Genomic DNA, 72,089 nt, shown 5'->3' on the forward strand with positions numbered 1-72,089 from the left:
GGCATATAAAATTGGAGGAGGGTACTAAAAGACTAACCATTTGGGTCACTGGAGATCAGATTAAAGAATTTAGACCACCAAAATGTGCCTAGATGTTCTCCACTCAAATCCTAGGTGAGTCATTAATATAGATAGAATATTGAGTTGAATTGTTTGTTGTAGGGTTACATTTCAATCCTTTGGGTCCCAACTTTTTTTTTCCCATAACTGAGCTATGTTTGCTGCTTTTCTCAATCTAACTCATTCTTGTGTCAGCAGAGTGACATCTTGAAATGGAGTCCCATTCCAGTTCCTGAAGAACTCTGCCCATGGCTTACATTTCATTTCCATAAACCACATTGGAATGATGAAAGAAAGCCTGCCCATAGAAGGATTATAGTAATACCATTTTGTTACTTGTCAACTCTTTAGAATAACATAGCAAAATTCACCGTGTTCTCAACAGGAGCGGCTATAAACTGTCATTCATATCAGAACTACTCCCTGTTCCTTTTTACTTCCAATAGATAAGCTGTCTATCTTTAAAAGTCTAGCATAATTATTGTTGAGTTGTTACAATGGTAAGAGGAAGGAAAAAACATATTTCACTTTCCTTTTTAATAGTAAGAAGAAAAAGAAATGTGTTATGCCATATCATCAATCTTTCATAGTCGTTGGGGTGAAGATGCAAAAGGAAAATGGTTTTGCATTGGCCAGCAGCCAACTTAGTGGGGAGGACCATGTAGTTCCAATATCACATAAAAACAATCTTATTGAAGCAATTAAACACCCATTGCTAATCAGTCTCCTGTTCAGTGCAGTATTGGTAGTGTCTGAAGAATAAAACAATAAATACTACTCAGAGGTTGATGGAGTGGTGTACCTGTAAAGTTCATTGCAAACTTTACATTACTACAAATATGTTAGCTATTACATTACAGTGATTGATAACAAGCTACATCATCATCATCATCACCATTATTAAATAGTATTCCTTTAAAGTTTGCAAAGAACTTTATATATATTTTCTCATTTTATGCTCTCAAAAAAACCTATGAGGTAGGTGCTATTATAATTCTTATTTTACAGATATTTTACAATGAATTAAGGAAATTTAAAGAAAAAAGGAAATTAATTAAATTTTCCACAGCCACATAACTAGTAAAATGTCTGAGGGAGAATGTGAAATAGAGTCAATGATAGCATCAAATTAAAGTACGTTGAAAAATAATAATGATAAATGATCAAGGCATATGAGACAGTTAATGATTTGAAGGATCAAATCACCAAAAATAAATCAAATACTATGAAGGAAGAAAAAAGAAACATTAAGGATTATTAGTATCATAAGCATTATAAAATAATTAACTCACATTTGGAAAGAAAGTTAGATTTAACTTATCTAACCTCAACCTTATGTAATACAAGGAAAATTAGGAACCCCTGAGAAACCCCTAGCTACTGACAAGCATTTAGTAAACCCCCTGGGACTCCATGACTCCACCAAGGAATGTCAGTAGATAGGACCATCCCACTGAAGGATAACCTGGCAGACCCTGTCTAGCAGATATCTCTGGGGCTCTGTGACTCCACCAAGGAATGTAAATGAGATTATCCCACTAGTACGATAACCTGACTGAATCTTTTGATCAGCCAGGATCTTTGTTCCTGTTTCCCCCCCACTTTGTACCCCCATATCCTATATAAGCCAAGCCATCACCCCAACACATTTGTCATTGATTTGTGGTGCTGTACCCCAATGGCCGCCAGCTAATAAATTCACTTAAAACTTAATACTCTGTGGTGTGTCTCGCTCGCTTCTGGTACAACATTTAAGCATGATTTCCCTCTTAAAGAACTCTCAATAAATGTTAATATAACTCTACTTGAAAGCCTCTCGTGATGAAGAGTAAGCTACTTCTGTGAATAGCAAAAAGAGGTAACAAAATATTTGTAGGAAATCTCTTATTGCTTGTATTTGTCAACCCTGGTAAATGCATATTAACATGATAGCCTTTCTATTTTCTAAACACTTTGGTTGTTTTTCTTTACCTTGGTGGTGACTGGTTTTATTTCAAATTCATGGTCCATTTTTCAGATAAATTCAATTTAGTAATTCAATTTAATAAACATTCATTAAGCTCCTACAATGTGCCAGGCACTGTGCTAAGCCCGAGGGATACAATAAGAAACAAATCGTCCTTACTCTGAAGGAGCTTACAATCTAATGGAGGAAATCAGCACACAAAAGAAAGCTCATAAACAGGGGAGCTGATCATTCTGGGGGGGAACAGGAAGTGTGCTGTTCCATGAAGTCGAAACCAAGCAGAGCAACTGATAAAAACAAAAAGACAAAGAAACAAACAATAACAAAAACAAACAAAAGAACACACAGTTACTAGGTATACTGTGAATCTTTTAAAAAGGAAGGCTTGTTATTTGAACTAACCCTTACTTATTTTTTTTTCCTCCTTCATTTATTCTTTTTCTCTGACCACTGTCAAATCCTTCTACTTCTTCCTCAACTAAATTTAAAATGTCAATTCCCTTTCTTGACTAAACTCATATGCTCTGTATTCTGCTTCATTATTTATGAAGTTAGGTGTAGAGAGAAGAGAATAAAAGGAAAGAACACATTAAAAAGTAGGACTAACTCAGAATTTGGAGACAAGGTTATTGAAAAATCATTACTATGTTCAGTGAATATTATTGAATAAATGAACACATAATATGTTTATGGTTTGGTTTTTGTTTTTGTTTTTGTTTTTTTGTTTTTTTTTAATCCTGCTTTCCACTGTGTTCAGGTTTAGCAATGAGAGGTTATCTATACTCTTTGGTTACTGAAAACTGAAAGCTTTGTGCTATGTGTGTGGTACACGCTGTGTTTGCCAGCTGAGCACAAGCATACAATAGAAAGCAGATTTCCTATGTTCTTATGTTTCTACGAGAAAAGGGGACGGTGGGAATGGGAGGGAGAGAAGTAGCTAAGTCAACAGATAAAGTGAGAATCCCAGCATGAGCAGGACGGATCTGATTAATTCTGTGGAAATGAGAAATTACCTAACCAGCTAGTATGACCTGCCCTGGGCTGCACTCACTGACATATCAGCAAATTGATGTGGCTTTTTTAAACTACAGTTTAATTAGCTATTCACTAATAATACTACTCACAGCCACCTCTGTCCCCTGAGCTACCTTGGGAAGATTAAGCTCCTTAAAGAAAATAAGAATGCACTTGAACAAAAATGCATAGTGATGATTGTGTTTTTAAAGGAAAATCACACATTTTAGTCAACTGTATTTCAAAATTAATGAAACTGCTAGTTTATCTCTATTTTAATAAGTTAACCCAAATATTAATGGAAACAAGTATTTAAAATTTTATTTTATTATTTGAATTTTTTAATACCTACTATGTACAGAATGAGAGGTAGTCTGGGTAATTGCTCATGAGTGGCCTCAGATTCAGAAAGACTTGATTTCAAGCACTGCTTGTGAACATACTGAGTGTCCCAGGGCAAGTCACTTGACTCTGGTGACATGGAAAAATCACTAAGACCATAGGTTTCAAACCAGTGGCAGAATAACATTGGTAGAGGTATTTTTCTCTTCCCCATGTAAATTAATATATACCTTGAGAAAAAAAAATATATGTATATGTGTATATGTATCTATGTGTGTATACATTCACACACATACATACGTAAAGAGAATGAGGGAGAGAAATAAGGGCATTGTGAAGCTAAAAGGTGGGGATGATAAAATATGTTTCATGGCATTTCAAAACATATATTGACTATTTTGGACATAAACTAATATTTTTTTTCAAAATGATATGTTAAATTTATTTTCTTTAATATTTTAAGTACCTACTCAAGACAAGGCACTAAAAAATATATAACATTATATTTCAGTTTCATATAAGGAAGGGATCATTTCATTATTTCCAAATTATTTTATATTTATTCTATATATGAAATATATTTATATAATATATATATATACACATATATACACATATATTGTTTCTCCCAATAAAATGCAAGTTTCATGAGAACAAGGATGGTTCTACTTTTTTGGTCTTTTCATGGCTAATACCTGTTACAGTGACTGGCCCATAGTAGATTCTTAATTAATGTAAAATTGATTGATTGGTTAATTGATGATTGACTAGGGTATCAGGAAATTAGATGGTAGTCTTAATCTGGACTTTAAAGGATGAGTAAATTTTTAATGGGAAAAAAAATTGGCAGGGTGGAAGATGGCATTTCAGGCTGATGCTCAGAAACAGGGGAATCTAGGTCATGTAATGGAACAAGTAAGAATTCTAGTTGGTCTAGAACAGAGGTCATAGAGAGTTGAAGAGCATAAGGTAAGTTTGGAAATGTAGGTTTGTACAAAGTTGTTGAAATCCTTGTTAATAATGTTAAGAATATCATTAGAAGAGCTGTTAAAATACTTCATGTCTTATCTTTTACTAAATTAGAAATTCCTATAGTGTCAGAACTTGGTCTTAAATATGTGTAATTCCCTCAGGAGTGCTTTTACCAATGTGACAATGAAAACAACTTTTTTTTTCAGGAAGCTTAGAAGACTTTAGAGGAGTTTCACCAAATCCTGGGTATCTATCAAATGAGGATCAATGTTTCAAAGTAGAAACATTCAACAGCAGTAGGTGACATGTTGTCTGAGGAAGTCACTAAACAGTAAGTAGTAAGTCAAAAAATAATTGTAATATGGGTCACTAGAGAGATGATCCCCCCAACACATGTAGATACCGTAAATAAAAAGTATTTGCAGTTATGTTTATACACATATGTGCACTGAAGATACATCATTTCATGTGTTGAGGAGTAACCTAAGTTGTAATCTATAGTGAAAAATAAATGGGATCTTTCATAAATGAGATAGTTTTGGAGTGAGCAAACCTGGATTAAAGAGCTACCTCTTTCATTTTCAAGCCCTGGGTCCATGGGCAGTTCACACAAACTCTCTGAGCCAGAGCCTCCTCATATGTAAAAAGAATTGGCTAATTTTTGCACTAACTACCTCACAGGGTTATTGTGATGAAAGCATTTTGTATACTGCAATGACCCATATAAAGTTGAGCTATGATTAAGGAATATTCTCATGCATAATTGTAACCTCCCATATTCATCACCTTAGAACCCGTGAATCAATAAGTCTCACTATTTTCTATGAAAAACTGACTATGTGAGACCTATAGATTCATAACTTCTGAGGAGATGAATGGGAACCCCACTTGAGGAGTTCGATGTGGTAAAAGAACTGCTACAACTAAATACACACACACAGACACACATATATACACATATGTGTATGTGTATATATGTGTGTCTGTGTGTGTGTGTGTGTGTGTGTGTACTGTTCATTAATACAACAAATAAAATCACTCTCACCTGGACTCTCTCTGATTATCCCTATTACATTGCCACCCCTCACCATCTTCTCCCCTTTTCCCCTTTCTAGTACCCATTTGGAGAATATTGAATATGTTACTTACTTGTATTTTTACTGTCTTTTAGCCCTCTGATGATCATAACGCCTTATACAAAGTGAACACTTAGTATATCCTATGTCTTTATGTATCTCTATATCCATCTGTCTGTACTGTCCATACATCATACATCAATCATCCATCCATCATCCACTTATCCTTCTGTCTGTCCATCCATCCATCTATCTGTATATCTTTATCTCATTCAATGAGAGACTACTCTCACCTTTGTCCTTCTGAAGGATCGGAAGGATCTTCTACAGACAATATTGATAATCTAACTTAAATTATTTTATTCATCTCATGTATCTTGACTTATCACATAGTGAGTTTTCCATTGAAAATACCATTCTCAGTGTCTTAGGTATACTTTTCAACATTCATTAAAATCCCATTGGAGTAGGAAGATTTCCATTCTCTTCTACCTATAACATTCCTATTCCATTACCTTCTGCATAGCAGGAGGATAAGAAAATATGAGCATCTGGCTAGAGCAGATAACTTTAGAGTAACCTGCTTAAAGAGAGGGTCCTGGAAAAATCCAAATGAAAAATGTTAGAGAGCTTTTATGTTATCAAATTTTCACTACAATTGCTTGCTGATTCTTTTAAATACCAAGCAAGAGGCAATGTTGATATCCATTTTTCAGAGAAGACAGTGACAGCTGTTCTTGAATTTATTCTGTCATCAAGCATTCAGCTCTTTACAATTAGTAAGACATGACCTCCTATGCTAGGTCACATCTATATCAAGCCAGTCCAGCCTTGGAATTTGAATGCAACAAGATGCCATATATGTACCATAAAATATTATAAAACCTTTGCTTATGATAATACTATAAGGGATATAACTCCTAATTTAATTTTAAAAAAAACTGCTCTCATTCGCCACAGTATTTAGCAAATTCTAGGAATTCTTGGAAAAGATTAGGAATGCACCCAGCAATTGGAGACATAAAGACAAAATAAAAAAATCCTGCCTCTCAAGGAACTTATTACAAGTAAAATAAGGCAATGCAAATAAAAATAAAAATTTGGGTAACAAAACCAAACATCATCCAAACAAGGTTAAAATATCTTCCTTAAGTAAGCTTATCATTTAAGAACCTATAAATAATATTTGTTGTTCAGTCATTCAGTTGTATCTGCCTCTTTGTAACATTGTGGACCAAATTATCCATTGGATTTTGTTGGCAAGGATACTGTAGTGGTTTGCCATTTTCTTCTCCAGTGGATTAAGATAAACAGATTTTAAGTAAATTGCCCAGGGTCACAAAGTCTGAGGCCAGATTTGCACTCAGATCTCTCAGCCTCCAGGCCCAGCTCTCTATCCACTAAGCCACTTAGCTGCCCTCTATACATCTTATTAAGAATCCCTAAACAATTGCTAATCATCATCATTAGCATTTTATTTGTTTCAGAAATTAACTAAGTATTGATATATGTTTCTGTTTATTCTTTTATTTTTGGACTTTATCCCCTAGATCCCCTCAAGTGAGATCCCAGTTAGGGCCTATAGTTTCACAGGGTCCACAGTACTGACTGATGACTTCATGAAAGTGGACTGGAGTAAATGTTTTATCTAGGATTTTCTGCATAGACCCTATGGTGAATTTAGAATTATATTTTATAAACACAGAAAAGAAATATATGATTGTAATAATATACTTATAATAAAAATAATCAGAGCATGGAAAGAGCTTGGATTTCAGAAATCATTCCATTTTGCTTCTAGTAGAGAAGCAAAAGTCATTAAGATTACTAAGAACTGAAGGGTCCAGAGGCAGTAGCAATATGTAAAGTGGAAAACAGATGAAAGCCAAATTTGAGAGAGCTAGTGTTAGATGAGTTCTGGATGGGGATCAGAAATCCAGGGTTACAGGTATCAAAGTAGTAGAAAATACAGATTCAATTTTTGTGCTTTTGTCATTCCCAAAACAAATGAAAGTTTTTATATATTGCTTCCATGCTCCCCTGAATTCCTTTCAGTTAGAAAACATCTATTCTAAGGGGCCACAGTTTCCTCCATAGCTACTAGCACAATAAGTGGCAACAGATAAAGACATTGTCAAAGATAGATAGTTAAAGATAGATATTAATTTTGTGTTTGCATTGTTAAATCTAATTTAGTTAATACTTAACCAATTATCCAGATTTTTAAACTTCATACTATCTCAGGATTTTTAGAAAAGTGAGATGCAAACTGAAAATTTTCAATCCACCATACTTTGGGCTTTTTTCTATTGGCTCAATCTCAAATAGAAATCAAAGGAGTATTTATGCACTATTTGGTAAATGGAAGGAAAAAAATCTACAATTTTCACGTTTTCTAGAAATGTACTACTGAAAATTAAATAGCCACTTTAGGGATACTTAATTTAAGTTACAATTTATTAGATGCACTGACAGAAAATACTGCATGTATAGAGTTATTAAAACATGGCTTTCCTTCAATTCTTTGAAAACTTGCAGTGATAGGTAATACACTACCTATCTAGTTTTACCAATACATCTCCAATCTATTCCTTTTCTCTAATAGAAGCACTATGTTAGCAAAAATCAGTTATGAAAACTAGGTCTAACAATTCAATTCTCCACTGATATTGACTTGCCTTGATCTTGTTCTAAATTACCATCAATTTCTCATTCTTGGACGTGAAAAATATAATTCTATTATTATTGAAGATGTCTCCATAGCTTATAATAGCTAGTCAGGTAAGGGTTCAGTGATTAAGACAAATAGTAAAGCCAGTCTCACTATTTTGCATTCATAAGACTTGTAATAGTGTAAGACATCCACTATTCTTTCTAATCAAAGTATGCATAAGTAGTCAAAAGTGTTACCAAGCAAGAACAGATAGTTGTTCAAAGAAGTATGAAACGCTTTCAAATAAGTGTATATAATAGCTTTTTAAAAACACCAACACTGTATACATAAATTATTTTTCTCCTAAATGTCTGGGAAAAACACAATGGAAAAGGACTTATCTATATAAATATATTTATAACATCTCTTTTTTAGTGTCAAAGAATTGGAAATTGTGGAGATGCCCATCAATTGGGGAATGGCTGAGTGAGTTATGCTATGCGATTGTGATGGAATGCTGTTGTGCTATAAGAAATGACGAGCAGGATGGTTTCAAAAAATAACTGGGAAGAATAATATGATCACATACAAAGTAAAATGAGCAGAAGTAGGAGACTTTTTTACGTAGTAATAAAAATATTGTAAGGATTATCAATTGTTAAGTATTTAAATACCCTGATGAAGATAATGATCCACGGCAATTCCAAAAAACCCATAATGAAAAATGCTATCAACTTCCAGAGAATGAACTGATGAACACTGAATGAAGAATGAAGCATGCTTTTGTTAAACTTTATTTTTTGTGTGTATATGCATGTGTGAAAGTGTGTGTGCATGTGTGCATGCACTTTCTTTTGCATCATGGCTCATATACAAAGGTTCTGCATGACTTCAGATTTATAAATGGTATCAAATTGCTTGCCCTCTCAAGGAAAGGGGAGAAATGGGAGGGAGGGAGAGAATTTGAACTGAAAATATATTTTTAAAAATGTTAAAAATTTTACATATATTTGGGAAATATTTAATGAAATAACTAAATACACATGTGTGTGTATGTGTACTACTTCACACCCTGTAAATCTCAGTTTAACCATAAATGAAAAAAAAAGATGGATGACCATTAATGAATAAGAGTTTGAAATATTTTCATAAAGAAAACCAGATTTGAAAGGATTATTTGCTTCTTGAGCAATATACAAAACACAAAAATACAGGAAAAGTGAGTAAATGCAATTGTCAAGGACATTAACACCAACAGAGTAATAACATAAGGAGTCAGTATTAAAAGCAGAAACCTGAGGGAAGAAATAGTGAAGAGTTAGTGGCATTATTAACAGAAGTTGGAGATACCCTACTAACAGGTGAATCAATTTTTTATTGGTGTTTTAGGTCGGGGGTGGGGGGAGGTAGTGGCTATATTACAATGTGGAAGGTTACATGAAAGCGGGGCAGGTGAACAAACAGATCTAGAAGAGTGTGTGTTTTGCTTGTGTCAAATCAAGGGTAAGCAATGAGGACAGGATGACACCTGTTATAGTTTTAGAAGTGAAGAACATGTAGGGGAATGGGTAAGGAGGAGCAGTGAAGGACTTAAAAAAGGAATGAAAGAAGGAGTCCTTACTTTGGTAGTATAAAGGAATTCCATTGATGAATGCTCTTATGGGTGAATAGAGATGGTCTTTGAAAGGGCTTGGGGATACTACACCACTTTTAGCTAGAGGTTTTGTTTTTTTTTAATCACATGTCCTTCAAACACATATATACATACACATGTGTATATATGAATATACAAGTATCTATGTGTGTGTATGTGCAGATCCTTTCCCTGATTGTTTATAGAATTGTTTCTAAATTCATTTGTTAAATTACTTACTTTTTAGGAGTTTTCAGCTTTGTTTTGTTTTCTGAAGGTGATCTGTAAATTCTTTCCAATGGAATTTCTTTTTCCATGTTCAAAAATTCTGGACAGTTCTCTTCTATCATTTCCTCTCTTAGGGGATTAACATTATTTGTCCTGTTCTTTTCTTCTAGAAGAACTATGATACTTACGTTGTCTTTACATATCTTGTCTTCAATATTTTGCTTTCAAAGAGTTCACATTTTCTTTTACTTTTATTGTTTTTGGCATATCATCTTCAGATTGTCCTTCACCTATGTGTATCTATATTCCCAAACTATTTTTCTCTCATTTCTTTGGTGAGGCCTGAAATTTTATATTCTAATTTTTTACATTTTGCCCATTATCTTCATTGTGTAGCCCATAAATTGTACTCTCATGCTTTTCATTTCACTTTTGAACCACTCAGGAATAGCATGTTATGGTTCCATGTTTGACTAAAATTCCAAACGCTCCTCTGTCTCATCAATGTTAGATTGTTTTCCTTTGTTTTGAATTATTTACTAATAGATTTCTATACTCATTTACTTAGATCGAGAGGCCATATTTGTTTCTACTGTCATTTTTTTTCCTGCTCATTTATCTTTATTTTCAAGGTCTTCAAATTCCCTCTTCCTAAACTTTTTGTTAATTTCAGCCTTTACCACTCCTTTTCCCCTGATTTTTCACTTTCTAACTCCCTGATCTGCAACTATGATTTCTTTGGGGATTAGAGTTAAAAGCACCTTAACTTCTTCCCATTTTTGAAGTCCAATACTATATCAACCATGTAACCTACCTACCATTCAGGCTTTTTATCACCTCTGACCAGGACCACGGCTGTCCAAAATATGGCCTGCAGGCCACATGTGGCCCACAGTGCAATTTCATGTGGCCCACCTGTGGGTTTTAATTTTCACGAGCAAAAAAATAAAATAATGATTTTCATGAAATGAGTATTAGAGTTTTTTAATTCTATCACTAATAAATAATCTTGTTGATGTTAATTTTCTTTGGGGTTTTTAAGCAGTATTATGCACAGAATATATCACATGGAGTTTTCAATCAATCTGAGGAGTGCATTCCATCTGTATGATGCAGACTAGTTAGTATGTGCCTGCCTTTATACTGTTGTGTTGTCACTTTGTTGTTTTTTGTTTGCTTTCAGGCTTTGTGCCTTCCCCTGTCATGTTGACGACACACGTCCCCCCACTTCCTATTAGTGTACTGTATTTTTATTCTGAGTGTGGCCCTCTAATAATTATTTTATTTTAATGCATCCCTAAGATAACCTAAGGTTGGACAGCCCTGACCCATACTATTGGAAGAAAAAAAAATCTCTCCTTGCTTCTGTCTAGGCTAATTCATGCTTCATTCAGCTACAAAAGTGATTTTTCTAAAGTATAGGTCTGATCTTGTCACCGTATAATTCAATAAACCCTAGTGGCTCCCTATTCCCACAGGATCAAATATGCAATTCTCTTTTTCTTTTTAAATTTCTTTACAACTTAGGCTCTTCCTGTCTTTCCAGTCTTCTTATAATTACTCAGCTTGGTGGGGGGAATAAAGTAAAACCAATTATTTTGTACTGTAAATATCAATTATTTTCACAAGCTATGTTAGCATCTTGTGGCCTAGTCATGGAAACTAGGAACATTTAATCTATGTGCCCTTATGTTCTCACGGATTCTACAATGTGAAAACATAATATAGTTAGAGTCAAGAGCTGTCTCTATCTTCTTTGTAACTTTCATAGGGCTAGTATGTTTTTCTTTGTTTTGTTTAATATTTTGATTAAGATTTATGATGTCAGCAGCTATAAGGAATGCCTGGTATAGAATGTTGCTCCACTGATACATATCAGCAACTTGGCTATGCCATAATTTGGAGAATTCCCCATGACCTTTCTCTTGTCACAGTTTATGTGTCAGAGGCAGCACTTGCAACTTACTCTGGGTGGGGAGGTGGGGCAGAGCAAGGAGATGGCAGATGGAAAGCAGGGACTTGTTTAACCTCCCCCTGCCACCGCAGGTCCCTCCAAACACCTATAAAAATGGCTCTGAACAAATTCTAGAGCTGCAGAAGTCATGAAATAGCAAAGGGAAGAAGGGCTCCAGCCCAGGACATCCTGGATGGTTGCTGGGAAGGTATATAGCATGGAGTTGGGAGCGGAGTAGAGCAGAGCCCAGCATGGGCCACAACAGGACCAACCAGGCTGGGAGCCAGGCAGAACAGGTGTAGCGCCCTGACTCAGTGAGCTGTGGCAGTTACCAGACTTCTCAACCCACAAATACCAAAGGCAACAGAGAAGGTTAGTGGGAAAAAATGCTGAGACAGAGTGGAAGAAGTTCATGGCAGCCCACCACCCCAGGAGCAGTGGAGATGGTGCAGCTCTGAGGCTGCTTACAGAGTTACAGCTGCAGTTGCTTCTGGGCCCAGGCCCACCTAGTGGAAGGAATTAAGTGGCAGATTAGATTGGGAGTGCAAAGCTCGCTATACCCTGGCTGGATCTCGGCTTAAAAACTGGTTGCCGGTTCATGGGGGAGAAGGAGCGCTGGTGTGGCAGAGCTTACTGTGTAGAAGTAGCTCTGAAAACAGCATCACAGCCCCTCAAGCTTGGGACAAAGTACTCTATACTCTACAAGCAGTAGTACCCCAACAAAAAAGCTCAAGGGTCAAGTAGTTGGCCGGGAACATGAACAGGCAGCGAAAATGCTCTCAGATTCAGACTCAGACTTAGGAATCTTTTTTTGGTGACAAAGAAGACCAAAACATACAGCAAGAAGAAATCAATAAAGTCAAAGAGCCTACATCCAAAGCCTTCAGGAAAAATATGAATTGGGCTCAGGACATGGAAGAGCTCAAATAGGATTTGGAAAAGCAAGTATGAGAAGTAGAGGAAAAATTGGGAAGAAATATGAGAGTGATGTGAGAAAACCATGAAAAACAAGTCAATGACGTGCTAAAGGAGACCCCAAAAATACTGAACAAAGTAACACCTTAAAAATAGACCAACTCAAATGGAAAAAGAGCTCCAAAACGCCAATGAGAAGAAGAATGCCTTGAAAGACAGAATTAGCCAAATGGAAAAGGAGGTCCAAAAGACCACTGAAGAAAATACTACTTTAAAAATTTATTGGAGCAAGTGGAAGCTAGTGTCTTTATGAGAAATCAAGATATTATAAAACAGAACCAAAGGAATGAAAAAAGTAAGACAATGTGACATGGAAAATAGATCCAGGAGAGATAATTTTAAAATTGCTGGGGAACCTGAAAGTCATGATCAAAAAAGAGCCTAGATATCATCTTTCAAGAAATTATCAAGGAGAACTGCCCTGATATTCTAGAGCCAGAGGGTAAAACAGAAATCAAAAGAATCCACTGATCACCTCCCGAAAAAGATTCCAAAAGGAAAACTCCTAGGAATATTGTCAAAAAAAAATTCCAGAACTCCCAGATCAAGGGAAAATACTCCAAGCAGCCAGAAAGAAATAATTTGAGTGTTGTGGAAACACAATCAGGATAACACAAGATCTAGCAGCTTCTACATTAAGGCATCGAAGGGCCTGGAATATGATACTCCAGAGGCCAATGGAGCTAGGATTAAAATCAAGAATCATCTACTCAGCAAAACTGAGTATCATGCTCCAAGGCAAAATATGGACGTTCAGTAAAATAGAGGACTTTCAAGCTTTCTCAGTTTAAAGACCAGAGCTGAATAGAAAATTTGACTTTCAAACACAAGAATCAAGAGAAGCATGAAAAGGTAACCAAGGAAGAGAAATCATAAGGGACTTACTAAAGTTGAAATGTTTTGTTTACATTCCTACATGGAAAGATGATTTGTATAGTTCATGAGACCTCAGTATTAGGGTAGCTGAAGGAAATATATATGTATATATAGATAGAGGGCACAGGGTGAGTTGAATATGAAGGAATGATATTTAAAAAAAATAAAATCAAATGAAGGGAAGAGAGAGGAATCAATTGAGAGAGGTAGAAAGGGAGAGATAGAATGCAGTAAATTATCTCGAAAAAAAGTGGCAAGAAAAAGCAGTTCTGTAGGAAGGGACGAGGGGGCAGGTGAGGGGGAATAAGTGAATCTTGCTCTCATCGGATTTGACTTGAGGAGGGAATAACATATGCATTCATTTGGGTATCTTACCCCACAGGAAAGTAGGAGGGGGGACGATAGAAGGGAGGGCAGATGGGGGAGGAGGTAATCAAAAGCAAACTTTTTCAAAAAGGGACAGGGTCAAGGGAGAAAATTGAATAAAGGGGGACAGGAAAAGAGGGAGCAAAATATAGTTAGTCTTTCACAATGAGTATTGTGGAAGGGTTTTACATAATGATAAATGTGTGACCTATGTTGAATTGCTTGCCTTCTTAGGGAGGGTGGGGAGGGGAGAGGGGAAACAATTTGGAACTCAAAGTTTTCAAAGTAGACGTTCAAAAAAGAGTTGTTTTGCACGCAACTGGGAAATAACATATACAGCCAACAGGGCATAGAAATCTATCTTGCCCTACAAGAAAGTAAGGGAAAAGGGGATGGTGGGGAGTGGAGTGACAGAAGGAAGAGGTTACTGGGGAATGGGGCAATCAAAATATATGCCATCTTGGAGTGCGGGAGGGTAGAAATGGGGAGAAAATTTGTAATTCAAAACCTTTTGGAAATCAATGCTGAAAACCTAAAAATATTAAATAAATAATAAAAAAAGAAACTTGCTTTCTATTATAGTACAAACCTGCCCATCTAGAATAGTACAAAATAAAAGAAAGAGAGATAGAAGGAAGGAAGGAAGGAGAGAGAGAGAGAGAGAGAGAGAGAGAGAGAGAGAGAGGAAGGAACGAAGGAAGGAAGAAAGAAAATTTAGAAACAACATAGGAATTAGAACTAAAGAAATATTTTTATTGGGCAACTAGTTGATGCAATGGATAAAGTACTAGGTCTATAAGCAGGAAAACCTGAGTTCAAATCTGGCCTCAGATACTTACTAGTTTGACCAGTAACTTAACTTTGTTTTTCTCAGTTTCCTCATCTGTAAAATGAGTTGGAGATGAAAATGATATACCATTCCAGTTTCTTTTCCCCCCACAAAACCAAACCAAAACAAAACAAACAAGCCCATATTAGGTCACGAAAAGACTAACAGAACTTAGCAGCAACAAAAATATTTGTAATCTGGGAGATAATAGTTTCTGTCAAGTGGTAGAAATATAATCAAGATTACAGAAACTTGAAAAATGAATAGGAGGTAAGAAGTGGAACCAACAAGTATAGAAATCTTAGATTGGCAGCATATTTAGAAAAAAACAGCTTGATGGGATGGTAGAATCAGCTTGAGGAGTTTATGTGTTTTTTTTTTTAATAGCATAAAAGAGTTCTTGGTATATTCACAGATAATAGGGAAGGAGTCACTGAATAAGGAAAACAAAAACAGAAATTTATGGAGAGAAAACAGAAGATCAAAGTGGCCAGTTTTCAGAAAAGATAGGAAGGCATATAATCAAAGTGTAAAAATGTTGGCCATTTCAAGGAGGAGAGCATCTTCTGCAGAAAATGGAGTGAAGGTCCAGTGAAGAGGTATGATATGAGTATTTGGAGTGTGCAATAAGAAGGTAGATTTCTTGACTCCAATTTTATCTTGAATAAGACCTGTTAAGAAAAAAAATGGAGCTAGAGTAGTGAAACAAAGAAGTAGAAAAGCAGAGAAATGGGAAGGAAAAGACAAAACAAGATGAATCATTGGTATAAAAAAGTTCAAAGGAAGGAAGTGAATATTGTAAGGAAAGAAGACATCACAAGGACGAAAGGTGAGGGAAGAAGGGAAATAAGAATCAAAAAGAAATGTGTTAATATGAGAATATGGAATTGCATTTTATGATATCACTTCATTGTTCCTGGGCAGCAGAAAATGATATTAATTCTGGACAACTAGGGTACTGCCACAAATACTGAGCTGAAAATATCAAATCAGTATCATGAATAAGATTATATACCATTAAATAACTGAATAAACCTTGTTATGTATTAGTTTTCCAAGATTTATATCTCCATATATTCCTGATATGAGTTCCATTTACCACAACAAAGAAAAGAATCAAGGAGATATTGTCTTGTTAATTAATGATCCATGTTTTATTGATTTGCTTGTTTCTTAGGCTTATTTATTTATTTTTAGTTTAAAGGAAAACAGTCATGGTTATGGCTTTCTGTTTATAGTTAACGTTTTGCCCATGATAGCCTCTGAATACCCACTGTGAAGAGAAACAGCACAATAAACCATGTAGATATGAAAGTCTCACTTTGTCTCAGCAGTCTTTGTCAGTTCAATTCTATTTCTGATATTCATTTATCTGAGTAATTATTTTGGAATTGTTTATTAGTGTAGACTGTGCCCATTAGCTGGTAAAATGTCATGTTGTCCTTGTTGTGGTGCTCCAAAAATGGAATATTAAGTATTAAAACTTAGATGTCCCACTGGTAAGGAACTCTGCTGTATCGAAGGTCTAGCATTGTTTATAATTACACTGTGGGGAAGGACAGATACCTGGTTATGTGGCTTTAAACTTTCTCTAATAATGAACTTGCCACACGTCTTGAGCAGATGTGACTCAGATAAATACCAAGTGCTATAAGAAGAACAAGTCAGTCAAGCTTAGTCAGGCCACAGCAAGGATATCAATATAAAGCTTGTGAAAATCTGCTTGGTCAGGCTTAGCAGAGGGAATTCTGTTAGGGCTAAGGAGTTTTAGGAATTATGTTCTCCCGGCTAATCAGTATCTGCTCAGAAAGCTTAATATGAGGCCATTCTTGGAGATGGGGGGGAAGAGCAAAAGAAGATAAAAGAAATCTTTAAAACCTCTCCTTGAAAGTAAAGTTATAAAACAGGTATTCTTAGCTTGGTGTCTATAAAGCCCAAAAGGTTTGTGGATAGATTTCAGCGGATCTATGAATTTGTATGGAAAAAATATATTTTATTTTCGCTAACCTCTAACTGAAATGTAGCATTTACTTCAATTATGAATATAGCTAAGAAACATTTGAAGTGAGTAGAGCACCGGCCCTGGAGTCAGGAGGACCTGAGTTCAACTCTGGCCTCAGACAATTGACACATATACTAGCTGTGTGATATTGGGCAAGTCATTTAACCCCAATTGCCCTGCTGAAAAAAAAAGAAACATTTTGAAAATGATCCAATAGGCTTTACAATACTGCCACAGCAATGCATGAGAGAAAAAGAAAAACTCCAAGGTAAAAAAAACCAAACAAAACAAAAAACAACAACAACAAACAGAAACAAGATTTGAATTTAAGTAAGACAGTAGGATGCAGTACGATGAGTGGCGTATTTGGAATTATTGACCCTGGGTGCAAAACTCAGTTCTAATATTTAGTCCGTCTGTGTTTAACTCTTTTGGTCAAATGTAGTTTCATTTACTATATCTTGAAATAGAGCTGTGGAAAACCAGGTTTTGATAAAAATTGGGATTCAAATGGAGCTATTTGACCATGCCTAAAATCGAACTTGCTCCAGGCTCTCAGTGATTGATTGGCTAATAATAAGTCCCAGCCCAGGCCTCATTTGATCATTGTTTGTCTGAGCTGAGCTCAGAGTGATTAAACATAGAAATTGTTTTTGTCTTGGTTAGAAACTCTGAGGGTCTTCCCCTCCCAGTTTGATTTTTTTTTGTGAGTAGGCAAACTAGACCATCCTTTGCCCCATTTCTTACCTAGTCTTAAATCACAGAATGGCTATTATCTCAAACAAATTGGGACCTGGGAAAGACCTTAGCTTAAAAAGGTCCAGGTTTCCCACTGTATCTGGAGTCATCTCTAGTCATCCTGACTTGTCTTGCTACTGGACTCAGATAACCCTGAAAAAAATAGTGAGGCTGAAGACTTTGCTCAGCCCTCCCTCACTTAAATCCAATTCACTTGCAAGTCAAGACATCACTCTCCTGATGTCATCAGTCCTCTTTCAACAAGTAGGAGACACAACAATAACAAACTTAACTTCCTGAACCTCATTTTCTTCTGTCATAAAATAAAAGGATTGGGCTAAATGGTCAATGAGGTCTCTTACAATTCTAAATCTAGTACTCTAAATATATAAAGGACCAGGGATAAAATAATTAAGCGTGTGTATAGCAGTTAATGTTGGAAAGGCTTTTCTTTATATGTTATCTCATTTAATCCTTACAACAACCCTGTGGGAATGTCATTCCATTGTTTCAGTTGTATCTTTCTCTTCATAACCTCATTTGGGGTTTTCTTCACAAAGATACAGGAGTGGTTTGCCATTTCCATCTCTAACTCATTTTAAAATTGTATTATTATGCATTCTTATTCATATTTTACAGATGAGGAAAGTGAGGATGAGAAAAGTTAAGTGACAGGGCCACATACCTATTAAAGTGTCTGAGGAAAGATTTGACCCCAGATCTTCTGGATTCCAACACTTTTTACACTATGTCATCTAAGTGCTAGTTGTTGTTGTTCTTACTACTGTCATTGCAATTACTATCAATTGATAAATAAACATTCATTATGAAATACCCACTATGTGTCAGGTACTGTGCTAAGTACTGGGGATATAAAGTGAGGCAGAAGAGATTCCTTATCCTTATGGAACAAAGCAAGCTATATACAGGATAAAGAGGAAATAATTGAAAGAGGGGAAACAGTGAAATTAAGAGGGCTTAAGAAAGATTTTTGTTTTTTTGAAGGTAATTAGGGTTAAGTGCCTTGCACAGGATCACATAGCTAGTAAGTGTCTGAGGCTGTATTTGAACTTGAATTCTCCTGACTTAAGGGTTGGTGCTCTATCCACTCTGACACCTCACTGCCTTGAAGACTTTTCTATAAAAGATGAGATTTCATTTGGGACTTGAAGAAAGCCAGGGAGGTCAGAATTACTCCTGCTGCTTTTCCTATTATACCTTTAATTTCTCTTATTTTTTCCCTCAAAAGCCATTAGTCTATGGTAGTGCTCAACTCTACCCATTTCTTACCTTAAACAAATCACTTAACCTATTTGGAAGTCAGTTTTCACTTCTCTAAAATGAGTAGGTTGGGCTAGATGACTTAAAACTATACCTTTAGGTTTTAAAACTACTATACTCAGAACATGTACAAGTACATATTTGTGAGAATGATCCTGGGAAATAATTAATGTACAGAAGTGTGGAACACACATTTCTCAAACTGAGTTTATTACACATTCAATACATATGTTCTAGGCTAAATTTATGTTAACTAGATATAACAATGTAAATCGGTCATTGTCCAATACCATGTTTCTCTGATTAAAAATAAATCACAATAAAAGTTATTAAACTAGCAAGGATTTCATATATATATATATATATATATATATATACACATATAATATGTGTTATATATGTATATGTATGTGTGTGTATATATGTATATATATATACATATATACACACATATATATATAAACTTCTCATGGATTCACATTGAACAACTTTTTTTTGAATTTATGAGAAAGAACAAACTTAAACCTGACAGTGCATAAATTCCCCTCAAGTATATGCACCTTTTACCTGAGAGGCTTTAAGAGCATGAGCTCTAGTTAATACGTCAAGTACACTTTCCAACCCACATTCGTTGACAATTTACATTGGACTGCTTATAACAAATCCTCATATAGTTGAATGAATGAATTAGCATGTTATTCAAATCCATACTTCTGTCTCTGCTCCTGTTTTCCTAGTCTTCTGTGCTTTTTCCTGTATTGCTCTAGAATTTCTCTCTTATTCTTGTATATTTATTTCATCCCATCACTTTCTTAATTCACACTGCATTTCCTCATCTTTCCTCTTCCCCCACCCTTATTTGAGAAACTAGTAAGATGTCAAAAAGCTAATCAGAGAGGGAAAAAAAAGAAAATGTGTGTTCCTTTTTTATTTCTAAGATATGAAAGAGATTAAACATGCACGCACGCACACACACACACACACACACACACACACACATACACATGAAAGACAATTTTCTTTTGGAAGGGCAGTCTCCTTCCTCTTTATTGAGCACAGGCAGGGTTGCACATTGAAGAGAACGGAAGGCTGCCAACTGAGAAGAGAGAGATGGGATAGACAGCATCTGGCTGTGTCCCTTTTCAGTTCTGTTAAGTGAAAATGACTGTGCATCAACAACTATTTTCCAGAGTCCACAGAAACTGTTCTCTCTCCCCTTACCAATCTCCTGCCCCATTCACTCTGTGGCATAACAAACGCTAAAGCAATTGAAGCCTTTGGGAGAAGAAAAGACAAAATAAAAGACAAAATGTTGGAGAGAAATGTTTCTTGCTAAGAAAACCACAGAAAGTTAATTCAAACATACTACATTTCTTTTTTCAGAATAATGATTCTGTAGGCTATGATAATCCCTTTTCTAGTGGTTATGTATCTGACATGAAAGTTCTCTCTGTAGTGCCTAATTTTGTTGGGAACCAAAAGAATGGATAAGGGAAGCATGTGACACAGAAATAGGTTAAAAAGTAGAAAACTACAAGTGGATGCGAGTAATTTTTTTTCCCACTTTTGGGATTTGAACTAAGAGTTTTATGACTTTAGGCCCAGCAATCTATTTACTACACCACCAAGCTACCTAATCAAATCAGAACCTTCTATTTTAACTCTTTCTTCTCATGGTCAAAGCTCAGCTAGTTAGATATGAAGCCAGAAGTCTAATATAGATCATCCGACTTATAGTCCAATTCACTTTCCATTATACCATATTACCTTCTTGAGGGCGATTTGGTAATATTTCTTCCAGTCCAGGTGGTTGGGAAGAACTTCAAGACAGATCGTGCTCATGTTTCATGATGCTTCAAGTTTTGTCTTCAGGTAATGTAGAGAGAAATAGGAGGAAAATGTAGTCCAACAGTTGTTCGTTACTGTTTTCCTTCCTGCAGAAGGCCATAGGCTAGACCAGGGGTAGGGAAACTGTGGCCTTGAGGCCACACATGGGATCTTCTAGGTCCTTGGATGCCTCCTTTTGACTGAATCAAAGTTTTACAGACAAAATCCTTTTATTAAGGGAATTTTTTTCTGTGAGGTTTGGATTCAGTCAAAGGACTACACTTGAGGACCTAGAGGGCCACATATGGCTGTGAAGCCACAGGTTCTGTACCCTGGTCTAGACTATGCAGGTGTTAGGTTACCTGCTCAAACCACAGTTAAGCAGTGCACTGTTTCAAACACTACTCAGATGACTTACTCTTTCACCCCTTTCCTAAGTACACCACATATGTACAAAGCAGTTTCCACCTCAAGTCATTCATTCCTAATCTTATAACTATCCTCCTATCCTACAATCTCCACCAACAACCTCATTGTGATCCCACTGGGGATGATCATAGTACCTGGAAGTGTCTTGACAATGATCAGTGACTTTCATTTCACATCCACAGATGGCAATTCAGTCCTTGCCATGTTGTTCTAATATGTTTCAAAATACTTAGCTTAAATTTCCCATGCTGAAACTTATGCACATTATTCTGTGTTCCATTGACAAATAATGAGAATAATTGTTCCCTCTCCTCCCTATGATGGCTTTTCTGTCAACAAAACAGCCACTGTGTCTCTTCATTATGTTCTCCAGACAGTATATAGCAGTATGTGATCTCATGACCTTCTTTATCATTTCCAAATATTTATTAGATGCTTGTTTATTGTTTCTTTTTTTTAGTCTTTTTTAGGAGGGAAATAAATTTGTTGCAGAAAATGAAGAATTGGATAAGAAATAGTAAAATCAAGAATAAGTGAATTTGACTCAAAATTCTAGTCAAATAACTCTCCATACCATCTGAAGAAGGCTTTGTTTGACATCACTTATCATGTACTATTTACTTGGGACTTAATCTGCTTTTATGAAATGGCCATGAAAGAAATCTATTCAAAGATCTTCTATTTTAAGAAATGTGTATGTTTGGGCATGGTGGTATATGCCTGCACACCTTGCTACTGGAGAGGTTGAGGTTGGTGGATCTCTTAACATTGAGATTTTTGAGCTGTAGTGGACTAACACAGCTGGATGTCTACACTAAGTTCAACCCAGGAATGGTAGCCAACAGATTGCCTAGGGAAGGTGAAACTAATCCTCGGAATTAAAATTCCTTGATGAAGTTACATCTGAAATCCTACCATCAGAGCTTTAATCAACTAACGGAGGGATTCGTTCAGCACAGACAATATTATAGGAAATGTTATCAAGGATTTTGCCGGTTCTATGCCAGTGTCTCCCATGTCACACAATCCCAAAATTAAGAGAGACCTTGAGAATGTCCTTGTATCACTTTTTATGACCACCATGTGTGTGCTTGCCCTGTGTCTGTTCTTCATGAAACACTCTTTCTGGCAAGCTTATGTTCAGCACTCAAACAATTTGGCCAGCCCATGTAATTACACTAAAAGGGGTTGGTAGAAGGGGAAACAACTCTGTCTCATTGACTCCAGCTCCAGGGTCAGGCTACTGGTTGAGATATGAAACAAACTGTATACTCCTATCTAAGGCCATAACATATTTAGTTTCAAACATATTTAGCTTTAGACAAAGAACTTAAATGATACTAATGGGAAACTGTCCCATCATCAAGGCAATCTTGGAGAGCTGAAGTTCGTTTTGTTTTGTTTTTTACTGATTTAGTTAACGAAGAATGAGGGAGTGGAATCTGGGAAACTGTGCTACAGTAAACAAGCAGGTGGTGGTGAGTAGGGAGGATGGGAAAAGAATGTCTGGTCTTCCAGTCATTTGAATCTTAGCATACATGCATCCTCTACTCTAGGACCTCACTGCCAAACCAATTTTTACTGGCTCACACTATTATACTGTTAACTCTGGTAACAAATGCCCGAAGAGTCAGAGATTTTACAACTGTTGTTAACTCCAAAAATACCAAAGAGCTCACAAAGGTTATAAGCAAATAGATTTCTTCATTCTGATGAGGGAGGGAAATTAGACACATGTACTGGGGCCTCCTCTAGTAGGAGACCCAAGGCAGTAAGACTAAACTCTTCTTTATATATGTGTGGCTAGACAAAGAATCAAATAATATGGTATAGCAACACCGGTGAGGCATAACAGCAGCAGTAAGGCAGGGTTGCCTAGTGACAAAATTTCTATTCATAACAGAGCTTCATGTCTGGGCCATTGATGCTTGCTTGAGCTCATGGACCATCATTTCCATGATTTAGTTGCAGTAGTGTTTATCTGGAGGGTGGGTGCAAAGGATTATTGTCATACCAAGCTCAGGGAATAGTTTGCTTGTTAGGCCTTAGCTCTGGAAACCTGGGTATATCCTAACACTAAAAAGAGAGGGGTTATCTTGGCTCTTGAAAATATTGACAGACAAAGAGAAATAAGGGACCTGTGATTTCACTGATAGAGGCAACTTCCAGTGAGAAAACATCCTCTTTATTCAACATCTTATAGTAAGAGGCAGTTGCATGGGGAATCTGAAATTAACTTTTTAAGGAGCCAAGTATACATTACAGTGGGACTTGTTAAGGACTCTTAAATGGTCCCCTGAATTTGTTTTTTTGAGTTGCCACATTTTCCAGAAACACTGGACCCAGAGCATGCAGGGGGACCTGAAGCCCTCCCCTCAATTGACATAATTTGCCATTTGCATCAAAAACTGGACTTAATGTCTGTCCTTGGGAGTCAGGATAGGTGCCAGGCAGTCTGTGCCACGCTGGGAAATTTGTTTGTGCAGCTGGGACTTTGTAGACATGCAGACCATTCATTCTTCATAGTCTAGCAGTTCCCAAGGGAAAAGAATGCAGCTTTTGCCATCACCTTGCTACCCCCCTTAGGAAGTGTTTTGTCCTTTTCCAAACTTTATTACATCTTTCACCTCCCATACCACATCGTTTCCTGGTATTTCCTCCTTCTTTTGTTCTGCTGTCACAAATATGCATGCTTCTGAATGAATTGTGAACTCTTTGGGTTCCACATGAATGCTCATTTCTCTTATAATAAGCCTGGTTTTCACATAAGTTTTGTGATGTGATTGTTGACAGACTTGAACTAAACCTTTCTTTACTCTGAGATTTGCTCTCTGTCTACTGTACTTCATTGTCTGTAAGTATAAATATAAAGCAATATATGTGTGTATATATACACACACACACACACACATATATATATATACACATGTGTTATATATAGCTATATGAAGATACACCTGTATACACAAATTCACTTAAACAAAATCTTATTTCTGTGCCTTCTTGTATTCTACAGGTGTTCCTTGGGCCTAGAAAGCTATGCCAGGGGATAGTGAAAGTTATCAAATCCTCAACAAGGACAAATTCAAATGGACTCAAGATGCTTCCATCTGAGTCATACACAAAGCTATCAAATAAACACATAATAGTATTTCTTGGATATTTTGTTTGTCCAGGAGGGGCAAGCACTAATGGCCCAGTTTATTAAATTTGAAAGCACTCTTTCATCTTACAAAGTTAAGTTATTATGTTAACTCTACTTCAGTTCACCAAAAAGTGATTTTGTGTTTTCCTGTTGCCTTTCTCTTTGTACAACCAGAAAAATGGAATTATACTGCAGGGAACATTGCTCAATGGTGATACACAGATACTACCTTATTACCTTATCTTTTATAGATCCAAATCAATTTAATCATAGAAAAGAAGTTCAATGTAAAAATGAATGCCCCCAGGGAGAAAAAAATCAAGTTTCATTGTTCGTACATGTCATCATGACCACAATTGTTAAAATAAATGAAAATGCAGACATTTTCTATATGCAGTTCATAGAAACATCACAGTGGTTTATAACTACTCTCTAGTATTTTATGCATTACCAATACTGTCAAATGAAAATTTTTACAACAATAATATTTCTTAACATTCCTCTTTTATTTCCTCTCTTCCTAGTATTTATTTCCTCTCAAAGCTTTTTCTCTTGTTATTCCCTCCTTTAATATTGTTTTTTTATCATTGCCTTCCTACCTCCTTCCACCCTCCACCCTCTCAGTATATACATACATACATACATATATATATACATACATATATATATATATATATATATTCTTATTAGATATATAAGGGGAAAAGAGGGAATTTTCTTAAGGTATATGACAAGATATAGCTGAGACTGCCCACATGTAGTCTCCATAACAATGGTTCTGTCACACCTCTTTCTTTTGTTCCTAGTAATATCCTGTGTTTATTTAGAGCTTGGGGATAACATGATGCATTTATTTGGAAACATACCAAAAGTTATAGTTTGCAGACAAATCAGTTCTTGGGAGAAATTGAGTATCTCTAAGTACCTACATGAATAAATTAGTGGAAGAGAAGATCAATGAATTCGGCATGCAACTAAAAGAGTTAGAAAAAGAACAAATTAAAAATCACCAATTAAAAACCAAATTAGAAATTAGGAAAATCACAAGAGAGATCAATAAAACTGAAACTGAGAAAGATACTGAAGAGGTGGAGCCAGGATGGTTGAGTGAAAACAGGGACATGCCTGAGCTCTCTCAAATTCTTTCAGATACCTCTTGAGAAGTGATTCTGAACAGTTCTGAGAGAGACAGAATCCACTAGGAGACAGAATGTGGTAGGTTTCTAAGCCAGGAAAGTCCAGAAAGATTGTGATCTGTTCTACAAGGCTGGGAGAGCACTGGGTGTGCAGAACCACCCTGGACCATACCAGAACGGGAGCAGACCAAGTCCCCTGGTGGTGGTAGTGATCCCCAGGTCTCTTGGCAAAGGACAGGAGTCTGTTGGAGCTAGTGAGATGGAAGTGCAGAGCCTGCGGTGGCAGCAACAGCTACTCCTGGAGCTATCAGACCACAGTCCAAAGGTTTGAAAACCTTCTTGAACTTCCAGGAGCTATGATGACTCAGTAAACTCTTAAGAGCTCTAGTCCCTCCCTTGAATAAACTCAGAGAATATTGTGCCCTAGGAGAAACCCTGGAATGGAGGAGTCAGAAGTGGGGGTTCAAAAGTCTTTTAGCTCATGAGGGTAGGGAGATGGGCTTCGATTGTGGGGACAGAAGGAGACCAGTGCAGGAAGGGAGGCATCCCAGGAAGTCCTACTTTAGCAGACCAATGGGAGTTCCTGAGCCCCAGCGGGTGAGGCTGGCAAGCGACATCACCAGGACCCCAGGCAAGTCTTTGCATAGCCAGGGGAATTGGCAGACACCAGCACAGACCTATTGGTGAGACCACCCATACTATATAGCGCAACCCTAGGAGAAGAGACTTCTAACAGCTAGAACACCTGTCCCAGACACCTCATGGTATGACCCTCTCCCCAGGGGAAAACTCAGAAAGACTTCACTGGGCCTCAGTTCTTGGTACACACCAGTCAGATTCAGCTCAGCATCAGGTGAGCTACAGCAGTATATAGCTTCTAGCTGAGAAAAGCAGAGGCCACAATACACAAAGCCAGTAATCATGCCCCTAGCTCCCAAGAAAAGAAGTTTGTTACAGAGCTCCCTGGACCCCAGAAGCAGAGATCCACTTACAAAGCCAAGAAAAAGACAACCACCATGAAGAAACAAGCTACAAAAGTAAAAAAGATCATTGAATCATATTGAGGGGACAGAGAAGGTCAAAATACGAATTCAGAAGAGGACATCATTTACACTGTACCCACATCTGAAATCTCAAAAGGGAATATGATCTGGTCTTGAGATGAAATAGGATTTATAAGACAAAATCAGAGAGGTAAAGGAAGAATCACAGAATCTAACAGGAGAAAATGAATCCTTGAAAAGTAAAATTGGGCAAATGGAAGAAGAGATGTACAAGCTACCTGAAGAAAATAATGGTTAAATTAGAATTGGTCGAGTAGAAGCTAATGACTCTATGAGGCATCAAGAATCCATCAAAAAAAATCTAAAGAATGAAAAAATACAAGAAAACATAAAATATCTCATTGGAGAAACAACTGACCTGGAAAATAGATGCAGGGGAGATAATTTAAAAATTATTGGTCTTCTGGAAAACCGTGATGAAAAAAAGAGTCCAGACAGTATCTTCAAAGAAATCACAAGGAAAACTTTTCCAAGGTCCTAAAACCAGAGGGTAAAACAGTTATTGAAAGAATCTACCAATCTCCCCCTGAAAGACATCCCAAATTGAAAACTCCAAGGAATATTGGAGCCAAATTCCAGAATTATCAGGTAAAGGAGAAAATACTTCAAGCAGCCAGAAACAATTCAAATATTGCAGAACTACAGGCAGGATCACACAGAACTTGCAGCTTCTACATTAAAAGATAGAAGAGATTGGAATACGGTATTCTGAAAGGCAAAAGAGCTTGGACTACAACCAAGGTTCAACTATCCAGAAAAATTGAGCAAATCTTTCAGGCAAGGAAATGGACATTCAATGAAATAAGGAAATTCCAGACCTTCCTGATGAAAAGGCCACAGCTCAATGGAAAATTTATCCTTGAATATAAGACTCAAGAGAGGTACAGAAAGGTAGACAGGGAAAAAATATAAAAAAGAAAAAAAATCTTGTCATTCAACAAGGGAAAATTGTTTGCATCCCTATATGGGAGAATGATATTTCCTAATTTTGAGAATGGTATAGTTAGTACGACACGTAAAAAGGATATTCATAAATAGAGGGCGTGCGTATAAATTAACTGATATGTTGATAAAAAACTGAATTAAGGGATGAAGAGTGATTGTAATGGCAGAAGAGGTAAGGAGGAAGCAGAAAAAGGTAAATTATATCACATGACAAGGCACAAAAACATATACTGGTGGGAAAGAAGAGATGGAGATGAGCAGTGTTTGAGCTCTACTCTCTCTGGATTTGGTTCGATGAGAGAATAATACTCTGTTAAGTATATATAAAACATCCTTTGCTCATTGTTAGGCTGAGCTAATATAATAAAAATGACAATTTTACCTAAATTAATTTACTTGTTTAGTGCCATACCAATCAAACTACTAAAAAATTGTTTTACAGAGCTGAACAAAATAATAACAAAATTCATCTGGAAGAACAAAAGATCCAGAATATCAAGGGGATTAATGAAAAGAAATGCTATGAAAGGTGGCCTAGCCATACCAGATATTAAATTATTATAAAGCATCAGTCATCAAAATTACTTGGTACTGGCTAAGAAATAGAGTGGTGGATCAGTGGAATAGTTTAGGTACACAAGACACAGTATTCAGTGACTATAGAAATCTACTCTCTGATAAATGCAAACAGTCCAGCTTCTGGGTTAAGAATTTACTATTTCATAAAAACTGCTAAGAAAACTGGAAAACAGTATGGCAGAAACTGGGTATAGATCAAAATCTTATACTGTACAGCAAACTAAACTCAAAATGGTCCATGATCTAAGTATAATGGCTGATACTATAAGCAATGGGGGAAACCAAGGAACAGTTTGCCTGTTGGATTTATGGGAGAGGGAAGAATTTATGACCAAACAAGAGACAGAGTTACAAAATACAAAATGGATAAATTTGATTATGTCAAATAGAAAAGTTTTTGTACAAACCAAGCCAATGCAACTAAGATGAGGAAAGAAACAGAAAATTGGGAAAGAATTTTTATAACCAGTCTCTCTGACAAAGGCCTCATCTCTAAAATATACAAGGAAAGCAGTCAAATTTATACAAATACAAGTTATTCCCCAATTGAGAAATGGCCAAAGATATAAACAGGCAGTTTTCAGAGAAGGAAATTAAAGATATCTATAGTCATATAAAAATGCTCTAAATCACTATTGATTAGAGAATGCAAATAAAATATCTCTAAGGTACCACATCTCTCCTTTCAGGTTGGCCAACATGACAAAACAGGAAAATGATAAATGCTGGAGAGGATGTGGGAAAATTGGAAGACTGTTACATTGTTGGTGGAGTTGTGAACTGATCCAGCCATTTTGGAGAGCAATTTGGAACTATGCCCAAAGGGCTATAAAGAAGTGCATACCCTTTGACCCAGCAATACCGCTTCTAGGGCTGTATCCCAAAGAGGTCATAGAAGTGGGAAATGGACCCATATGTACAAAAATATTGATAGCAGCTTTTTCTGTGGTTGCAAAGAATTGGAAATCAAGGTGATGCCCATCAACTGGAGAAAGGCTAAGTAAGTAGTGGTATATGAATGCAATGGAATACTATTGTGGTATAAGAAATGGGGAACAGACATATTTCATAGTAACCTGGAAAGCAGAACTAGGAGAACATTATATATGATTACAGACACATGGTATCTCTGATGACTATCTCTGATTGACTTGGCTCTTCTTAGCCAAACAAGGTTCAAAGACATCTCCAAAAGGGTCATAATTGAAAAAAGCTATGCACATCCAGAGAAATAATTACGGAGTCTGAACACAGACTGAAGCAAAATATTTGTTCTCTCTTTTTTTCTTATTTTTGTTTCTATTTCTTCTTTCTCATGATTCATTTCATTAGTTATAATTCGTCTTTACAACTTGACTATTGTGTAAATAAGTTTAACACAAAGGTATATCTAGAAATAAGTTTAATACAAAGGTATATATAGAACCTATATCGGATTATATGCTGTCTTGGGGAGGGGGGAGAAAATTTGGAACTAAAAAATTTGCGGAACTGAGTCTTGTAAACCCCCCCCAAAAAAACACAAAAGAAAGCTATTGCATTGATAAATAAAACAGAACTTTTTTAAAAAAAAATAATAAAATTGAAAATCTTTTGGTTAATTTGATTAAAAAGAAAAAGGAAAAATAAAATCAAATTTCTAGTATCAAAAATGAAAGTGGTGAATTCACCACCTACATAGTGGAAATTAAAACGACAATTAGGAGCTATTTTGTCCAACTGTATGCCAACAAGGCTGACAATCTGAATGAAATGGATGAACATTTATCAAAATGAAAATTGCCCAGATTAACAAAAGTGGAAATAAAATAATTAAATAACCCCATTTCAGGAAAAAAAAAAAAGAAATTGAAAAAGCTAGCAATGAACTCCCAAAGAAAAAATCTCCAGGGCCAGTTGGATTCACAAGGGATTTCTACCAAACATTTAAAGAATAATTAATTCCAATACTATATAGACTATTGGGAAAAATAGGCAAAAAAGGAGTCCTCCCAAATTCTTTCTATATACAAATATGGTGTCAATAACTAAACGTTGAAGAGTAAACACAGAGAAAAAAAAATTGTAGACCAATTTCTCTAATGAATATAGATGCAAAATTTTTAAATGACTATTAGCCAAGAGATTACAGCAATTTATCTTGAGGCTAATACATCATGGCCAGGTTGGATTTATACAAGGAATGCACAGCTAGTTCACTATTAGGAAAACTGTCAGCATGACTGACTATATCAATAACAAAATTAACAGAAATCATATGATTATCTCAATAGATGCAGAAAATTTTTGACAAAATACAACACCCATTCTATTAAAGACACTAGAGAGGATAGGTATAAATGGACTTTTCTTTAAAAGTGATAAGTAGCATCTATCTGAAACCCTCAGCAAGCATTATTTGTAATACAGATAAGCTAGAAGCATTTCCAATAATATCAGGGGTGAAACAAAGATTTCCATTATCACCACTGTTATTCAATAGTGTATTAGAAATGTTGACTTTTGTTAGAAGAAAATGAAAATGGAGAAATTAGAAAAGGCAACGAAGAAACAAACCTATCACTTTTGCAGATGACATAATGGTATGCTTAGAGAATCCTAGAGAATCAACTAAAATACTACTTGAAATAACAAAACATACATCAAAGTTGAACAACATAAAATAAGCCCACAAAAATATTGGCATTTTTGTATTACTTATAAAACCCAGCAGCAAGAGGTAGGAAGAGAAATTCCATTTAAAGTAACTGTTTACAATATAAAGTATTTTGGAGTTTACCTGCCAAGACAAACATAGGACCAATGTGAACAAAACTATAAAACTTTTTTTTTTTTCATACAAACAAAATTATATCCAAATAATTGTGAAAATATCAGTTGCTCCTGGGTAGGCTGAACTAACATAATAAAAATGATAAGTCAACCCACATATACAAAAATATCTATAGCAGCTCTTTTTGTGATGGCAAAGTAGTGGAAAGGGAGGGGATGTCCAACAATTGCGGAATGGCTGAACAAGTTGTGGTACATGAATCTAATGAAATACTATTGTGCTGTGAGAAAAGATGAGTAAGGGGACTTCAGAAAAACCTGGACACCCTTATATGAACTGATGCTGAGTTAAATAAGCAAAACCAAGGGAACACTGTACACAGTAACAGCCACAGTGTGCGATGGCTGACTTTGATAGACTTAACTCTTCTCAGCAATGCAAGGATCTAAGACAACTCCAAAAGACTCACAACGGAAAATACTATCCACATCCAGAGAAAGAACTTTGCAGTCTTAATGCAGATGGAAACATACTATTTGTTCTCTTTTGTTGTTTTGTTTTGCATCTTCTTTCTCATGGTTCCTCCCATTGATTCTAATTCTTTGCATCATAACTAATGTGAAAATATGTTTTAATATGAATGCATGAGTAAAGCCTATATAAGATTGCATGACACCTTGGACAGGGGCAGAAAATTTGAAACTAAAAATCTTATGGACGTGATCGTTGCAAACTAAAAATAAATAAATTTAATACAAAAGATGATGTCTAACTAAACTAATTTACTTACTCAATGCTATACCAAACTCTCCAAAGTTATTTCATAGAGCTAAAAATATAATGAAATTCATCTGGGAGAACTAAAGGTCCAGAATAGCAAGAGAATTAATGAAAAGAAATGCAAGGGAAGCTATTATAAAGCAGCAATCTTCAAAACTTCTTGGTACTGGCTAAAAAATAAATAAATGAATAAAATAAGAAATAACGTGGTGGATCAATGGAATAGGTTAGGAACACAAGACACAGTAGTCAATTAGTATAGTAATCTACTGTTTGATAAAGCCCAAAACTCCAGATTCAGGGAGAAGGACTCACCATTTGACAAAAACTGCTGGGAAAATCGGAAAACAGTATGGAATAAACTAGGCACAAACCAATACCTTACACCATAAACTAAGATATGGTCAAAATAAGTACATGATTTAAACATAAAAGACAAACCTATAAGCAAATAAGGAGAGCAAGGAATAGTTTAGCTCTCAGATATCTGTTCCATGAGAAATAGGGAGCAGGGTGATTTCAGAAAAACCTGGAAAGATTCACATGAACTGATGCTGAGGGAAGTGAGCAGAGCCAGGAGAATGTTGTCCACAGTAACAGCAACTTTGTGTGATGATGGACTTTGGTAGATATAAATCTAAGATGATAGGGGATAGGGAAGGGAGATAGGTTATGGATAGGCGAGACTGTCAAACTCCAATTTAGACCTGTAGAAAAAAAAACCTTTAGAAAGAATATTCTAAATATCAAAATTGGGATATGTCAGATGCCATGATGAAATATTTCATAGATGTTAGTATGTCAGATAAGAATTGACAACAACTGACTCTTTAAATCATTTTATTTGTTCTCTGCCTCACATGTCCACTGGAAATATTTGGGGCACTTTAAACAATAAAGGGTACTGTTTTAAGTAAGAAAATTTGAGATGGGAGTATTGATAGTATCCCTTGAAGCCTCAGAATCAATTAAATATTTTATAGAGTCTAAAATCCCCCAGTGAAAACAAATCTCGTTAAACTTTGTTGTTGTTAGTTGTTTCAGTCATCTCTGGGTCTCTATGACCCCATTTGTGTTTTGGGGGGTGAATGATATTGGAGTGTTTTCCTTATTTCCCTCCCCATGAGAAGTCAAGAACTGCATGGAGAATATTTCATAAATGAATAAATAAATGGATGAATGGATGAATATATACATCTATGTATGTGCACTGCAATGGTAATTAAGGTGGGACTTTTTTTTACTATTTTCTCTTTTAGAATGCTAAGGTAACATCCTGATTTCTCATAAAGTCACTAGCTTCCACTTGCTCCAATCTAATTTTTAAAGTAGTATTTTCTTCAGTGGTCTTTTGGACCTCCTTTTCCATTTGGCTAATTCTGCCTTTCAAGGCATTCTTCTCCTCATTGGCTTTTTGGAGCTCTTTTGCCATTTGAGTTAGTCTGTTTTTTAAGGTGTTGTTTTCTTCAGTATATTTTTCAGTATTTTTTTGGGTCTCCTTTAGCAAGTCATTGACTTGTTTTTCATGGTTTTCTCGCATCCTTCTCATTTCTCTTCCCAATTTTTCCTCTACTTCTCTAACTTGCTTTTCCAACTCCTTTTTGAGCTCTTCCATGGCCTGGGACCAGTTCATGTTTTTCTTGGAGGTTTCTGTTGTAGGCTCTTTGACTCTAGTAATTTCTTCTGTCTATATGTTTTGGTCTTCTTTGTCAACAAAGAAGAATGCAAAGTCTGAGACTGAATCTGGGTGCGCTTTCGCTGACTGGCCATATTTCCAGCCAACTAACTTGACCCTTGAGTTTTTCAGTGGGGTATGACTGCTTGTAGATTACAGAGTTCTATGTTCCATGTTTGGCGGGGAGGTGCCAGCTCTGCCGCACCAGCACTGCTCCTTCCCCAAGGACCCCCAACCCGAACTGGGCTTAGATCTTTGGCAGGCTGTGCTCCCCTGCTCTGATCTGCCACTTAATTCCTCCCACCAGGTGGGCCTGGAGCTGGAAGTAACAACTGCTGTAGCTGCCCCACCTCCGCTGCCCCCCGGGCTGGAAGCCGAACGGGAACCCCTTCCACTCCCGCAGCTTTTCCCACTAACCTTCTCTGCAGTCTTTGGTGTTTGCCGGTTGAGAAGTCTCGTAACTGCCGCAGCTCACTGAATCAGGGCCATGGGCCCCCTCCGCCTGGCTTCTGGTCTGGATGGTCCATGCCGCTCAGGCTGGGCTCTGCTCCACTCCGTTCCCAGCTCCCAGCTCCGAGCTCCGTGTGGGATAGACCTCACCCAGAGACCATCCAGGCTGTCCTGGGCTGGGGCCCTGCTTCCCTCTGCTGTTTTGTGGGTTCTGCCATTCTAGAATTGGTTCAGAGCCATTTTTTATAAGTTTTTGGAGGGTCTCGGTACGGAGCTCAGACTATTTCCTGCTTACCAGCCACCATCTTGAGAAATCAGGATATTATAAAACAGAACCAAAGGAATGAAAAAATGGAAGACAATGTGAAATATCTCCTTGGAAAAACCACTGACCTGGAAAATAGATCCAGGAGAGAGAATTTAAAAATTATTGGACTACCTGAAAGCCATGATCAAAAAAAGAGCCTAGATACCATCTTTCAAGAAATTATCAAGGAGAACTGCCCTGATATTCTAGAGCCACAGGGCAAAATAGAAATTGAAAGAATCCATCGATCGCCTCCTCAAATAGATCCCAAAAAGAAATCTCCTAGGAATATTGTCGCCAAATTCCAGAGCTCCCAGATCAAGGCTAAAATACTACAAGCATCCAGAAAGAAACAATTTGAGTATTGTGGAAACCCAATCAGAATAACCCAAGATCTGGCAGCTTCTACATTAAGAGATCGAAGGGCTTGGAATGCGATATACTGGAGGTCAATGGAGCTAGGATTAAAACCTAGAATCACCTACCCAGCAAAACTGAGTATCATGTTCCAAGGCAAAATATGGACTTTCAATAAAATAGAGGACTTTCAAGCTTTCTCAGTGAAAAGACCAGAACTGAATAGAAAATTTGACTTTCAAACACAAGAATCAAGAGAAGCATGAAAAGGTAATCAAGAAACGGAAATTGCAAGGGACTTACTAAAGTTGAACTGTTTTGTTTACATTCTTACATGGAAAGATGATGTGTATGATTCATGAGACCTCAGTATTAGGGTAGTTGAAGGGAATATGCATATATATATATATGTTTATGTATATATATAAGTGAATGTGTATGTATGTATGTATCTATGTGTATATGTATGCATGTGTATGTATGTATATGTATGTATATATATATGTGTGTGTGTTTTTATATATATATACATATATATATATATATATATGTAAAAGAGAGAGAGCAGACACAGGGTGAGTTGAAGTTGAAGGGAAGATATCTAAAAGAAATAAAATGAAATTAAGGGACTAGAGAGCAACATACTGAGAGAGGGAGATAGGGAGAGATAGAATGGGATGGATTATCTCGCATAAAGGTGGCAAGAGGAAGCAGTTCTGTGGGAGGAGGGGAGAGGGCAGGTGAGGGGGGAATGAGTGAACCTTGCTCTCATCAGATTTGGCCTGAGGAGGGAATACCATACATACTCAGTTGGGTATCTTACCCCACAGGAAAGAAGAGGGAAGAAGATAAAAAAAAATAAAAGGGGGGGGAATGATGGAGGGGAGGGCAGATGGGGGTGGAGGTAATCAAAACAAACACTTTGGAAAGGGGACAGGGTCAAGGGAGAAAATTCAATAAAGCGGGATGGGTTGGGAAGGAGCAAAATGTAGTTAGCCTTTTACAACATGAGTATTGTGGAAGGGTTATACATAATGATACATGCGTGGCCTAGGTTGAAGTGCTCGACTTCTTAGGGAGGGTGGGTGGAAAGGGAAGAAGGGAGAGAATTTGGAACTCAAAGTTTTAAAAACAGATGTTCAAAAACAAAAAAAAAGTTTTTGCATGCAACTAAAAAATAAGATATACAAGCAATGGGGCATAGAAATTTATCTTGCCCTACAAAAAAGGAGGGAAAAGGGGATGAGAGGGGAGGGGGGTGATAGAGGGGAGGACTGACTGGGGAACAGGGCAACCAGAATATATGCCATCTTGGAGTGGTGGGGGGAGGGTAGAAATGGGGAGAAAATTTGTAATTCAAACTGTTGTGAAAATCAATGCTGAAAACCAAATATGTTAAATAAATAAATTTAAATTAAAAAAATGATGAAATATTTCATAAAATAGTTTTAAAAATACTCTTTTTTACACCAAATATTTTAATGCTTTTTTGAATTCTTTTGTTATTGTAAGCTAAGATGGACGCCGATCAAGGTGTGACTATAAAAAAAAAAAAAGAATGCTAAGGTAATCAAGTGCCTTTGATTAAGTCTTATTAGGTAGAAAGCCCCAGGCCCACAACCTTTTGCTGATTAGGTCTGAAGCCTTTGGGCCCTAAGAAGGGTATATAAACTCAGAGGTTAGCATTTTGTTTGGGGCTCTCACTGGAAGAGTGTTGTATGATTTGACCAAATGAGACTCATTAGCAGTTGTTAAGGAGCTCCCCTTGGCTTGAAAACCCAGATATTGGTGCTTCCCTGGTAACTATGCACTGAGATGTTGGACAGAAAGCTAAAAGCCTGTCTACTGGTTTGTGTAATTTGATCTGTTGATATTTTCTGTTTGTATTTGCTCTTGAGTGGAATGCTGAAATAGTGAAGCCCCCTCAGCATGGAATAAGACCTGACCTTTCCTACCATCCACCCCTACCCTGAACCCCTTCTATATTTTTAGAAACTGCTCTGCTAAGAAAGTAGAGATAAGCAATTACATCAGGGGACAGACACCTGCAAGGTCCCACTTATCTAGCTTTTACTACCTTTTTTGATGAATACCAGTCACTGGTCTCACGCCTGCCTTTTTGTTCTTTGTTGTCTGTTGCTGTGGGGGAAATTCCACATTTAGAATGTGAGTTCCAAACCCAGTCAATGGAAAGAGGAGTCAGTGGGGGGTGGGGGAACTCTGCATTAGGGTCTATATAACTTGGTTTTAGCTGTATGCAACACACACACACTTGCTGGCACTATCTTGGGCCAGTCTGGGGCGTATCCTTTCTCATGAGAAAGTAATAAACTCCTTTTTTTTCCTTTTCTCAAGAATGGGCTCTATTTTTAATGTGAGTAGTGTCCTGAGACCCACACATTCTGAAGTCCAGGGTGCTGGCTTTTCCCCTTGAACTAAGAGACTTATGTATGTTTGTTTAAAGTGAGACTGTAAATCCCTTAAAGTTACTTTCTTTAGAAAAGCAGATCAAAGAACCTGTGCTAGAAGCTCTTGTGTGTGTGGGTGTTATTGGCCTTGAATAGCCATAGTAGCTGCAAGTAACACTGTTGGTACAACTATATATACATACATAAATACATACACGCACATTTTCAGAAGCACCTTGGAAACAACGAAATAGGAGACAAAGGGTAAAGTGCAAAAGAAGTTTAAATCTCAGATCTTTCCAAGAACAGTATGGTACTGCTACTTGGGACTTTTAATGTAAATTTTCCTTTCGATTTCACTTAGTAAATGCACTAATATCTGTATAGCAGTAAGTAATGTTTTTTTTCCATTATATAAAATTGTGAGAAAGATTGAATCTTAATAGAATGAAGGCAAACATAAGGCAAATAATTTTTTTTTTATTATTGCAAGAATTAAATTAGAATAGGCTTAAATGAACTACGGCTTGGGGACTAACAGGGAAAGCTAGAAGGCATGAGGACTAAAAGATGACCCTTTAAAATGTGAGCTCCAAGAAGGCAGAAATCATGGTTTTGCCTTTCTTTGAATCCATAGTGCCTGGATTATAATAAAACCTAAATAAATGCCTTCAGACTTGGACTAAATCATGGTTTGCTGTAGCTAAGTCCTTCAGGTACCTCTTAAGAGGAAAGGACCTTAAACAGGCAGAACCTGGAGTTTCACGTGTTAGCTTATGCAAAGATTGCACTTTGTTTTATTATTCTAGTTCCTTTTACCTTCCCCCTTCACCCTGCCTTCATTTGTAGGAGATACATGAAAGCAATGATAGAGCGTACAATCTTTACATCGGGTTTCTCTAGCTCATGATGCCAATTAAGGTAATCCTTTCTACATTACAAATGAATGGTGCTAGGACTATTACAGGGGAGGCACTTAGGAATCCTACCTTCTGGTACTTCATTTAGAATTCCAATAGGACCACAATTTAGAGAAGAATCACCAAGAAGATCAACTCACATAGGACTAAGGATCATAGAATTAGTCTGATTATTTATAGAAACAACCTTGGTGCTAATAATGTCAGCATGATGGAAAGGGTAAGTATATTTCAGTCTCCTTGGTACTAGGGAGTGGTCATTGTAGGGAACTCACGTTGTTGTTGTTGTTGTTGTTGTTTCTGTGTTGTTGCTCTGTTTGTCCTTTGGTCTCAAAGAGAACCATGACATCAGGGAAATGATGACAAGACTTGCAGTTGACTTTGTTTTGAATGAGGGAGGGCTGTGCAAGGTTACCAGCCTCACTTTCTCCTCCAGAGAGATCTGGGTCCAGTGGTCTGATGTTCACCAGGATGACTGGAGATGACCCAGGATACACTGGGAGGACCTGGCCCTTTCAGTCTAAGGTCTTTTAAGGTTCTCACTTTGAGTGAGGTAATGCCCATTCAGTGAATAGGCCTCCTTAAGAACTTAATCAGACTTCTGGGGGTGGAGCCAAGACAGGGGCTGGAAAGCAGGGACTTGCATGAGCTCCCAACCACGTCCCTCCAAAAACCTATAAAAATGGCTCTGAACAAATTCTAGAACTGCAGAACCCAAAAAATAGCAGAGGGAAGCAGGGATCCAGCCCAGGACATCCTGGATGGTCGCTGGATGAGGTCTATAGCACGGAGTGGAGGTGAGTGGAGCTCAGCATGGGAGGCAGCAGGACCAGCCAGACCAGGAGCCGGGCAGAACAGGCCCTAGCACCCTGAATCAGTGAGCTGTGGCAGTTACCAGACTTTCAACCCACAAACACCAAAGACAACAGAGAAGGTTAGTGGAAAAAGCTGCAGGGGACAGAGTTCGTGGTTTGGCCACCGCCCCAGGGGCAGCAGGGGAGGTGCAGCTACAGACCTACAGCTGCAGTTACTTCCGGCCCCAGACCCATGTGGTGGGAGGAATTAAGTGGCGGATCAGAGCAGGAGTGAAGAGCCTGCTGAAGATTTGCTTCAAGTCCAGGTTGGTGGTTCTTGAGGAAGGAGGACTGCTGGGGTGGCAGAGCTGGCTATATAGAAATAGCTCTGAAATCAACAGCACATCCCCTCAAGCTTGGAACAAAGTACTCTTTGCTCTACAAGCAGTCATACCCCGCTGAAAAACTCAAGGGTCAAGTAAGTTGGCTGGGAACATGGCCAGGCAGCGAAAACACATGCAGATTCATTCTCAGACTTTGGAATCTTTCTTTGGTGACAAAGAAGACCAAAACACACGGCCTGAAGAAGTCAACAAAGTGCAAGAACCTACACCAAAAGCCTCCAAGAAAAACATGAACTGGTCTCAGGCCAGGGAAGAGCTCAAAAAGGATTTGGAAAAGCAAGTTACAGAAGTAGAGGAAAAATTGGGAAAAGAAATGAGAGTGATGCAAGAAAACCATGAAAAACAAGTCAATGACTTGCTAAAGGAGACCCAAAAAAATACTGAAAAAAATATTGAAGAAAACAACACTTTAAAAAATAGACTAACTCAAATGTCAAAAGAGCTCCAAAAAGCCAATGAGGAGAAGAATGCCTTGAAAGGCAGAATTAGCCAAATGGAAAAGGAGGTCCAAAAAACCACTGAAGAAAAAGTACCTTAAAAATGAGATTGGAGCAAGTGGAAGCTAGTGACTTGATGAGAAATCAAGATATTATAAAACAGAACCAAAGGAATGAAAAAATGGAAGACAATGTCAAATATCTCATTGGAAAAACCACTGACCTAGAAAACAGATCCAGGAGACATAATTTAAAAATTATTGGACTACCCCAAAGACATGATCAAAAAAAGAGCCTAGATATCATCTTTCAAGAAATTATCAAGGAGAATTGCCCTGACATTCTAGAGCCAGAGGGTAAAATAGAAATTGAAAGAATCCACAGATCACCTCCTCAAATAGATCCCCAAAAGAAAACTCCTAGGAACATTGTTGCCAAATTCCAGAGCTCCCAGGTCAAGGAGAAAATACTGCAAGCAGCCAGAAAGAAACAATTTGAATATTGTGGAAAAACAATCAGGATAATACAGAATCTGGCAGCTTCCACATTAAGGGACCGAAGGGCTTGGAATACAATATTCCGGAGGTCAATGGAGCTATGAATAAAACCAAGAATCACCCACCCAGCAAAACTGAGTATCATGCTCCAAGGCAAAATATGGATTTTCAATAAAACAGAGGACTTTCAAGCTCTCTCAGTGAAAAGACCAGAGCTGAATAGAAAATTTGACTTTCAAATACAACAATCAAGAGAAGCATGAAAAGGTAAACAAGAAAGAGAAATCATAAGGGACTTACTAAAGTTGAACTGTTATTTACATTCCTACATAGAAAGATGATGTGTATGATTCAGGAGACCTGAATATCATAGTAGCATATATATATATACCACACACAATCAATTGGGTATCTTACCCCACAGGAAAGAAGGAGGAAGAAGATAAAAAAGGGGAGATGATAGAGGGGAGGGCAGACAGGGGAAGGCGGTAATCAAAAACACTTTCGAAAAGGGGCAGGGTCAAGGGAGAAAATTCAATAAAGGGGGATAGGTTAGGAAGGAGCAAAACATAGTTAATCTTTCACAAAATGAGTATTGGAGAAGGGTTTTACATAATGATACGCATGTGGCCTATGTTGAATTTCTTGCCTTCTTAGGGAGGGTGGGTGGGGAGGGAAGAGGGGAGAGAATTTGGAACTCAAAGTTTTAAAAACAGACGTTCAAAAACAACAACAAAAAAAAAGTTTTTGCATGCAACTAGGGAATAAGATTCACAGGCAATGGGGCATAGAAATTTATCTTGCCCTACAAGAGAAGAAGGGAAAGGGGGATGGGAGGAGAGTGGGGTGACAGATGGGAGGGCTGACTGGGGAACAGGGCAACCAGAATATACACCATCTTGGAGTGGGGAGAGGGTAGAAATGAGGAAAAAATTTGTAATTCAAACTTTTGTGAAAATCAATGCTGAAAACTAAATATATTAAATAAATTTTAAAAAAAGAACTTAATCAAGGGGCATGAAAAGAGTATCTTACCAAAGCTCTCTCACACGTTCTGTCAGGTACCTCTAAAAAAGTGAATCTGAGCAGATCTGAGAGCATTAGAAGCCACTAGTAGACTAAGTTGGGCAAATTTCCAAGCCAGGTGAGTCCGCAAGGTCAGCAGGAAAGATCTGTAAGCTGGGAGAACGCCCCATGTGGAGCTGCACCAGACTACACCAAAGCAGAAGCAGCTGCAGAAATCAGCCAGCGATCCAGGCTGGGAGAAAGCTGGGCTCCCCAAACCAGCGGAGATTCCCCAGGCCCCCCAACACAGGATGGGACTCTGTCGAAGTGATAGGAGGCAGCAGAGCAGGACCTATGGCCATGAGATATCTACTCCAGAGGCTTGCAGCCCAAAGGTTTGGGGAAACTCACTTTCTTGAACTTCTGGGAGACATAATGGCCAGATAAATGGCTCTCATCACTCTCTCCCTGACCCAGAGACAATACCTTAGGGAATAACCCTGGAATAGAGGAGGCAGAAGTGGGGCTTTAGTAGCCAAACAGTGGGAATTCCTAAGTCCCAGAAGTGGGGAACCAGCAAGGGTCAAAACCAGGAACCCATGCGTGCCTTTGCACAGCCAGTGGAAGTGGCAGACCCCAGCACAGATCGTGGCTGAGACCACTGGTGCTGGAGAGCAGCCCCAGGGGTAAAGGAGATTTCCAGCAGCCAGACGACTCCTCCCCTACACCTCAGGAAACCAGAGGCCACAACACACAAGGCCAGAAACTATGCTCAAAATTCCTAGAACAAGAAACCTGGGATGGAGCTCCCTGAGCCCCAAAAGCAGAAATCCACTGTAAAGCCAGGAAGAAGCTAACCAACATGAAGAAGAACAGGAAAAAAAACAAGGACCATTGATTCTTTTTATGTAGACAGGGAAGATCAAAATACCAATTCAGAGAAGAGGACAGCATTGACATTACACCCACTTCTGATATCTCAAAAGAGAATGTGAATTGGTCTCAAGCCCCAAAAGCATTCCTGGAACAGCTAAAGGAGGATTTTAAAAACCAAATTAGGGAGGTAAAAGAAAAAATGAAAAAAAAACACAGAGGAGATCCAATCTTTAAGAAGTAACATTTGCGAAATGGCTAAGGATATTCAGAATCTAAACATAGAAAATGACACCCTGAAAGGTAAAATCATCCAACTGGAAAAGGAGACTCAACAGGAAAATGAGGACAGTAACTCATTAAAAATTAGACTTGAGCAAGTAGAAGCTAATGACTCTTTGAGGCATCAAGAAGTAGACAAACGAAATGTAAAAAATGAAAAAAAAAAGAAGAAAACATGAAATATCTGATTGGAAACACAACTGGCCTGGAAAATAGATCCAGGAGAGACAATTTAAGAATTATTGATCTACCAGAAAGCCACGATGAAAAAGAGCCTGAACAGTATCTTCCAAGAAATTATCAAAGATAACAGCCCAGAGGTCCTAGAACCAGAGGGTAAAATAGTCATCGAAAGAATTCAAAAATCACCCCCTGAAAGAGATCCCAAATTGAAAACTCCAAGAAATATTATAGCCAAATTCCAGAATTATCAAGTCAAGGAGAAAATACTGCAAACAGCCAAAAAGAAACAATTCAGATATCATGGAACTATAGTCAGGATCACGCAGGATCTTTCAACTTCTACATTAAATGACAGGAGAAATTGGAATATGATATTCCAAGGGGCAAAGGAGCTTGGGCTACAACCAACAATCAACAACCCAGCAAAACTGAGCATAATTTTTTCAGGCAAAGAGATAGACATTGAACAAAATAAGGGAATTCCAGAACTTCCTGAAGGCCAGAACTCAATGGAAAATTTAATCTTCAAATACGAAACCCAAGAGAGACATAAAAAGTTAAACAGGGGGAAGGAAAAAAAAACCCATAAACATTGTTAATCAATAAGCACAAATTGTCTACCTTATTATAGGATTATATTGCTTTATATATGTTATTATATGTATATATACATATATATGTCAGTCTTGAGAATAGTGCAATTATTATGACAATTGAAAGGGATACACATAGACTGTGGGTATCAGTATAAAATAACTGATATAATGATAAAAAAGCATAATTAAGAGATGTAAAAGGAGGGTTCTGGGAGAAGAGGTAAGGAGGTAGTACAAAAGGTTAAATTACACCACATGAAGAGGTATAAAAACACACTATAGTAGAGGGAAAGAAGGGAAGGAGAAGAGTAGTATATGAGCTTTACTCTCATCATATTTGTTTCAAGAATAGAATAACATACTCTGATAACTACAGAAATCAAACTTGTCCTACAGGCATTAGGAGGCGAAAGGCGAAAGAAAAGGGAGTGGTCAGAAGGGAGGGAAGAAGTAGCAAGGGGAAAAGGGTCAGATGAGGGAGGGAAATCAAGAGGGAGGGCAAATTGAGGAAGGCCATGGTCAAAAGCAAAACTCTTTTGAGGAGTGGAAAGGAGAAGGGAGAAATAAAAGTATAAATGGCGGGGGAACAGAATGGACAAAAAAACACAGCTTGTAATCATAACTGTGAATGGGATGAACTCTCCCATAAAACGGGGGTAGATACTGGAATGGATTAAAAACCATACTCCTACAATATGTTGTTTAAAAGAAACACATTTGAAACATGGGGATACACACAGGGTAAAATAAAAGGATGGAGTAGAATATATTATGCTTCATCTAAAGTTAAAAAAAAAGCAGGAGTAACAATCCTAATCTCAGACAAAGCAAAAGCAAAGATAGATCTAATTAAAAGATATAAGGAAGGACACTGTATTCTGATAAAAGGCACAATGGACAATGAAGCAATGTCATTATTTAACATATATGCACCAAGTGGTATAGCATGCAAATTCTTACCAGGAGAAGTTAAGGGAGATACAGGAAAAAATAGACAGCAAAACCATACTAGTGGGGGACCTTCACCTCCCCCTCTCTGAACTTGATAAATCTAATCTCAAAATAAACAAGAAAGAAGTTAAGGAGATGAACAGAATTTTAGAAGGCAGATATGATAGACCTCTGGAGAAAACTGAACGGGGATAAAAAGGAATATACTTTTTTCTCAGCGGTACATGGCATATACTCAAAAACTGACCATGTACTAGGGCATAAAAACCTCACAATCCAGTGCAGAAAGGCAGAAATAGTCAATGCATCCTTCTCAGATCATGGTGCAATAAAAATTATTTTTAATAAAGGACCATGGAAAGATAAACTAAAACTAACTGGAAACTAAATAATCTAATCCAAAAAAATGAGTGGGCCAAAGAGCAAATCATAGAAATAATTAATAACTTCATTCAATAGAATGACAATAATGAGACAACATACAAAAACTTATGGGATGCAGCAAAAGCAGTTCGTAGGGGAAGTTTTATATCTCTAAATGCTTAGATGAATAAAATAGAGAAAAAGGAGATCAATGAAATGGCGATGCAACCGAAAAAGCTAGAAAAAGAACAAACTGAAAATCCCCAATTAGATACCAAATTAGAAATTCTGAAAATAAAAGGAGAAATTAATAAATTTAAAATCAAGAAAACTATTGAACTAATAAATAAAACCAAGAGCTGGTTTTATGATAAAACCAATAAAATTGATAAACCCTTGGTCAATTTGATTAAAAAAAAGAAAGAAAAAACCAAATTACCAGTATCAAAAATGAAAAGGGACAATTCACCTCCAATGAAGAGGAAATTAAAACAATAATTAGGAACTATTTTGCCCAGTTGTATGCATATAAATTTGATAACCTTAGGGAAATGGATGAATATTTACAAAAGTATAAATTTCCCAGGCTAACAGAAGAGGAAGTATATTACCTAAATTACCCCATCTCAGAAAAAGAAATTGAGCAAGCCATACATTACCTCCATAGGAAAAAATCCCCAGGGCCAGATGCTTTTACAAGTGATTTCTAACAAACATTTAAAGAACAATTAATTCCCAAACTTTATACACTATTTGGGAAAATAGGTAAAGAAGGACTCCTACCAAATTCTTTTTATGACACAAATATGGTACTAATACCTAAGCCAGGAAGAATCAAAATAGAGAAAGAAAATTATAGATGAATTTCCCTAACGAATATTGATGCAAAAATTTTAAATAAAATGTTAGCAAAAAGACTGCAGCAACTTATTGGGAGAATAATACACTACAACCAGGAAGCATTTATTCCAGGAATGCAAGGCTGGTTCTTTATTAGGAAAACTTCAGCATAATCGATCATATCAATAACAAAACTAGCAAAAACCATATGATTACCTCAATAGATGAAGAAAATGTTTTTGACAAAACACAACACCCATTCCTATTAAAAACACTAGAAAATACAGGAATAAATGGAGTCTTCCTTAAAATTATAAATAGCATCTACCTAAAACAATCACAAAGCATTATGTGCAATGGGGATAAACTAGATGCATTCCCAATAAGATCCAGAGTTTAACAAGGATATCCATTATCACCCCAATTATTCAATTTGGCACTAGAAATGTTAGCTGTAGCAATAAGAGAAGAAAAAGAAATTGAAGGAATTAGAATAGGCAAAGAAGAAACCAAATTATCATTTTTTGGCGATGATATGATGATTTACTTAGAGAATCCTAGAAATTCAAGTAAAAATTTATTTGAAAAAATAAGCAAATTTAGCAAAGTTGCAGGATATAAAATAAACCTACATAAATCCTCAGCATTCCTATACATTACTAACAAAGCACAACAGCAAGAGATAGAAAGAGAAATTCCATTTAAAATTACTGTAGAGACTGTAAAATATTTAGGAGTCTACATGCCAAGACAAATCCAGGGTCTATATAAACACAATTACGAAACTGCTCACACAAATAAAGTCAGACCTAAATAAATGGAATATCATCAGTTGCTCATGGTTAAGCTGAGCTAATATAATAAAAATGACAATTTTACCTACATTAATTTACTTATTCAGTGCCATACCAATAGAACTACCAAAAATTATTTTAGAGAGTTGGATAAAATAATAACAAAATTCATCTGGAAGAACAAAAAGTCCAGAATATCAAGGGAATCAATGAAAAGAAATGCTAGAGAAGGTGGCTTAGCCATACCAAATATCAAACTGTACTATAAAGCAGCAGTCCTCAAAATTACCTGACTAAGACACAGAGTGGTAGATCAGTGGAATAGGTTAGGCACACAAGACACAGAAGTCAACAACTATAGCAATCTACTCTTTGATAAGCCCAAAGAATCCAGCCTGTGGGCTAAAAATCCACTATTCCACAAAAACTGCTAAGAAAATAAAAAAAAATGGTATGGCAGAACCTGGATATAGACCAATATCTTACACCATATACCAAAAATAAAGTCAAAATGCATTCATGATCTAGGAATAAAGGCTGATACTATAAGCAATTTGGGAGAGCAGGGAATAGTTTACCTATCAGATCTAGGGGAAAGGGAAGAATTCATGATCCAGCAAGAGATAGAGAGCATTACAAAAATGGATAATTTTAATTATATTAAACTGAAAAGTTGTTTGTTGTTTTTTTTTTTAATAAACAAAGCCATTGCAACCAAGATTAGGAGGGAAGCAGAAAATTGGGAGAAAATCTTTACAATCAATGTCTCTGATAAAGGCCTCATATCTAACATATACAGGGAATTGAGCCAAATTTAGAGGAATACAAGCCATTCCCCAGTTGAGAAATGGTCAAAGGATACGAACAGGCAGTTTTCAGAGGAAGAAATTAAAGATATCTGTAGGCATATGAAAAAAGAGCAAATAGTTTGCCTCAGTCTGCATTCATACTCCATAGTTCTTTCTCTGCATGTAGATAGCTTTTTCCAGGTTATTATGAAGTCTGTATCTTGCCCATTTCTTACTGTAGCACAAAGGACTCATGATGGAAAAAGCTGTCTACATCCAGAGAAAGAACTATGGATATGAATGCAGACTGAGGCAAATTATTTGCTCTTTTTTTTTCTGTCTTCTTTTTTGGTTTTGTTTCTCCTCTCTCGTGATTCATTCCATTGGTCATAAATCTTCTTTGCAACTTGACTATTGTGTAAATAAGTTTAATATGAAGGTTTATGTAGAATCTATATTGGACTACATGCCGTTTTGGTGGGGAGGGGCAAGGGGAGAGAAGGGAATAAAATTTGAAACTCAAAAACTTGTAGAGCTAAGTGTTGTAAACTAAAAATAAAAAAAATCTATATAAAAAAAAAGTTAATCAAGGGATGTCTCCTTTAATCAAAACTAAAAAAAAAAATTAAACTGGGAGGAGAACACCCTCACAGTTCCTGGCTAGAAGAGAAACAGATACTATTTAGTATTTACATTCACTCCGTGCAAGAAGGACAGGGATCTATTGTCCAATCTTTGAGCTCCAGAGTGAATTGGGTTTAAGGCTTGGTTTTTGAGAAATAAATCTAGCCAGTAAACCTGGGGTTAAGGAGGAAGCCTTCAGTCATTGAAATGCACCTTCCTTTGTGCAGAAGAAGGGCAGAGAGAGGGGAAGGAGGATGGGAATGGGGAGAAGGAAAGGAGAGGGGGGAAAGGGTGAAGGGGAAAGGAGGATTGCAGGAAGGGGGAAGGGGAAAGTCAGGGGGAGTAAGAGGGGGAAGGGGAGAGGGAGAAGCTACTCACAGGTAGTGTTTGTCCTTCACTCTCAAAGAGGGCCATGACATCAGGATGACTGGAGATGGCTCAGGATGCATTGTGAGACCCTGGCCATTTCAGGACAGGCCAAGTCTTTTTAGGTTCTCACTTTGAGTGAGGTAATTCCCATTCAGTAAATAGGCCTCTTTAAGAAGTTAATCAAGGGGTGGCCCCTTTAAGCAAAACTCAAAAAAAATTCAAACTGGGAGGGGAAGACCCTCAGGGTTCCTGGGCAAAAGAGAAACAGTCACTATTTACTATTTAGCTGTAGGTTAAATCCAGCCATGCTGAGCAATGCATTAGGAAGCTGCGAGCAAAAAGAGAAATGCCCTGCTTGGATTTTGTTGTATCAGGCAATTGCTCGCCAGAATTTCCTAAAAGAAAATGGAAATACCTCATATTTAGACTAAATATCTTCCTATATTTCCTACTAAGATCCATAGTACATTGTAGTACTGGGTGGCTGGAGGGAACACTTTTTTTTCTACCATTGGAATGTCATTTGTTCTCTGGAGATACTTCTCTCTTCCATGGCAATGTATGTAGAATATTTAGAGAGGAAAAATTTTACTTTTTAGAAAAGCAAAATTTGCTTAGTGTTTGAGTATTTTCTTTCAAAATAACCAGGTATGTACTGAAACTAACTCCTACAAACTGTGATAAGTGATTTTTAAATTTTCAATATGAGCATTGTTAACATATTAGCTGATATGCTACCCTGTCAGCAAGCAAGCTGTGCCTTGAGCATGGCATAACCATAATCCTCTGTGCTTACTCTCTGGATGATCTCCTCTTATGACAAAATGCATTATTTTGACCAAGCACCAGGTACTGAGGGATTTATGATATTACTGGTTTCCCCATATACCAGTGCCCTGAGAGTCAGAAGCAGCCACCATGCTGCAGTACAAAGCCATCAATCAAACCTCCTGACATATTATCAATCCCTATTCTTGTAACCGCTAAATGAACTAAACCAGGGGCTTCACTCCCATTCCTGCCATGCTAATTCTAATTCTGTAACCCACTGAACAATTACAAGGCTCAACTTGCCTAAGAGCGTGAGACAACTGCAAGTTTCAACAATTCTAATAACTTGGAGGGTTTTCCCACAGGACCCAGGAATTCTTGTGTTTTCCCAAAATGCCTGCATGTATGGGCTTGCCATAGGAACTGTTTACTCAAGACCTAAAAATGACTGTGTTGAGTCCTGTCTTCTTGTGGTTAAATACTCTACCCCTACTGCAAATCACAAGCCTGCCTTCTCAAGAAGGTGAACTTCCACTGGTAAGCATTTTCCTCACTTTGAAATTAAACTTCTGTTTGATCCCTGATTCTCCTGTATCTACCCTATTTTGTTTGCCTCTGTCCACTCGAAGATTAGAGACCAGTTCTGTTCCAGGTGATAGTATTTACACCTTTAAAATTAGCAAATGCTACAATTCAGGATTTGTTTTTTTTTCTTTTATTGATTTGAGAAAGTATTAGAGAAAATATTAATAATGCAGATTAAACTTCAAAGTACATGTTTGGAACATTTCCCCCTGAAAGACAGTTGTGAAACATTTACCAGCACTTCCCTGAATATGAGTGCATCAATGTATTTAGGTTAGGGTCTCCCTAACCAATGGAGTTATATAAAATGGAACCATGTTCCTTGGGATATAGCATGTTCCCATAACTGGAATTCTTCAAGTAGGATCTAGATGATCACTTGCCTTGGATATTACAGAAAAAATTACAATTCAAATATTGATAGCCTATATATTATTTTACACCAGTAAGGTTCTGTAATTCTAGATTAAGAAAAGGTATGAAAATCTCTGACCAGAGGACATCAGGTGATATAAGAAAGTTGAAGCTTTCAGCTTAGGATGAAATAGAAGGGTGATTAACCAGTGATGTGGGAATGTGGAAGGAATGTAGGATTTTCAGTCAGAGGATTTTGGTTTGAATTCTGAATGTGCCATTTAAAACTTGTGCAACCTTGAACAAATCTTTTGCCCTTTCTAGACTTCAATTTTCTCCACTGTATATTTAAAGATTGGACTAGATGAGTTCTAAAGTGCTTTTCACCTCTAAAGTTTTGATCCTATGATATTCCTACCCCTTCAACCTACCCTGCAGTTGTATCTAGAGTCAGTTAAAGCATTTTGCCACATCTACTACACTAGTTTCTTTTTTTGTCTCTATTGTTTAGCTATCACAGTGATCCTTACAAATTAATCCTTTTTACAACATTAGATTATATCCTATATAAAGTGATAGTTTACTTACAATAATATACATAGAAACATGCATGCTACATGTTTATCTATGATAATGAAATACATTTAGTCACCTGTCTTGAATGGTTTGTCATTTTGAAAGATACCTAAGAAGATAGACATAGAAAAGTAGGAGGACAAAAGTGTTGAAGGCAGAGAAAGCCTTTGTTCATTAGCAACTTCTCTCCAAACTGGTCTGATAATATGCTTTAACTAGTTGTCTCCCATAATCAAAAACTAATACTCATCCAAACTGAATTCCTATTATACTAATTTGTCTGGATCTCCACTGCACATCATTATCTCATTCTTCATTTAATACATTAATAACTTGTCTAAAATCAAGCAGGTATTGAATTACAGAGTCCTATTTGTGTTTTTATTATTCATTCTGCCATTGCTTATATTTTTTTAATCTCAGATGTTGAGATAATATTATTATTTCTTGTAACAAAGATGAATAAAATTGTACCATCATGGACTAGAAGAGCAAAAAATGAAATTGAAAATATTGTTCTCTCAAAGTGTATTTTCAACTCTCTTCTTCTGTAATTTCTAAAAGACTAAAATTTTATATCTTTTTTTTTTGGAGGGGGAAAGGCAAGGCAATTGGGGTTAAGTGACTTCCCGAAGTTCACACAGCTAGTAAATGCGTCAAGTGTCTGAGGCCAGATTTGAACTCAGGTCCTCCTGACTCCAGGGCTGGTGATCTACTCACTGCGCCACTTAGCTGCTCCCCTCCTCAAATTTTGCATCTTATACTTAATTTTCAGGGAATATAAATTTAATGAAAAGTGCCAATTTATTTAAGAAGGTTGAAATTTGAGTTCAGTGAATTGTATAAATTGTTAAGGGAGGTATAAGCAAAACAAATATTTGAATAAATTCAAATGTTAGGAAGACACACCCTTCATTAAAATGTAATTGTAATGTAATTAAAATGTAAATTGTAATTCACTTGCTGATGCTCAGTAGGAAACAACAATAAAACCTCAAAGATCATTTCACTGCAATATTTTAAGTTGCATGACATAATTAATTTACAGAATACAAGGTAATGAAATTTCTAAAAAGATAAGCATATTGTGCTTTTAAACTTTAAATACCCTGTGCAATTATGTGCCACCAGCATGCAAATACCAGCTACAAAGAAGTCCCACTTGTCTCTGACAGTAAACTGTACATTTTTTTTGGAAGGGAAGGCAGGGCAGTTGGGGTTAAGTGATTTTCCCAAGGTCACACAGCTAGTAAATCTGTCAAGTATCTGAGGCTGCATTTGAACTCAGGTCCTCCTGACTGCAGGTCCAGTGTTCTACTCACTGCACCACCTAGCTGCCCCAATTTTTGCATTGAATTTTCAAGTTTTACTAATTGAAAGTACTTAGATGGAAATCACTAAACATAAGGTTATTAAATTACTTTAATATAGATAAGGTCTAATTCTGTTAGAAACCATTTATAATAAGACTGTAGAAGAGAACGGTATTTTGCAAATCATGTAAGTTATTTTGAAAAGATCTAGTAAAGTTCTTTAATACTTTGTTGAATTCATTGCAAAATATAATCCCACTCACCCTGAACCTGCAATGAAACACAGAGAAATTTTAAAAATCATGTTTTTTGTTTTTACATCCCTTCATTTCTAAATGTAGTTCCCCCTTACTCAGAGAGCCATACTAAGTAATAATATAAATAAGCAAACAAACAAATAGACAAATGAAATAATAAAAACAAAGAATGAAGAAAATAAAGCAGTTGAGCAGAACTAGCCCATAGGTCAGTTAAGTCTATATGTAGCATTAAACAGTCATGCTTAATTGTTTCTACGGTGAAGTGGGAAAGGGATATTTTCAACTCTGGGGTCAATTTTGGTCATCATAATTATACAACAGTTTTGAGATTTGTTTATTTGTTTTGTGTAGTTCTTTCTATTTTCATTGTTGTGGTCATTCGTAAATTGCTTTTCTGGTTTTGTTTATTTTGCACTAGTTTTCATAAGTTGTCCTATGCTACTCTGTAGTCTTCTTATTCATTATTTTTGACAGCCCAATAATATGCCATTGCATCAAACATCTTTGTCATTCCACAATGTCATTGCTTCCATAATTTTCAACCAATAAACAAAACAATGCTGCTATGTGCCTACACAGTGCTAAGTGCAGGGGATACCGATATAAATAAAAGATGAACAGTTCTCATTCTTAAGAAGCTCTCTATCTAACAGGAGAACACAACATATAAAAGGGAGAGGAAGAAGAGAAGGAACCTAGAATGGGTGCACGACAAAGAAATACAAAGAAGTTTAAAAGCACTGCAGCTGATGGAAAATAGAGAAGATACTGCTGGGCCCACTCCTTGAACTGAGGTTTGAGAGCTCATGACTGTGCTTTCCAATCAGAAGTTCTAATCAGAGTTAGGATATCATGGATGATTCAACTTTGTAGGATAATGAAATCTCCCAGCAATGAGTTTCCTGAGGCAGAAGATATGATGAGAGTTGCTAAAGGCTTATGGATTATTCAGAAGAAAAACTTAAACATTTACATATTGAAAACATTTTTTCTAACAAGGCTGGGAGTAGCAAGAAACATATCACATTAAAAATGAAATTTATTACCCTTCTGGCCTGGCGATATTCCGACGTGCTCTGCGCTCTCTGCTGTCCTTCTGGTCTCTGTTGTTGCTCCCACCCCGCTCCGCGCGTCTTGGTCATGGCCCAGCTGCTGCCACCCCTGCTGTTGCGCCCTGCAGCGCAGGCTCTGCGCCCCTCTGTGGACGCCGCCACCCGCGCCTTCAGGGGCTTCCTGGGAGGAGGAATAGCCAGCTTGCCAGGGCCCACGCACCCCCGCCTCCTGCTCCGGAGCGCACGCGATCTATGCTCGTGCACGTATAGAGCGGGAGTGGGAAGGAGGGCTCCACACCGAGGGGGCAAGGCCTTTGCTGAATTCTTGACAGATGAAATTAAAGAGGAGTGGAAAATCCAGAAGCACAAATCCCTCCCCAGGATGTCTGGGGATTGGGAACTGGGTGTGCAGAAGTCAAGTTAGTCTGCAGATTAGCTGGTGAGAGGATCATGGTTGCATTCAATATTTTCCCACCGACATTTGATGACGAGTCACCAGAGGGACAGGAAGCCCAAGAACAGCAAGAGCCCGAATTTACTTCAACCCCGAACTTTGTTTTGGAGGTTGTGAAGGAGGATACCAAGAAGGCCCCTGTGCTGGACTGCCACTATCTCAGAGGCTGAGGTTGGACAGGAAGAAGGTAATGAAAGTGACATCTTCTCCATCCAGGAAGTTAGTTTTCAGCCCACCACTGAATCCAACTGGAAGGATACAAACTACACACTCAACACGGATTCCCTGAACTGGGCCTTGTATGACCACTTGATGGATTTCCTGGCTGACCGAGGGGTGGAAAACACTTTTGCAGATGAACTGATTAAGCTCAGCACAGCCCTAGAGCACAGGAGTACATCAACTTTCTGGAAGATCTGAAACGGTTTGTCAAGTGTCAGTAGGGAGGCCTGAGGCTGCAAGCCCTGCAGGGCACCCTGAGCCCTTCCTTCCAAGAGAATGTAATCTAGAAGCTATCATGCAGAAAATACCACCAGATATAAATTATGTTCCCTAACCCTTCATTGTCTTCCTCTGCTGGCTTTTGTACACCACCAAAGAATGATGAGAAATAAAACCCTTGTACCTCTCCAGTGCCCAGTGTCAGTCCTGGTTCCCCTTAGCCCCTTCCTGACACCCAGGAATAAATAGAATTGTCCATAGAAACATGACCCTAAGATTCAGGAGGACATCCTCCCAAGGCCATCAGAGGAGCACAGTCAAAATGTCACATACCTGCATACAGAAGACAACAGTCTGTGGTTACTAGAGAAGCCTAGGTCAGGAACCGGGGTTGGGGGTGGTGGTGGCGGCACCAGCTAGTCATCAGGAAGCAGGGGTGGGGGTGGAAGCTAACCCTGCCTGCCTGGTCAGTGGCCCCAAGAGCCATTGCCTTTTCCTGAGCAGCCTCCCTGACAGGGGCTTCTCCTCTCAGGCCTTCAGTAATGAGGAGGGGGTAGTGCTTGCCATAGGGCAGCCCTTCAAACCCCAAACCAGCTGCCATCTCCTTCTGGCTTCTGTCCTTACCCTGTCACCACAAGTGTGCAAGCATGCAAGCTGATCCCTTTGAGGTCAGGTGGTCCAAGGGATCCTTAAGTGTGAGTCAGCCTGAAGGCCTCTGACATGGTGACACTCACCCCCCCACTCCCTCACCCCCGCCCCAATACACATACTGTTCTCTTGGACACTCACTCTGCGCTGGTGGTCCCCGAACAACTCCAGCTATTCTCCTAGGCACTGTCCTAGCCTCCTTGTCTCTGTTCTGGTTACATGTATGGTTTTAGTTTCCCTCTTTGGCAGTGAAAGGTCATTAGCTTCCTAGCATCTGACAATGAAGGATTCAGGGTCAGGGGGTGATGCAATATTTGAGACGGAAACATGCCCCAGATAGCAGCCCTACCAATCTCCCTCAGGATCCAGAAGGCTCTGGCACTCTGGATGCTCACTAAGCCTATCACACAGCTCAGGAGAAGACTGGCACTTTCTTCTGTTCTACTGGTGACGGAAAACTCGTGCCTGTGGGCACAGAACTCATTGTGTCTGTTCACACTCTCTTCTAACAAGGACTGGAAGGTCTGTTCTGTCAGCTCTGGAGCCTGAGGAGGAACACGGTGAAGGAAAGTAATCCACTCTCCCCTGCTGTGGTTCCCCTGGAGGCCCCTCACTCTTGAGGGGGGGCTTGGGTGCTTCTGCTTGGACCGTAATTCAAATAGTACATTTCTCCTTAGCCTCCACTTGGGTGCCTGTGCCTGGACCCCAGTTCCAAAATCACATCCAGTTCTAAAATTACATTTCTCCCTAGCCTCAAAATACTGTCTCAGGCAGTTCCTCTCCAGTTCAAGGGCAGTATGGCTTAGCAAAACACTTCTTTCTCCTCCTGATACTGTGGCCAGCTGCACATATAGAATTTATTGGTCCAACTCCTTGCATACATGCTAATTGGCTGTGCACTGGACCATAACAATTTTTACTACTTGCTGACCTTACTGATATGTATCCTACACATAGTCAATTATATACTCCCTTACATTCATCTTGTCTAACAAGACATTTGATGAGAGCCACCTGGATATTCCCAGCCAGCCCTGACCATTAGTTGACTTAGTGACATTTCACAGTCAAAACTGCACTGCTAGGTAGCCCCGCCTTGGGCTATTTCCCAGTGAATTCTGGGTAAGATACCTGAGTTACAGATACAAAAAGTGCATGTTCCTTTAAGAACTGACCACCCCTTAACTACTTCCTAATCCCACCCCAAAACACTCAATTGACATGTTTCACCCCCAAATATCTTATGGAAATCTTTCCTGTACCCCCATAAGGTTGTAGGTTCCCTAAGAACTCTTGCCTGCTGTAAAGCATAATAAATTTTTGCCACCTCGACTTAAAGAATGCTTGGGATTGTGAATTCATTCCAGACAGCCCTGACCCTCTCCAGCACTTGGGTCCTTGAGGGGTACTCCCCCTCAATGACCTCATCTGGGAACTCCAGTTTTGGGGTTCTCATCTCCCTCAACCCTCAACACTCTGACTGGACAGCATCTCCCAGAACCTCTTTCAGAAGGGACCACAACCTGTTCTCTCCCCTACCTCTCTTCACCTTCCTTCTTGTATGCCTTCCCCCATTAGAACATAAACCCTGTCCTAGAGATCAGGGACTCTTTAGCACTAAGTACATGAGCGGCACTTAATAAATGTTGGCTTACTGACTACAAATGGACAATTGTACAAAGTCTAACTGACAGAAAGAGGCGAGACTGAGAGAAGAGACAAAGACCACACTGACACAGGACCATGCCTCTCACCACAGTCAGGCTGTACCTAAAATTAGACCCATTCTCAGAATCCAGCTAGAAAAGTAACCTTTGGTTTGGTTGAAATGCTAAAGGCCCAAACTCAAAGCTGCTGCCCCCAAAGACTGAAATTCTTACCTTGAAAATAATAGACAGATGAGCCTGTGTGTCTGCAGCCCCTCCAGCAGGGCCCAGAGATACCTGTCATCAAACTGCAGACTACTTTCATACTCCTCAATGAAGGCTTGCTCTGGAAGGGAGAGGAAAGTTATGGCATGCAGGGCAAAACCACTATTCTCTTCTCCTGGCACAGAAAACTGGCAATGAAGAAACCTCCAAGGGTCCAAGGACAGAAGGAATACAATTAAGAAGCCTTCTCCCACAGCTGGGCTGCAAGGGCTATGGAAAAGAGCAATGAGACTCAATGTTGGTGTTTCAACAATCTGGCTAGAAGCTTCTGTGAGGGTGTAAAACCAACAACAACCAGCTCATAGAACACTTCAAGCCCAGGTCCTTTTGATCCTCTATTAAGGCAAGCAGCCTTAAAGGGTTAACAATCTTACTTTAATCCAGCATACAAATATCATTTACTTAGTTCAGGGGAAAAAAACCACTACCCTGAATTACAGAGTGTTCATCCGGGGAGCTCATTACAATGGCTGGCCCAGAGTCACGCACCACTCCTGCTGTGGCTCAGAGCTCCCAGAGAGAACAGTAACCTCTGCACTTATATATCCTGTTCAGGGCCCAGAGGGCCCCAACCTCACCCAGGCTGGGCATGGAAAAGTTCCCCACTCCCAGTATCACATCAGATACAAATCAATGACTCCCAATTGTCTCAGTGCTGAGAAATACAAAAATATCCCACTTTATCTGCCGAATTCAAACAAAGGCCAGAATCATTAAAGGTCAACAGCAAAAAGTCCCACCTTAATTACTATTTCAGTTGGTGGGGCTGTGCAAAATCAGGCACATTCACTAACTGTGACTGAAGGAAAATCTGTGCCTGAAGGAAAATTGGGCAATGAGTAGGGCACTACAAAAATAATCACCCTCTTGGACCCAGTAACTGCTTGGTTGGGAAATGCCTGGAGGGTCCTGTAAAGTTCATTCAGATATCTCCATAGCATCATCATATGGGACTGCAAAGCCACCTAAATTTGCCTGATAAGAGGAGGCCATTAGAGAAAATTCTCTACATTCACATCACAGACTGCTATAATGTAATCAAGACTTACAAATAGGAGGAGTATAAAGTAATCTGGAAAAATTTAAAGCAAAACCAGAAGAATAAAATACACACTAACAAAGACAATTTAAAAGGAAAAGTGAATGAACCAAAAGACAAAGAGTCCTGAGAGGAAGGGACTGTGTCACGAGGGGATTTCGTGGATTGAAATTTAAGAAAAAATGACACATTCAATGAGCTGTAAAAGAAAATGATATTTATTATAAGAAAGAGGAAATTGCTTATTATTAGCTTGAAATTAATTTCTTAAATGTTCAATGTTCAGTAACAACACTGATTTGGCATGCAAAGATTAAAACCAATAGAAAACATATTTTTAATAATAAAAGTCTATAACATTCAATGAAAATATCTCTCAATCACTCACTGATTTTGGGGGAAAATGGAAAATAGATGGAGAAAGAAATTGATACAGACTAAAATCATCTTCTAAATAACTTTAATTATTGCCAATTAATTGCTATGAAAGGAGAGGGGGGAGAAGCCAAGAAGAAAGAAAGAAAAATGAGAGCCTAAAAATTGCCCCAGAAAGAAAAAAAATCCCTAATAGAGATTTTTTCTTTCTTTTTTTGATTTTTTTATTTTATTAAATATTTCCCAATTACATACAAAATATTTTCACATTATTTTTTTAAATGTTAAGTTCCAAATTATCTCCCTAATCTTTGCCCATCCCTTTCCCTTGAGAAGGCAGTGAATTTGATATCAATTGCATACGTGAAGTCATGCTTAACAAATAACAGTATTAGCCATACTACAAATGAAAACACATTTAAAAAAAGAACATACAATGAGTGTAGGTAATGGAGTTGACCAACGATGTCCTGACCTGTGTCAGTTGCTAGCACAGGAGTCCCCTGTAATCTCTCTTGGACCATCTGACAGATCTCATTATCATCTCTGGTTTGAAAGCTCCTGAAGCATGTATTGCAGCTATTGTCATCACCACCAAGTCCCACTGCTAGTGTGGTTTCCATGTGGGCTCTGAGGTAGTCTCTACCCTATTTGAAAAATATCTCCTACAAAACATTGAAGTTGTCTTGGGCAGGAAGAAAGTCTTGTTCTGACCTTTTGTTGACCTGCACTCCAAAATTTGATTTGAGTCTTTGTTCTAAAGTTGCTTGGAGGGGAATGTAGAGAGAGCACTCATAAGTGTTTCCTCTGTTCTACCATCTTGGCTCCATCTCCTGCTTTTCTTTGTTTTCAAGAAAGAAAGAAAAAACTGTGAGGAATTTCGTATTCCTTAAATTTCTATATGTATATATATATATATATATATATAATATCATATATATTATAATATATTATAATTATATAATATATTATATATATTATATATATATATAAATTTCAGAATGTAGTTTTCTTGTTACCTTTTTATGTATTTGCTAAGTATTCCTTTAATGCATATATAGTATTCTCATAAACATTTTGTAAAAATTAGAAAGGAATCACATGGTTTGGAAGTTATTGACATTTTCAATAAACATTTGACAATAATTATATAAATGTATCTTATTTATGCATTTAGCATCTCCCATATTTCAGCATGAAGAAGCTATGGAAAATGAGACCTTAGTAAGAATACTTCAGTAGGTGGAGCAAAGATGGCAGAATAAAGAAATCACTCATGCAAATTCTTCCAACATTTCCATCCAAGTAACTTTAAAAGAACTCCTCAAAAAGAAAAATTCTGGTGTTGCAAAAGCAACAAAAGTTTCAAGTGAGATGTTCTTCCAGCACAGAATAACTTAGGAAGTGAAAAATGGATCCATGACATGGGGCAGAAGGGTCTTTGAAGAACAGGTTGATAAAACACCAGTGGTGGGTCTAGGTGGTAGTTTCAGAAGCAGCATATAGGAACCTTCAAGCTAGAAAGAGTGAAGAGATCTGGCAAGTTGTAAGAAAGAGATCACAGGGAAGTCCTGTTCTAGCACTGGACACAAGACCAGGTACTGTTGGGCAACCTCATTGCTTATAATTCCTTCTGGACGGAGATGAGAACTTCCAATCAACAGAAGGAAGGAGCATTGAGAACAGTATCACTTCTGGTCCCAAGGGAAAAGAAGCCCTGAAATGTAGTACTACTTCCAGTCTTAAGGGATAAGGAAACCTGAGGAGCAGTATTGATTGCAAAATTATGAGATGAAGTCACTTGCTGAGCAATTACCATGGTACAGATCAGGAGAGCAGTTAGCAAACTTTTCACCAGGTCACACCAACTTGGAAATGCCAAATACTTTCAAATTCCAAGAATTAGCTCTGAAAATTATAGTAAAAAGCCTTGAAGTTTGGGACAGTCCCCTTCTCCCCTTGTGCCAGGAACATAGTAGAACTTTAACATAAAGATCAAAAACCAGATGTTTCATGGGGAAAAAAAAATGTTGTTATTGAGTTGTTTCAGTTATGTCTGGCACTTCATGACTTCATTTGGGATTTTCTTGGTAAAGATACTGAGGGATTTTGCCATTTCCTTCAGCTCATTTTATAGATGAGGAACTGAGGCAAAACAGGAGTAAGTGATTTATCCAGGGCCATACACCTTGTAAGTGGCTGAGAAGGATTTCCAGACTTCTCAACCCACAAACACCAAAGGTCAATGGGAAAACTATTGGACATGGTGAGAGAGGGACGAGGTCTGACCCTATCCCTGGGGCAGCAGAGGTGGCTATAGAGGCTGCAGCAGCAGCGGTGGCAGCTGCTTCTGGAGCTCAAGGACCACAGATGGTGGGGAGAATCAGGTGGCCGATTAGAGTAGGAGCACAGGGATCTCTTTGCTGGCACAGAGGCAGCATTCTCTTGCTTTGACCTACTTGGATCTGTGAAGGTATATGCCATCTTGGGTGGGGAGGGGGGAGGAGAGGAAGGGGAAGAAAATTTGAAACTCAAACTTGAGGAAATGAAGGTTGTAAACTAAAACTAAAACTAAATAAATTAATTGATTTTAAAAATTGTAAATTAAAAAAAGACCAGAACTGAAAAGAATATTTGACTTTTATATGCCACATTCAAGAGAACCATAAAAATATAAACATAAAAGGGAAATCATAAGGGGCCCAAGAAGTTTAAACTGTTTACATTTCTCTATGGCAAGATGATAAGCATAACCTCTAGTATCTTTATCATCATTAGGGCAGTTATAGAGATTCTACACAGAGAAAGTTATGGGATTGACTCAATTATGTTAGGAAGACATACAAAAATGGGTTGATGAGGTGAAATCAGAGGAGACAGAAAAATAGAGACAATTATTTCACACAAAAGAATATGGTATTTGGGCAGAGAGTACCCTTGAACTACTCACATCTAAATGGGTTCAAAGAGGTAAATACATATGTACATACATACATACTGACATACACACATATAAATTTATATGTATACAGATATATGTACACATTCATATTTCCATATATACACAGAGATGTATTCATATATGTGCATGTGTGTATATATCTGTATGTATGTATACATGTACTGAAGACAGAAGTAGGAAAAGAAGACAGTAAAAGAAGGGTCATAAAAGATAAGTTGGATAAAAGAAAGTAGTGTTCCAAAGCAAACCAGTCTTTAGAAGATGAACAAAATAAAGAGAGAGAAAAGGATGAATAGAAGAAAATAAGACAGAGAGAAATGTGTAGTTAGAATATAACTGTCAATGGGGTGGACTCGAAATAAAATGGAAGCAGAGAACAGAATGGATTAGAAACCAGAATTCAACAGAATGTTTTACGAAGAGGCACACTTGAACAACAGTGATACACACAGAGTAAAAAAAGAGGCAAGAGTAGAATGTATTATGTATCAGCTGATGTAAAATAAAGCCCAGCTATCAATCATCATCTCAGACAAAAGCAAAACCTAACCTAATTAAAAGAGACAAGGAGTAAAATTTCATATTCATTAAAGGCATCATAGGCAATGAATTAATATCAATAGCAATCTTATGTGTAGCAAATGTCATAGTATCCAAATTCTTAAAGGAAAAATTAAATGAATTAAAGGATGAAACAGCGAGTAGAACTATACTGGAAGAGACTGCAACTTTACCCACTTAAAGGTACATCCATATAACTATAAAATGAATAAAAACTCAAAGAAATGAATGAAATTTTTGAACAGTTAATATTGATCTCTGTAGAAACCTGAATGGGAATAGAAAGTAGTATATCTTTACTTACTTATCCAGGGCACTTTCACAATAATTGACCATGCATTAGGGCATAAAATCCTTACCATTCAATACAGAAATATTAAAGACACCCTTTACATACTGTAATGAAACATAAATTATTTTCACTAAAGAACTGCGTAAAATAGAATAAAAATTAGTTGGAATCTAAATGACCTAATACTAAAGAATAAGTGGGCCAAAGAAAAATCATAGAGACAATCAATAATTTCATTAAAGAAAATGACAATAATGAGTTAACATGCTATAATTTATGTGATGTAGTCATAGTAGTATTTAAGGGAAATTTTATACCTGTAAATACGTACATCAGAAAAAAAAAGATCACAGACAAATCACTGAATTGGACATTCAACTAAAAAGATGCAGGAAAAGGACAAAATAATATGCCTAATAAAATAGCAAAATGGAAATTCTGAAAATCTAAGGAGAGGTTAATACAATTGAAGCTACAAAATGAAATAATTAATCATCAAAGAGAAGAGGGAAGGGACGGGAAGACTAGATAAAATTATTTCACACAAAGTGCACACAATGAAGTGCTTCTAATGCAGAAGGGAGAGTTTGGAGAGGGTGAACTTATTAACTTCACTCACATTTAAACTGGTTCAAAGAGGTAAATTACACACTCACTCAAATACATACATACACATACACAGACACAGACACACACACACATACATACACACACACACACACTTTCTTAGAAAAGAAATTGAACAAACCATAAATGTGCTCCCTAATTAGAAAAAAATCACTAGGGCCAGATGGATTCCCAAGTGAATTCTTCCAAACATTTAAGGAAAATTTAATACCAACACAATGTAAGCATTTTTTAAAATAAATTGTAATGGTAAGCAAAGTGGGACTTTTTGCTGTTTTTTTTTTCTTTTGGAGTGCCTTTCAGCACTAAGGCAATCAAATGCCTTTGGTTGAGTTTTTGAATCAAGAGTCTTTGATTGAATCAAGAATCCTTGATTGGAAACTATATATACTCTGAGGCTAGCATTTTGCTTTGGGGGCTCACTCACTGGAAGAATGTCCATGTGATTTTGTTAGATGAGACTCTGGATAGCTGTTAAGCAGCCCTCAAGCTTTGAAAACCCAGATGTTGGTGCTTCTCCCTCTGTTGACTATATATGTATTGCTATAGACAGACAGCTAGAAGCCCTGTCCGATGATTTGTGTTATTTGCTCTGTTTATATAATTTCTGCTTGCAATTTCTGTTTGTGTTTTCTCTGAAGTTCAGGGTGCTGACTTTTTCCCCTGAACTAAATGAATGATATATATATATAGATAGATAGATAGATAGATAGATAGATAGATAGATAGATAGATAGATATAGATATAGATATAGTTATAGATATAGATATACACACACACACACATATATATACATATACACATATATATGTTTAATTAAATTGAAATTATAAACCCCTTTAACTTGCTTTCCTTAGAAAAGCAGATCAAAGAACTTATGCTAGAAGCCCCACTGTGTGTTGGTGTTATTGGCCTTATGCCTTCACAGCAGCTGCAAGTAACATTATTGTTACATAAGTAAAGAAGGAATTCTCGTTCATGATACAAATATCATTTTTGTTTTGATACCAAAATCAGAGAGAGGGGCAAAAGAAAAGAGAAAGAAATCTATTGCCCAATATCTGTATTGCATGTACATGAAAAAATACTTGCAAGGAGATTACAGCAATGCATAACACATATTAAAGACTAGGACAAAGTGGAATTTATACCAGGAATGCATGATTGGTTCAGTATTAGGAAAAGTAGCAAAATTATTGACCATATAAATAAGAAAACCAAAATATATAAATATATCAATAGATGCAGAAAAAGCTTTTGACAAAATACAACCACCATTCCTATTGAAAACACTAGAAAACATATGAAGGAATGGAGTCTTTCCTAAAATGATTAATAGTAACTATCTAAAACAAAGAGGAAGTATTATCTGTAATGAGAATAACCCAAAGCCTTCCAGAAAGAGCAGGGTTGAAACAAAGATGTCCATTGTTAAGACTCTTAAAGCAATTTTGTACAATAAATTCCAACTATAACAATAAGACAAGAAAAAAGAGATTAAAGGAGTAAAAATAGGCAACTGAAACAGTAATGCAATAAACACAACATCAACAATAATCATGAATATTCCTATGTAGTTCTGTATCACACAGTATGAAAGACTCTCCATAAAGGTAAAAGAAATATAACATTTATTCAGACACCAGAAAATCATATTCCATAACCAAATGTTCAGCTCCCACAGCCAGTCAGCCCACTTTATCATAACAGCAATTAACTTAAACACCATATCACAGCCTGGAAACTTGCCATCCCCAAACCTCTCTGACCCCCTGCTAGGGTCTTTTCCAAAACAAACTCACAGTACAAGTAAGTCAGGCTGATCAGTTCTAACAATCATGAGCAGAGCCTTTAGAAGCCACCAGCAGCCATAACATGTCTCTCTCTCTCTCTCTCTCTCTCTCTCTCTCTCTCTCTCTCTCTCTCTCTCGTTCTCTTTCTCTCCCCCCCCTCAGCATTTTCTGTAACATAACTTCTTCTTCCTGTCAGGAAGCTCCTCCCACCATGTAACTTAGGCTTCCTGTGATGTAAGCAGGTCACATGGCCTATTAATGGGTGGGAAAGATCTTCAAATCAAAATTGCTACTATAGCAACCAGGAAACAAGACTGTCACTCACTGAACATATAATCATATATCTAGGGAGCCATAGATAATCAAATTTAGAAGAAAAAACAGCTACTTGAAACAATGAACAACTTTCACAAACTTGCAGCGTCAAAAATAAATGCTCACAAATCGTAAGTATTTATACATTATACCAAAAAAGTTCAGCAAAAAGAGATATAGATACCAATTCTATTTAAAATAACTGCAGACAAAACAAAATAGATGAGAACCTATGTGCCAAGAAAAATGGAGGGAATATATGAACAGAATCACAAAAAGCCTTTTCACACAAATGAAGTCAGATTGAAACAATTGGAAAACTGGAAAACAGTTTGGAAGAAACTGGGCATAGATCAACTTCTCATACCATATACTAAATTAAGGTCAAAATAAATAAATGATTTGGACAGAAATGGTGATACGATAAAAAAATTAAAGAAAATGAAAAAAAAATACCTGCCACATCCTAGGACAAGAGAATTGTGTATGATCAAATGTAACAGCAATGCTACTAGCAGCTGCTGTGGAGGTATAAGATCAACAACACTAGCACACAGAAGGGCTGCTAGCATGGGTTCTTTGATCTGTTTTTCTAATGAAAGCAACTTTAAGGGGTTTGGATCTCACTTTAATTAAACATACATATATCATTCATTAAGTTCAGGGGGGAAAGTCAGTTCCCTGAACTTCATAGCAAACAGAAACAGAAATTACAAGCATATATTATATAAACAGAGCAAATAATCAGCTGACAGGGCTTCTGTCTGTTCTTAGTAATATGTATATAGTTACCAGAGAGAGAAACACCCATATTTGGATTTTCAAACCTAGGGGCCTCCTTAGTGTCTACCCAGAGTCTCATCTGGTCAAATCACATGACACTCTTCCAATAAGTGAGCCCCCAAAGCAAAATGCTAACCTTAGAGTATATATACTCAGTGTCAGCCCACAGAGGGCATCACAACCATGTGACTCCAACTCATGTGAGTTAGGCTTTGTTGTGACTTAAGCAGGTCATCAAAGACTTTTGATAAATCAAAGACTCTTGATTCAAACAAAGGCAAGTCTCAATCAAAAGCACTTGATTACTTTAATGATGAGAACCAGAACTTTAAAAGAAAAAAAAAGAGCAAAGAAAATGTCCCACTTTGCTTGCCATTACACCAAACAAGAGTTAGGGGCTATCATTAGACACAAAATGGGTAATTTTTAATAAATATAAATAAAGGACTTTTGCACAAGCAAAATTAATGCAACCAAAATTAGAGAGAAAATGAAAAACGAAAAAGAAATTCAAGTTTCCCTGATAATGGCCCCATTTTTCAAATATATAGGGAGGTGAGCTAAATTTATTTTTTTTTGAAGAGCCATTCTCACGTTGCTAAATGGTCAAGGAATGTGAACAGGCAGTTTTCAGAACAATTAATTAAAGCTATTGATAATCACATGAAAAATAATTAGAGAAACGCAAATTAAAACAACTGCTAGATATTTCCTCACCTCTATCAGATTGGGTACCATCCCAGAAAAACATCTTTAATCATCAGTTATTTAGAATTATCTTAGATCATTGTATCGCTGAGAATAGTTATGTTATTCACAGTTGATCATAACACAACATTGTTGTTACTGTTTAAAATGTTCTGCTAGTTCTGCTTATTTCACTTTGTTACAATCTAATTACATCTTCAAAGCATCCTGCTCATCCTTTCTTATAGCAGAATAGTATTCCAACACAATCACATACTAAAACTTGCTCAGCCATTCCCCAATTGATGATCATCCCTTTGATTTCCTTTGCCAACACAAAAAGAGCTACTATAAATATTTTCGTACAAATATGTCGTTTTTCCTTTTCTTTAATGTCTTTTGGATACATACCTAACAGTGGTATTGATAGGTCAAAGGCTATATACTCTTGTAAAGCCCTTTGGACATAGTTACCAATTGCTCTCCAGAATAGTTGGGTCAATTCACAACTCAACCACCAGTGCATTAGTGTACAAAGTTTCCCACACTCCCTCAAACATTTGCCATTTTCCTTTACTTTCATATTAGTTGATCTGATAGGTATGAGGTGATAACTCAGAGTTGTTTTCATTTGCATTTCTCTAACCAATAGTGATTGAGAGAATTTTTCATACTACTATAGATAGCTTTAATTTTTTTTTTTGCCTTTGGAGAACTGACTGTTCATAACCTTTGACCATTTATCAATTGGGGAATGACTTGTAGTTTTATAAATTTGACTTTCTTCTCCACATTTTTGAGAAATGAGGCCTTTATTAGAGACACTTACTGTAAAAAAAAATATTCCCCTATTTTCTGCTTTCCTTTTAATCTTGGATGTACTGGTTTTGTTTGTTTAAAAACCTTTAAGTTTAATGTAAACAAAATTATCCATTTTCTGTCTTATAATGTTAGCTATCTTTTTTTTGGTCATTAATTGATACATCTTACAGGTCGACTATTCTACGTGCCCCTCATTTGGTTAGGTTATCACCCATTATGTCAAAATCATGTACCCATTTTGACCTTATTTCAGTATGTTGTCTGAGATGTTGGGCTTTAGCTATTTTCTGCCAAACTGCTTTCCAAGTTTCCCAATAGTTTTTGTCAAATATTGAATTCTTGTCTCAAAAGTTTGGATCTTTGGATATGCATGAGATTATGTTCATTTACTATTATGTGTTGTGTACCTAAACTATTCTTCTGATCCACCATTCTATTTCCTAACCAGTACACTGTTTTGATGACTCCCACTATGTAATACCACTTGAAATCTGAAACTGTTGGGTCACCCTCTTTCAGATTTTTTTTTCATTTTTTGATTCCCTTGGTATTCTTAACCTTTTGTTCTTCCACATGAATTTTGTTATTATTTGTTCTAGCTTTATAAAATAATTTCTGGTTGGTTGATTGGTATGGCAGTGAATAAGTGAATTAATTTAGGTGGAATTGTAATTTTATATTTTTATATTACTTGGTCTACTCATGAGCAATTATTTTAAATGAAATTATTATTTCTATCTCTTGCTTTTTTATGGTTTATGTGGATTTATTTTGTATCTTGCAATGTTGCTGAAATTATCTAATTATTTTGACTAGTTTTTCAGTTGATTCTCTAGGATTCTGCAAGTGTACCATTATATCATCTGAAAAAGTGATAGTTTTTTTTTTCATTGCCTATTCTAACTCGTTCACTTTCTTTTTCTTCTCATATTTCCATAGCTACCATTTCTCATAAAATATTAAATAATAATGGTGATAATAGGTGTACTTGCTTCACTCCTAATCTTATTGGGAAGACTTCCAGCTTATCTCTATTACAAATAATTCTTGCTGATTGTTTTAAATAGATACTACCCATAATTTAAAGGAAGTTGCATTTTTTTCTATATTATATAGATTTTTTTATAGAAGCAGAGTATTTTGTTTTGTCAAGAGCTTTTTTCTGCATTTATTGAGATAGCCATATGATTCCTGTCAGCTTTGTTATTGATATGGCCAATTATACTGATAATTTTCCTAATATTGAATCAGCCTGACATTCCTGATAAATATCCTACCTTGTCATAGTGTATAATATTTGTGACATATCATTGTACTTTCATTGCTCATATATTAGTTAAAATGTTTACATCGATATTCATTAGGTATATTAATATATAATTTTTTTTCTTCTGTTTTTGCTCTTCTTGGTTTAAATATCAGCACCATGTTTGTGCCACAAAAGGAATTTGGCAGGACTACATTTTTGCCTGTTTTTCCAAATAGTTTGTATAAGATTAAAATTATTTTTTTTATCTTTTGTTAGAATTTCCTTGAGAATCCATCTGATCTTTTTAATTGTTTCTTAGGCAGCTCATTGTTAGCTTGTTCAATTTCTTTTTTCTAAAGTTGGGTTATTTGAGTATTCTCGTTACTCTTCTGTTAATCTAAGCAAGTTATGTTTGTATAAATGCTCATTTAAATCACTTAGATTATTAGATTTATTGTAATATAATTTGGCCAAATAGCTCCTTATATATGCTTTAATTTCTTCCTCATTTGTGGTCAATTCAACTAGTTCAGTATTAATACTGGTAGTTTTGTTTTGTTCTTTCTTTTTTTAAAATGAAGTTAACCACAAAACCAAATTAGTTTATATATTTTTATTAGTTTTATCATAAAACTAGCCCCTAGTTTTATTTATTAGTTCAATAATTAACTTACTTTCAATTTTCTTAATTTTTCCTTTGATTTTCAGAATTTCCAAGTTGGTGTCTAATTGCATTTTTTAATTTGTTATTTTGCTAGTTTTTATCTTTAGTTGCATGTCCCATTCATTATTGTGATTTTTATTTTATTGATACAAGCATATAGATATAAAATGGTGCCAAAGTACTGCATTGGATGTATATCATAAATTTTGTTATGTTGTCTCATTAAAGAAAATATCATTTTATGAAATTATTCTCGTTAGTGAAATTATTTATTGTTATGCTCTTTAGTAAAATTATTGACTATTGTAGTGTTAATTAAATGGGAAGATCTTTCCCATCTAGTAATTGGCTCATGTGACCTGTTTGAGTCACATGGAAGTCTGAGTTACATGGAGCCTGGGGTGGGAAGAGCTTGCTGAACTGGTGGAGCAGGAAGGGGTGGAGCAGGAATTTGAAATGAGTTTGAGCTTGGGGAGAGAGAGGAGGCAGAGTAGGGCAGCTAATGTGAATGAGAGAGGGAGTGATTTTGCTTAAGGGAGTTTGTTTGTGAGGAGGCCTGAGAGAGGGAAGGATTGGGGATGGCATTGCTCCCTACATTGATGATGTGTATAGATTTCTTTGTTGCGATGATGGATTTGGGTTTCTGGTGTTTGAATAAATGTTTTGGTTTTGTCTTCAATGAACAGAGTCTGTTATACCTTGTGATTCAAACCTGGCAATATGCCAGCATATTCATATCAACCACTGTAGATATCACATTGGCGATTTAACTATCTACGATTTTTTGACCCACTGATTTTTGGGATTAGAATGTTTAGCTTCCAATTTATTTTAATCCATTTTAGGCTGCCCATTTTGGAATATAATTTTATTGCATTATAATCTGAATAGAATGCATTTAATATTTCTTCTTTTCTGCAATTGGTTTTGAGATTTTTATGCCCTAATAATTAATTGGTCAGTTCTTGTGTAGATGCCATATACTTTGAGAAAAAAAAAATATATCTCCCTTTCTATTCTCATTCATTTTTTCCCTGAGCTTTATCATGTCTAAATTTTCTAAAATTATATTCATCTCCTACAGTTGTTTCTTGTTTATTTTATGGTTAGATTTATCTATTTCCGAGAGGGGAAAGTTGAGGTCTCACACTATTGTAGTTTACTCTCTCTTTCCTCTGTATATCATCTAACTTTTCCATTTCCTTTGTTATCTATAGTGTCTTTTAGCAAAAAATAGGAATTGATTGTGTGACATGGAAGACATTGGCACAGGACTGCAAGGCATTCCTACACCTGAGAAGGTTCTGTGCTCTATGAGCAAAGCAGAATTGAAACACTTAAAGGAAAAGCAAGATGTGCAAGTTTGGAGTATCAACCCCAAATGTTCACATGGACTATTTGTGCTCCACCTATGGTAGAGAATTCCCAAGCCCTTATTGGCTTGATCAGCCACAGCTGGACACATTGAATCTTGACTCAAGCATAGTGTTGTCATTTTCATCCTCTTCCAGAATGAAGGAGAATAACCAACCAGTTTACTACTTATCTCTTTTATTTATCCTTTTTATTTATCTACTTATGTTTGTTTATTTTGATTATTCTGAGATGATTCTTAGTCCTGCTTTTTGTCATTTTTGTTGTTTTCAGCTGAAACAGAATCTGCTCCGTCTCCTTAATTTGTGTGTGTTTCTCTGCTTCAAGTGTGTTTCTGGTAAACAGCATATTGTAGGATTCTACCTTTTCATCTACTCTGTTATTCACTGGCATTTTATAGGTGAGTTCATCACTTTCACATTCACAATTTTGATTTCTAACTGTGTATTTGTCCTCCATCCTGCCCCCCCATGCAGTTTATCCTTCTCTATTTTTCTCCATTTACCCTATCCTTCCTCAAAATTATTTTGCTTCTAAATATAAGTTCCCCATCCACCCTCCCTTGTATCTGCACCACCCCTCTCCTCCCCACCCCCCCACACTTTTCTTATCCCTTTTCCCTCCTACTTCTATGTAAGGCAAGATATATTAATATACCCATTAGAATTTGTACTTTATTATCTCTGTAAGCCAATTCTGATGAGATTAAGATTCAAGCATTACCCACCACCACCCCATCTCCTCAAGGGTAAAATTTCTTCTTTTCACACCTATTTGATATGAGATAATTTACCCCATTCTGTTTTCCCTTCCTCTTCCCATTGCATCGCTTTTCTTGACCCTTTAATTTTATGTTTCTGAAATCATCCCATTAAGATCAAATGACACCCATAACCACTCTCTATGTATACTTTTTCTAACTCCCCTAATAATGATAAAATTCTTAGGAATTGTGAGTATAATCTTCTATGAAGGAATGTAAAGAGTTTAATTTTATTGAATACCTTATGATTTCTCTTTTCTCGTTACCTTTTTATGCTTCTTTTGAGTCTTGTATTTGAAATACAATTTTTTCCCCTTGTTCTGGTCTTTTCATCAAGAATGCTTAAATGTTCTCTATTTCATTAAACATCTGTTTTTTTCCCCTGAGAAATTATATTCAGGTTAACTGGTGAGGTGATTCTTGGTTTAATCCTAGTCTAATTCCTTAGCCCTCCAGAATATAATTTTATGTCTTCTAATCCTTTAATGCAGAAGGTGCTAAATTCTGTGTTATCTTAACTGTAGTTCCACAACATTAGAATTGTTTCAGCCAGCTTCCAATATCTTTTCCTTGACCTGTGAGCTCTGGGATTTGGCTATAATATTCCTGGAAGTTTTCATTTGGGGGTCTCTTTTAAGAGGGGATCAGTGGATTTTAAAAAAAAATCTATTTTATCATCTGGTTCTAGAATAACAGGATGGTTTCCCTTAATAATTTCTTAAAAGATGATGTCTGGGATTTTTTTTAGTTTTATTTTATCATGGCTTTCATGTAATCCAATAAATTTTAAAATTTGTCCCCTGGATCTAGTTTACAGATCAGTTATTTTTCCAGTGAGATATTTCATATTCTCTTCTATTTTTTTCCATTCTTTTGGTTTTATTTTATTGTTTCTTGGTTTCTCATAAAGTCATTAGCTTCGATTTGCTAAATTCTAAATTTTAAGGAATTATTTTCTCGACAAGATTTTAGACGACCATTTCCATTTGATCCATTCTGCTTTTTAAAGCATTCTTCTTCTCACTGACTTTCTGTACCTCTTTTACCATGTGCCCTAGTCTCTTCTTAAGTTTTTTTTTTTAATTTTTATTAATTTTTTTAGTTTACAACACTCAGTTCCATAAATTTTTGCATTCCAAATTTTCTTCCCCTCCCTCTCCCCACTCCAAGATGGCATGTAATCTGATATACGTTCTATATATACCTTCACATTAAATTTATTTTCCCAATAATCAAGTTGCAAAGAAGAATTATAACCAATGAAATGAACCATAGGAAAGATGAAACAAAACCAAAAATAAAATAAAATAATAAAAAAGAGAGATCAAATAGTTTGCTTCAATCTGCATTCAAATTCTGTAATTCTTTCTCTGGATGTGGATAGCCTTTTCTATCATGAGTCTTTTGGATCTGTCTTAGAACCTTGCATTCCTGAGAGGAGCCAAGTCTATCAAAGTTAGTCATCACAGATGCAATGTCTGTGTTTGTGTACAATGTTCTCCTGGTTCTGTTTCAACAATCTGGCTAGCAGCTACTGTGGGGGTGTAAAACCAACAACAACCAGCTCACAGAATGCTGCAAGCCCAGGTTCTTTTGATCTGCTTTACTAAGGAAAGCAACATTAAGGGGTTAGCTATCTTACTTTAATTCAGCATACAAATACCATTCACTTAGTTCAGGGGGAAAAGCCAGCACCCTGATCTTCAGAGCAAATACAAACAAATTACACACATCAACAGACAGACCAAATAAAATTCATAGTTACCAACATCTGAGTTCAGCCAGGGAGCTCATAACAACTTCTGGCCCAGAGTCACTCGTGCCACTACTTCTCTGG

At 36.9% G+C, this 72,089-nt stretch overlaps 1 pseudogene; it reads left to right on the forward strand.

Moving 5' to 3' along the window:
* The first annotated feature begins 52,502 nt into the window (after nucleotides 1-52,502).
* LOC118834984 lies at nucleotides 52,503-53,368 on the forward strand (annotated as a pseudogene).
* Nucleotides 53,369-72,089: the final 18,721 nt, after the last annotated feature.

This window comes from Trichosurus vulpecula, chromosome 1, assembly GCF_011100635.1.
Source record: "Trichosurus vulpecula isolate mTriVul1 chromosome 1, mTriVul1.pri, whole genome shotgun sequence".
Lineage (NCBI taxonomy): Eukaryota > Metazoa > Chordata > Mammalia > Diprotodontia > Phalangeridae > Trichosurus > Trichosurus vulpecula.